This window comes from Acanthochromis polyacanthus, chromosome 22 (assembly GCF_021347895.1).
Source record: "Acanthochromis polyacanthus isolate Apoly-LR-REF ecotype Palm Island chromosome 22, KAUST_Apoly_ChrSc, whole genome shotgun sequence".
NCBI classification, from domain to species: domain Eukaryota; kingdom Metazoa; phylum Chordata; class Actinopteri; family Pomacentridae; genus Acanthochromis; species Acanthochromis polyacanthus.
In genome coordinates, this window is record NC_067134.1 from 6,577,981 (window position 1) to 6,647,793 (window position 69,813).

The window sequence follows — 69,813 nt, forward strand, 5'->3', positions numbered from 1 at the left end:
AAATACCTCTACAACCTCAACAAAGACCTCTACCTCAACAAAAACCTCTACAACCTCAACAAATACCTCTACAACCTCAACAAATACCTCTACAACCTCAACAAAGACCTCAACAAATACATCTACAACCTCAACAAAGACCTCTAAAACCTCAACAAAGACCTCTACAACATCAACAAAGACCTCTACAACCTCAACAGACATCTACAACCTCAACAAACACATCTATAACCTCAACAAAGACCTCAACAAAGACCTCTAAAACCTCAACAAAGACCTCTACAACCTCAACAAAGACCTCTACAACCTCAACAGACATCTACAACCTCAACAAAGATCTCTACAACCTCAACAAAGACCTCTACAACCTCAACAAAGACCTCTACAACATCAACAAAGACCTCTACAACCTCAACAGACATCTACAACCCCAACAAAGACCTCTACAACCTCAACAGACATCTACAACCCCAACAAAGACATCTACAACCTCAACAAATACCTGTACAACCTCAACAAAGACCTCTACCTCAACAAATACATCTACAATCTCAACAAATACCTCTACAACCTCAACAAAGACCTCTACAACCTCAACAGACATCTACAACCTCAACAAAGACATCTACAACCTCAACAAAGACATCTACAACCTCAACAAATACCTCTACAACCTCAACAAATACCTCTACAACCTCAACAAATACCTCTACAACCTCAACAAAGACCTCTACCTCAACAAAGACCTCTACAACCTCAACAAATACCTCTACAACCTCAACAAATACCTCTACAACCTCAACAAAGACCTCAACAAATACATCTACAACCTCAACAAAGACCTCTACAACCCCAACAAAGACCTCTACAACATCAACAAAGACCTCTACAACCTCAACAGACATCTACAACCCCAACAAAGACCTCTACAACCTCAACAGACATCTACAACCCCAACAAAGACATCTACAACCTCAACAAATACCTGTACAACCTCAACAAAGACCTCTACCTCAACAAATACATCTACAATCTCAACAAATACCTCTACAACCTCAACAAAGACCTCTACAACCTCAACAGACATCTACAACCTCAGCAAAGACATCTACAACCCCAACAAAGACATCTACAACCTCAACAAAGACCTCTACAACCTCAACAAAGACATCTACAACCTCAACAGACATCTACAACCTCAACAAAGACATCTACAACCCCAACAAAGACATCTACAACCTCAATAAATACCTGTACAACCTCAACAAAGACCTCTACCTCAACAAAGACCTCTACAACCTCAACAAATACCTCTACAACCTCAACAAATAAATCTACAACCTCAACAAATACATCTACAACCTCAACAAATACCTCTACAAACTTAACAAAGACCTCGACAACCTCAACAAAGACCTCTACAACCTCAACAAAGATCTCTACAACCTCAACAAGGACCTCTACAACCTCAACAAGGACCTCTACAACCTCAACAAATACATCTACAACCTCAACAAATACTTATACAACCTCAACAAATACATCTACAACCTCAATATGGTGACGTCATAATATGCAAATTAGATGAGTGAATTGACTCCCATCATTAACTTTGGGTCATACTGATGATTTTTCTCATTTACAGTTCGCCTTTATCCCTAATCATTTTCAAGTTACAACCTTTTGAAAAATGATGTCAAAAGTAAATACTTTATTGAAAAAACTCTGGTGCCTAAAGGGTTAACACTGTTTTAAGAACTGTTGATGGATTTCAGGATATTTACTTGAATTTGTTGCTTTTCAGTCTGATGATCAAATAATAATAATAAATCATAATAATAAGGTCGACATTCATCTTCTGCACATTAAATCCAACATCATTTTATTTGTTTATTTTTGGAGCAATTTGTTATTTTTAACTGAAAGCTTTGATTTCTTGATTTCTTTGATTTCTTGCTTTGACAAAAAACATTTATTTTTTTAAGTTTACTTATTTATTCACCTAGTTATTAATCAATTTGTATGTTTTTATTCAAATAGAATCTCTTTTCTCTTCATTTTATTAAAGTCTTTGTCATAATTCAATCATTCCTTTGTTCAGTTATTTCTTTCTATGGGTTTATTCAAAGCAGTCCATCTGTAATCTGTGACAATAACAGTTCAGAGCAGCAGGGGGCACTGTGGTTACACAGCGCATACTACAACACACACATACAAACACACACAATCACTATAACACACACTCTACAACACACACACTGTTGGTTAGTGTGTGTTTTAATTATTGTGGGTCTGACCCTGTCAAACACTAATTGGCTCTCTGACACACACTGCTGGAAAGTGATGGGAGTGTGTGTGTGTGTGTGTGTGTGTGTGTGTGTGTGTGTGTGTGTGTGTGTGTGTGTTGTAGTGTGTGTGTGTGTGTGTGTGTGTGTGTGTGTGTGTGTGTGTGTGTGTGTGTGTGTGTTGTAGTGTGTGTGTGTGTGTGTGTGTGTGTGTGTGTGTGTGTGTGTGTGTGTGTGTGTGTTGTAGTGTGTGTGTGTGTGTGTGTGTGTGTGTGTGTGTGTGTGTGTGTGTGTGTGTGTGTGTGTGTGTGTGTGCAGAAATGAGTCATTTATTGAAGGTAAGGTGTGTAAGTAAAGGTCAAAGTTCATCATCAGTGTGTGTTTGTGTGATTGGTTGCTGATTGATGTGTGTGTGTTAATGTGTCTGTGTGTGTGTTAATGTGTGTGTTGTCAGGTCTGGTTTCCATGAGGATCGTCGCTCTGATTCTTCACTCACACAATTTTCCCGTCTTTGTCTCTCTTCCTCCATGGTTGCTGTGGTTACGGAGGTTTGACAGACAGTTGGAAGGTTCAGTACAGCTCTACATGTTTATATTTATTATGCTATATTTATTATATTATGTTTAATTTATTATGTTATGTTTTACTATATGTTATAATATGTTATATTATTTTGTGCTACATGATATATTTATCTGAAGATGAAAACTGGTTTATTAGTTTTTTTTAATTTAACAACAGTTTTTCTAACTGAAACTGTATTTCCTACCTGCAGTACCACACCTGTCCACAGGGAGACTGCACATTCACAGAGCTGAAAAACAATAACTATGTGGTTCATTTGTGGTCCGTGGACCTCATTCAGGCCTGACCAACAGGTGAAGGGGCCGTGGCTTAGTAAGAGGCTAAAAGTTGTTCGGTAAACAAAAAGAAACACAGCTGCTGCCCTGGTTCCATGTAGTCACAGCAGGAACATAGTCTGTCAAAGGTGTTGCTGTGACCTGGTCGACAGGTGAGTCGACCAGGTCAATCCACCAGGTGAGTCGACCTACCGACAAGCCTCCTCATCCTCATCACTGATTGGTCAGACGACTGACTTCAACAAATACTGGACGAAGACCAATAAAACCTGAAAAAAGACCTCTGCTGTTTCAGCAGATCCCCATAAAAACCTCAACAAAGATCTCTACAACTTCAAGAAGGACCACTACAGTCTGAACGAGGATCTCTACAACCTCAGCGAAGACCTCTACATCCTTAATGAGGACCTCTACAACCTCAACAAAGGGGTGGCATGGCTCAGTGGGTAGAGTGCGCGTCTCATAACCGGAGGGTTGTGGTTCGATCCTCGGCCCGTCATGCTCATGTCAAGGTGTCCCTGAGCAAGACACCTAACCCCTAATTGCTCCTGATGAGTCGTGGTTAGCACCTTGCATGGAAGCTCCTGCCATCAGTGTGTGAATGTGTGAATGTGATGTATCATGTAAAGCACTATATAAATACAACCATTTATCTACAACCTCAACAAGGACCTCTAAAATCTGAATAATGGCCTCTCCAACCTCTTCTTAATCTTCTGTGGAACGTCTTCATACTTCTACTGGTGCAAGTAAGTTAAGTGAACAGTCTGAGAAATGACTTCATAAATAAAAGAGTATAATGTTTGCTTTAATCCCAGGTTTAACGGTTGTGCTGGTTCTGGTGACTGGAGGTTTTTCAGCTCTGATGCCTGGTTACTTCAGGATGAACTCTGGTGATACAAATACCACACATGATCTCCAAACATTTCCATTCAACTTCTGCATAATATAATGTTTTTAATACGGGTCCTTATGGGTTCTTACAGCAGCGCCACCATCAGGACCATCTGTAGATTTAAAGATCAGATGTTGAAGCACCAACAGGAAGTGTAACATAAACAATAAACCAACAGGAAGCATAATTTAAAATCAATGATGTGACCATAATAACAACACGCAACAATTATAAATGTTCCACACAAAGAGGGAAACATGATTTATTTAATATCCACACCTACACACTTTAACACAGGAAATCATTTAACACTTTATTAATTAGAAGATAAACGATTCAAACAAACAGATGAACTCCATCAGTCAGAGTTTAAAACAGAGACATGAAGGTAGAAGCTCCTCTGCAGCGCCACCATCAGGACAGAAAAGTAGAGCTTTCAGTTCACCTGAGGAGTCTTTTAGTGTGTGTGTGTGTGTGTGTGTGTTCTTGTACTTGCTACATGGTGAGTACCATTTTCTGCATTTAACTATCAAAGTGAGGACATTTTTACAAAGTGAGGACATTTTGGCCGGTCCTCACTTTGAAACAGCCATGTTTGAGGGTGAAGACTTGTTTTTAGAGAACAGGTATGAATTGAGGTTTGGTTAGGGTTAGGGTAAGGATTAGGGTTAGGCAATCAGTTGTGATGGTTAAGGTTAGGGTAAGGCTCTAGGAAATGCATTACGCCTATGGATGTCCTCACTAAGATAGAAGTACAAACATGTGTGTGTGTGTGTGTGTGTGTGTGTGTGTGTGTGTGTGTGTGTGTGTAGTGATGCATGGTGGGAAATCGTTTAGCGCCTCGCTGGTCCTTGGCGACGGGATGAGAAACGAGGCGGCAACGAGGATGTAATTTGAGAAGGAGAGGAAGGATGAAGGGAGGAAGACAGGAAGAGGAGCAAAGAGAAGAAGAAGAAATAAAAAAGGGGAAGAAACAGGAGAAGAGGAAAGAGGAGGAGGAGGATGGAGGCTGGCAGATGATAAATGACTGATCTCTCTTTTATTCTCTCGTCCTCGTCGAGGCGTAAATGAAGCGTCGTTTTTCCTCCGAGCCAATTTGAATAATGAGGCTCTAATTTAGCACACATGCGCACGCGCGCGCGCACGCACGCACGCACGCACGCACGCACGCACGCACGCACGCACGCACGCACGCACGCACACACACACACACACACACACACACACACACACACACACACACACACACACACACACACACACACACACACACACACACACACACACACACACACACACACACACACACACACACACACACACATGTTTTCAGGACATATTGGGACTTGAGATAAGAATGTGTAAAACGGGTACCAGCCTTTCTGCAGGTCCGAGAGGGAATGAAATAGTGTTTCTGATTCAGGCTTACAGAAAAACATCCATTTTTTCAGATTTGAGTTGTCTTGGGCTATGTTTTAGTCAAACCTGATTTTAATGCTACGTACAAGGACACTGTCTGGTTCATGTGACTTATGAGAACCATAATGTCACACACTGTTATTTCATGTTTAGGTGAGTTATGAACCCATGGATGCACACACGTTTTTCCAAGTAAGAAACATAAAGTGAACAGTGTGTGCATTTTACACATAATACATAAAACAATGCGTAATTTCAACATAAAACATGAAAATGGCATGGAACGCAAATATAACAGTGCACGTAGTTTATACAGAACATTTAAAATATATATTTTAAACGTAAAACACAAAAATGGCATGAAACAAATAGAAAGCAAACCGTGTATGTACTTTACAAATATTTTGTATACTGAAACACGGTAAACACGTCCTCTGTGGAGGAGGCAGAGCTTGAGGACTCGGGGAATCTTCGTCCATATCCATGGCAGAGGCCACCGAGAGGTAGTTAAGAAACTCCTCAGTGGCTCCAGGTGTGGATGAGATCCTCCCTGAGATGCTGAAGGTTCTGGACATTGTTGGACTGTCTTGGCTGATACGTCTCTACAATGTGGGCATCAGGTGCAGTACCTGTGGAGTGGCAGACCGGGGTGGTGGTTCCCATCTTCAATAAGGGGGACCAGAGAGTGAGTTCCAGCTATCAGGATATCACACTTCTCAGCCTCCCCAGGAAAGTTTCCTCTAGGATGCTGGAAGGGAGACTCTGACCGATTGTTGAACTTCAGATTCAGGAGGAACAATGTGGATTCTGTCCTGGTTGTGGAACGGTGGATCAGATCTTTACTCTGGTGGAGCTGCTGAGGGGGTCATGGGAGTTAGATCTATCAGTCTACATGTGTTTGTGGATCTGGAGAAGGTCTATGACTGTGTCCTCTGAGGACCTCTATGGGGGTACTGAGGGAGTATGGGGTACCAGGCTCTCTGATACGAGACATTCAGTCCCTGAACAACCAAAGTGAGAGCTGTGTCCTTATACTCAGCACAAAGTCAGAGATGTTTCCAGTGGGTGTTGGACTCCTCCAGGGCTGTCCCTTGTCTCTGATCCTGTTTGTGGTCTTCATGGATCTCAAGGATCAGCCTCAGTGAGGAGGGTATCTGGTTTGGGGACCTCAGGATCTCTGCTTTTAGCAGATGATGTGGTTCTGTTGGTTCCTCAGATCTTCAGCAGCACTGGAGCGGTTTGCAGCCTTGATGGAAACTGGTGGATTGCTCCCTCTGGGTTGTGGGGGAGCTGCTTCCACAAGCAAAAGAGTTCAAGTGAGAAGATCAGACATCTTGAGGGAGCTCAGAGTAGAGCTGCTGATCCTTCACCTGTGAAGGAACCAGCGGAGGTGGTTTGGACATCTAATTCAGATCCTCCAGGGAGACTTCCTTTGGAGGTTTTCTGGACACGTCCTCCTGGGAGGAGATCCCGGGGTAGAACCAGAACTCTCTGGAGGGATGATATATCTCATCTGGCCTGGGAATGCCTCGGGATCCCCCAGGAAGAGCTGGAAAGTGTTGCTGGGAGGAGGAACATCTGAAATGACCTGCTTCATCTGCTGTCTCCACAACCCGACCCTGGATAAGAGGAAGACAATGCATGGATGGATGGATGGAGGAGTCGTGGACTGGTTTTAGATCGGAGTTTGGACTGGTATTTGACTGGTCTTTCACTGGTTTTAGACTGTTGTTTTTAATGGTTCCACACGTTGATTTTGGACTGGTTTTAAACTGGTTTCAGGCTTGATTTTTAACTGGTTTAAATAACAGGTATACCCAACCAGGTTGTTGATGAGGTGAATCATAGACGTCATTAAAATAAAGCTCAGATCAGATCAGTGCAGCTTCAGTCTGTTTCCAGCGAACACAGACGACGATTCATCTTCAGCAGCAGCATCAATAAATGATGGCGGCTGCTGGTTAAATATTCATCTACAGCGCTGCTTGGCTAAACAGCCTTGCTGCTGCCAGACGCGCGCACACACATACACACATACACATACACATACACACACACACACACACACACACACACACACACACACACACACACACACACACACACACACACACACACACACACACACACACACACACACACTCACACACACACACACACACACACACACACACACACACACACACACACACACACACACACAGACACTCACACACACACACACACACACACACACACACACACACACACACACACACACACAGACACACACACAGACACACACACACTCTCTGCCGGCGGCGCATTAGCAATTCAATCCACCGTCTTCAGCATCCCGTTAGGCGACGACACACACACACACACACACACACACACACACACACTAACAGCTACACACTCATTATACACACACAAAGCCGAACGGTGCTTTGACAGGAAGTGTGTGTTTGTGACGGCGATGAAACTCGACGCCACTGGACACCTCTTTTAGCGCTACTAAAAGAACCACTCGGCCATGTTGGGACCTTTCTACACAAACACAACCTCACCACAATAAACACAACAAACACAACAAACACAACCTCAACACAATAAACAACAAACACAACCTCAACACAATAAACACAACCTCACCACAATAAACACAACAAACACAGCAAACACAACCTCAACACAATAAACACAACACAACCTCAACACAATAAACACAATAAACACAACACAAAAAACAAAACAAACAGAACCTCAACACAATAAACACAATAAACACAACAAACACAATAAACACATTAAACCAGATCTAAACGTGTGGACTGGAAGTCCAAACATGAAGACGTTGACCGGTTCACTCTAGATATTTTATCATCACATCCATCAATGTTTTCTTCCTGAAAAAGCCTCACTCAGTGTGTTTTATTGTTGTTCGATCCGATTTAAAAGGATCGCAGAACCACTGGAAACCAGTCAGAAACCAGCCTAAACCAGTGTGAATCTGTCTAGCCAGAAACCAGTGTAAACCAGTATAAACTAGTCAGAAACCAGTCTAAACCTGTGAAAACAAATCTAAACTAGTCAGAAACAAGTGTAAATCAGTCTAAACTAGTCAGAAACCAGTGCAAACCAGTGTAAAACCAAGTCACAGACCAGTCTAAACCAGTGTAAATCAGTCTAGTCACAAACCAGTGTAAACCAGTCTAATCTAGTCAGAAACCAGTCTACAATTCTACAATTGAGGTTGATGAAGGTGCCCAACCTGTGGAAGACCTCCTGCATCGTCCCGGTACCTAAGAAAGGACGTCCCAGCGCTCTTAATGACTACAGACCTGTGGCACTGACATCGCATGTCATGAAGACCTTTGAGAGGCTGGTTCTTCAACACCCGAGGACTCTGCTGTCTGCTTTCTTGGACCCCCTGCAGTTTGCATACCAGCAGCACATCAGCATGGAGGATGCTATCATCTTCCTCACCCACAGGGCCCTGTCACATCTGGAGAGGCCTGGGGGCACCGTGAGAGTCATGTTCTTTGACTTCTCCAGTGCCTTCAACACCATCAGGCCCTGCCTCCTGGGGGAGAAGCTGCTGGAGATGCAACTGCACCCCGACACCACAGCTTGGATCATGGACTACCTCACAGGCCGGCCGCAGTTTGTCAGGGTGGACGGCTGTATCTCTGAGGTGGTTACAAGCAGCACAGGAGTACCCCAAGGAACCGTCCTTGCACCCTTCCTCTTCACCCTTATCACCTCTGATTTCCGGTTCAACTCTGTTTCCTGTTACCTCCAGAAATTTTCCTATGACTCCTCCATTGTTGGATGCATTACTGATGATGACGAGGGGGAGTACAGAGGACTGATTGAGAGCTTCGTCACGTGGTGTGACAGAAACCACCTGAAGCTCAACATCAGCAAAATCAAGGAGGTGGTTGTGGACTACCGGAGGAGCAGGAGGTCCCCTGCCCCCATCATCATCCAGGGGGAGGAAGTGGGGAGGGTGGACTCATATCGGTACCTTAGGCTCCACATCAACAATAAACTGGACTGGTCCCACAACACGGATGCCCTCTTCAGGAAGGGACAGAGCAGGTTGTTCTTCCTGAGGAGACTCAGGTCGTTCCTGAAGACTTTCTACCAATCAAGACTAGTGAGGTCAACAGGCTTAACAAACTGGTGAAGAAGGCCCGTTCTGTTGTGTTCCTTCAATTGGACAATCTGGAGACTGTGGCAGAGAGGAGGATCATGGACAAAATCAGGGCAATCCTGGACAACCCCTCTCACCCTCTCCATGAGGAGCTGTGGGACATGGGCAGCTCGTTCAGCCAGCGCATCATCCCACCCAAAAGCAGAACTGAGCGCTTCAGGCGCTCCTTTGTGCCCACCGCCATCAGACTCTTAAACAGCAGTGGAGGCCACAGTGCATCACTGCACTGACACCCCCCCCCCCCCCCCCCCCCCGCCGTAATTACTGTACATAACTCCTGCTGATTACTGTATTTAACTCTTGTTATCCTTCAAGGTGAAGTGAAGGGAGATGAACAGGGGAGTGACACGAGTCTAAACCAGTGTAAATCAGTCTAGCCAGAAACCAGTCTAAACCACTGAAAACTAATCTAAACTAGTCAGAAACCAGTGTAAACCAGTCTAAAACCAAGTCACAGACCAGTGCAATGCCAGTCTAAAAGCAAGACAAACCAGTCTAAAACCCAGTCAGTTTTGGACTACTATTTTTATTGGACATTGGTCCAGAAATAAATGACATCATTATGTGTAAACTGAGTTGAGATTCTTGGAGAATGGATGGGATCAATCAGACCATTTTATGGTGACATTTGTGTTTGGTTCTGATGTGGTATTCAGACCTTCTACGGACTGTTTGTGATTCTAGTAATGAGAACGTAATAAAAACGTTCTCTGACAAACATAGAAGGTCCAGAGTCTGTCCAAAATCAAGTCTAAAACTGAGTCTGAAACCAAATTAAAGAACAGTGAGTAAACCAGAACCAGTGCAAAACAAAAAGTCTAAAGGTAGTCAAAAATCAGACCCAAACCAATATAAAAGTCAGAAAAAGAGTTCAGAACCAGTCCAAATCCATTTTGAAATTAGGCCAAAACAGGATCTGGAACCACACCGCTGTAACAGGTACAATAACAGTCTAATACCAGTCCAGAACCAGTCTAATACCAGTTCAAAACCAGTTTAAAGCCAGTCTAAAACCAGTCCAAAACCAGTCTAATATCAGTCCAAAACCAGTCTAATACTAGTCCAAAACCAGTTTAAAGCCAGTCTAAAACCAGTCCAAAACCTGTCTAATACCAGTCTAAAACCAGTCCAATACCAGTCTAAAACCAGTCTAGTGCCATTTTAAAACCAGTCTAAAACCAGTCTAACACCAATCTAAAATCAGTCTACCAGTCTAAAAATCAGTCTAATACCAATCTAAAACCAGTCTAAAACCAGTGTAATACCAGTCCAATACCAGTCTAATACCAGCCTAAAACCAGTCTAATACCAGTCTAATACCAGTTTAAAGCCAGTCTAAAACCAGTCCAAAACCAGTCTAATACCAGTCTAAAACCAGTCTAACACCATTTTAAAACCAGTCTAAAACCAGTCTAACACCAATCTAAAATCAGTCTACCAGTCTAAAAATCAGTCTAAAAGCAGTCTAATACCAGTCCAATACCAGTCTAAAACCAGTCTTAACCAGCCTAAAACCAGTCTAATACCAGCCCAAAACCAGTCTAAAACCAGTCTAATACCAGCCCAAAACCAGTCTAATACCAGCCCAAAACCAGTTTAAAGCCAGTCTAAAACCAGTCCAAAACCTGTCTAATACCAGTCTAAAACCAGTCCAATACCAGTCTAAAACCAGTCTAGTGCCATTTTAAAACCAGTCTAAAACCAGTCTAACACCAATCTAAAATCAGTCTACCAGTCTAAAAATCAGTCTAATACCAATCTAAAACCAGTCTAAAACCAGTGTAATACCAGTCCAATACCAGTCTAATACCAGCCTAAAACCAGTCTAATACCAGTCTAATACCAGTTTAAAGCCAGTCTAAAACCAGTCCAAAACCAGTCTAATACCAGTCTAAAACCAGTCTAACACCATTTTAAAACCAGTCTAAAACCAGTCTAACACCAATCTAAAATCAGTCTACCAGTCTAAAAATCAGTCTAAAAGCAGTCTAATACCAGTCCAATACCAGTCTAAAACCAGTCTTAACCAGCCTAAAACCAGTCTAATACCAGCCCAAAACCAGTCTAAAACCAGTCTAATACCAGCCCAAAACCAGTCTAATACCAGCCCAATACCAGTCTAATACCAGTCCAAAACCAATCTAATACTAGTCCAAAACCAGTCTAATACCAGCCCAAAACCAGTCTGCCAGTCTAAAGCCATTTTAAAACCAGTCTAAAACCAGTCTAACACCAATCTAAAATCAGTCTACCAGTCTAAAAATAAGTCTAATACCAATCTAAAACCAGTCTAAAACCAGTCCAATACCAGTATACCAGTCCAAAACCAGTCTAATACCAGTCTAATACCAGCCCAAAACCAGTCTAATACCAGCCCAAAACCAGTTTAAAGTCAGTCTAAAACCAGTCTAATACCAGCTCAAAACCAGTCTAATGTCAGTCTAAAACCAGTCTAACGCCATTTTAAAACCAGTCTAAAAATAAGTCTAATACCAATCTAAAACCAGTCTAAAACCAGTCCAATACCAGTATAATACCAGTCCAAAACCAGTCTAATACCAGCCTAAAACCAGTCTAATACCAGCCCAAAACTAGTCTAATAATTCAATTCAATTCAATTTTATTTATATAGCGTCAATTACAGTCAAATTGTCTCAAGACGCTTTACAGAACCCATATGCCTGACCCCCAGAGCAGCCCAAAGGAGACAGTGGCAAGGAAAACACCCTTTTAACAGGGAAGAAACCTCGAGCAGAACCCGGCTCTATATAGGGGGGACCCATCTGCCTGCTGGCCGGGGGGGTTGAGAAGGACAGAGGAGGGCAAGGGGAGGGATGGGAGAAGAGGGAGGGGTGGGAAAGCAAGGAAAACACAACACACATTTGGATACATGCATGACAGGATATGTGACACAGACAAAGTATAAGCTAACATTGAAAACGGACTCATAGTTTACTCTGATGATGTACGGCTCTGACATTAAACATACTCCATATATAGCTAGCAGTAAAATTCAAACAGTATGTAAGTTAGCATAACAGTATAGTGAAGGCGATGCAGAGTTGACTGGTGGAAAAGGGGAATTGGAAGCAGAGGGCTGGAGGAAGGTCAGCAGCAGCATCCCACAGTGGACATGGTGGAGACTGGACCAGCTGGTGGAACATCAACCACAGATCTGAAGCATCCAGCTCTGGGACCAGGGACACTCGGAGAAATAGCACAGGGGGAAACAGAGTGAATGTACTGCAATAACGGTATACATATTAAATTTAATACCAGTCTAATACCAGTCTAATACCAGTCTAAAACCAGTCCAATACCAGTCTAATACCAGTCCACCAGTCAGATTCCAAACTACATCAAATAAGAGAACTGAACTCACCGAGTGTCAGCAGAATGGTTCCTCCACGGCAGCTTCCTGATTCTGCACAGGTGACCTTCATCACCTGTCCAATCACTGGCTCCGCCCACTCAGCAGCAGCAGGCTAACGATTGGTGGGGATCTAAAACATGACTAGTAATTCAGACGGAGAATGAGTAATGTTCTCCTGGTTCTTCTTCTTTATTGGACAGTTTGGATGCTGAATACAAAATGACACAAAGTAACAAAACATCTCCGAGAACAGAAGCTATGATGTCAACGGCAACCGATTTACACGTATGTACAGAGGAGGAACCGATTTACACGTATGTACAGAGCAGGAACCCATTCACACGTATGTACAGAGCAGGAACCCATTCACACGTATGTACAGAGCAGGAACCCATTCACACGTATGTACAGAGCAGGAACTGATTCACACATATGTACAGAGGAGAAACTGATTGACACCCATGTACACAGCAGGAACCCATTCACAATTCACACGTATGTACAGAGAGTCCATCATAAATAAATAAATATTTACAGAGAACACTCATGATGCTGTTCCAGACCAGGTTCTGTCTGGTTCTAGAGTTATCTACAGTGTTTGCAGGATCCACCTCAGGACCTGGTCTTGGTTCTGCCAGACTTTCCCTTCCCCGCCTCCTTCTTTAGGTCGGTCCGGATGCTGCAGACCTTCAAACCCAGATCCCTGATGTGGACTCTGACGTCGGCCATGTTCCTCCTCCAGGCGGCGTCCAGTTTTAGACCTTTAGCTTCCAGTCCGTCACCGGGGCTAGCAGGTCTTTTGGTGTCGCCTCTCTTAGTTCCTGGACGTTCCCACACCTTAGCGTCCGTCCCGACGTCGGTCTTCGTAAGGACGGATGTCACATCGATCTTACGTCGCAGCAGAACGCTACAGTCCACCGAAGCATTGGCAGAAACTAAAAGTCTGCTGGTCTTAGTTTCTCGATGTTGTAGTTTAAACGTGTTAGCATCTGTGGCGCCATTGGGACGTTCAGAGTTTTTGTTCTGAAGTTGTGTTGGTTCCGATGCAGCAGCGTGAGACCTGACAGTTCTGATCTGGTTCTGCCGCTCGGGGGAGTCCATCTTCTGGTCTGGATGAGCGGACTCGGAGGTTCCAGGGTTTTTGCGTTGTCTCTGTGGTTCCCAGATGCTCACATCCATGGTCGGGTTTGGTTTGACTGAGATGTTCCTTTCTGCTAGTTCCTGTCTTTGTTCCCACATGTTGCTGTCTGGTTTAGCTTCCTGTTTAGCTGTGAGAGATCCTTGATGCTTGGGTCCGGACACCGAGATCCGGTTTGGAGGGTCCGCTTTAGCTTGTGGTGCTAGCGGTGCTGGGACTGGTTGCCGTGGCGGCGGGGTCGGAGGCGGAGAAGCTTCCATCGAGTCCCAGCGACTGTCCACAAACTCCAGCGAGGATCCGAGCATCCCGGCCAGCTCGGGCGTCGCCTCCACCAGCTCCAGGGGGTCCCGGATGTCGGGCCTGAAGCCAGCCAGCTGCTGCTCCTCCGGACCCGTCAGCAGCTGGGACAGTGACGCCTGCCGGTAGAACTCGTCCTCTGGAACCGACTGGACGTTGAGCTGAGGGAAAAGACGGCGGAAAGACCGAGACGTCATCCGGAGACGACCGAGGACGTCGGCCAGCAGCAGCCAGTTCCTGGGACTGGAAGAGACAAACATTCATCATCAATAATCATAAATAATAATCAATAATAATAATCAGTAATAAATAATCATAACTTTAAGAAGATCAACGAGACAAACTGACACCAGGTACAAACAACTTCAACAGGAAATTATTTAAAGTTCCTGTTTTATTTCTATTAATTGTCCGACCTCAATTCTAAACCTTTTTTTTATATATATATATTTTTGTTTAAATTGAATTTGTCTGTTTAACATTTTCTTCACCTCAGAGTTTATTTCTTTTATTGGCTTATTAAATTTCCTGTCAGTTTTATGATTACGTCAGGTTTTGTTTGACTTTGTGTCGTTATTTTAATTCAGTCTTTTTCGTGTCGTTTCCTAAATTCATCCTCTTTTTTATCATTAAATCTTCCCTTTCTTCTCTTTTATGAATGTATTTTTATTATTTCATGTCTGTAATGTGATGCTATTTCCTGATTTTATTTTGTGATTTTTCCATTTCATATGTATCGCTGATTTTATGATCTCTTTTATTTAATCCCATATTTTCATAATTACTGTTATTTCTAAAATGTCTAATAAATGCACATGTTGTTGCTTCACATCATTTATTTCTTCCTGTGATGATTAATTGGATGCTAAGCGTTCCCTAGATGTTCCCTGAGCGTTGGGATGGTGCTGGTGTCTCCACTGGAGCAGCAGCTGCAGAGTGAATGCTAAATAGAGTGAGCTGGTGTCCTCCGTCAGCCATTAATAACCATCAGAGCGGCGGGAAGGAGGGAGGCGGACAGGAAGCCAATTAGGAGTGTCGCCACGGCGATGGGATCCTCACTAACGACCTCTCCATCTGTCCTCGCCGACGACTCGTTTTCATCCTCCTCCTCCTGAGCGGCTTCGCGACGCATTAATTGGTGTCTGAGTGCAGCCGAGGCGGAGAACGACACGGAACGCACAGAATCGAGTGGAAACACCGAGTCGGGCTTTGTTCTGCCTCTTCCTGTGGTCCTCTTCATTCAGCTGGAACCTCTACAGAACCCTAAATGTTCTAGTTAGAACCTCTAAAGAACCCTAAATGTTCCAGTTAGAACCTTTAGTCTGAATGTTCCAGTTAGAACCTTGAAAGAAACCTAAATGTTCCAGTTAGGACCTTCAATCTGAATGTTCTAGTTAGAAGGTTCTGGTTCTGATCTGGGTTTGTTCTGGTTCCTTCAGTCCTAGACCCCTGGTTCTGACCAGGTTTTGTCCTGGTTCCTTTATTCCTAAAACGTGGAGGTCACTTCTTCATGAGTTCTAACATGTTTGGTCTGAGCTCTACAGTCCACATCCTAACCTCTGTTCTCTAAGGTTCTCCTGAAGCCTTGGCTCCATGAGAGCACATGTTTATGGGTGGCTTCTTTAGTGTTTCTGTGGTTCTACCCTCCAGATGTTGGGTGCTTCCACTCACCCCTGAGACAGTGACACCTGGATGTTGTAGCAGGGCAGCAGCGGTCGATCGGACAGTTCGAACTCGAACACCTCCCTCCGAGCACGCTGCTCCTCATCCTGGTCCTCCTCTTCGTCCTCCTCCTCCTCCTCTGGTCCCGGTGGATCTGCGAGAACGTTGTAAACGCCTCCTTCACTGGACGGTTCTGCACAAACACAAACAGTCAACAACACATCTAAACCTCAATTTAACGTCTTTGTCTGAATTTAGTCTGATCTGAATTCTTCAATCCTGATCGGGTCAGTCCAGGTTCTAGTAGTTCCGTTCAGTCCCGGTTCTAGTAGTTCTGTTCAGTCCCGGTTCTAGCAGTTCCATTCAGTCCAGGTTCCAGTAGTTCTGTTCACTCCAGGTTCTAGTAGTTCTGTTGAGTCCAGGTTCCATGTGGTCTGGGTTCTTTAATCTTAGGTTGATGCTACAGGTACGGACCTGTACCCGTAGCATCTGTACTAGAGGTACGGACCCGTTAAGGTCACTGAAGAGCTGGCGCCAGTTAACTACTGTTTGCTGCACATTACAGGCAGTTTATATGAATGACTTTGACGGTGAACATTGTATAATTTAACTAAAAATACACCGTCTCCTCTCACACTTTACGTAGACAAAGTAGTTTTTACGCTTTTAGACGCCGTGTCTAAATTGTTTGAAGTCCAGTTCCTATTAATTAGTTTACCGCGTTCAGTGGTGGAAGCGGCTGACGAACTCCATTGCAAATGTTCCCATTTAATTTCGGACGCTAATTTACAAGATAAAGTTAAGGATGTCGAATATGAAACAAACACTCGTGAATGGTGAGGAGCAGCTCTTTAATTCGGCATGAATTAAAAAAACCACAAACTCGATTTACTGTGATATTGTGAGATTTGTTTGTGGTGATGTAACTTAGCCATTCAACAGAGTCCGCTAACATTAAAGTGACTGTGACAGTGTCTGTGTTGACAGACGTAGAAAATACGTCAGGGTTTTGCTTAGGTTGTTAATATGTAATAGTCTGTCGCTACTTTTGAAGGTAAAAAAATACTTGTAGTTTGCTGGCTGTTAGTTCCGCCATTTGTTTTGTTTGCTGTTTGTGCTTTATTAGAACAGGGTCACGTGAATAAAAAGTTTTGCCATTTTTAATAGTAGTGCTGATTTCAACCCCCAAATCGCTGTCCGTGAAAAAGTCAGATAATGATGTTGGACTTTTCCACAGACAACGATGACCCCAGCACACTGATTGTAAAATATTTCTTGTAACTTTATTGGAACTTGATATGGAATGAATGGACTTTAATACACTGTTAATACACAAAGATGACTGACATGACAAGCTCCGCACGCAGATTCACCTCGAATCACGGAAGCGCCTTCATCAGCGTAGCCAGCTCATTAATATTCATGTCCGTCGGATTACCAGCCAATCACGAAGCGCGTTCATCAGCCGGCTCATTAATATTCATGTACGGCTCATTAATATTTATGAGAAGGGAAAGTGCCGTATCCGTAGGCCACAGGCTACGGGTACGGGTCCGTATCTGTAGACACTACCTTAATCTTATCATTTCTAATAAATTTTAACCCTACAGCCTCCAGCACCACTTCTATATTCTGACTCATCAGTTCTACTGACTCATCAGTTCTAATCTCCTCTTGCCTGGAAAATCCAGACTGACTTTATTTATGTATTAATATAAATACAAATAAAGGTAGTCTGGCATTGCGATGATACGAGACGATTTCAAAAAGGAGGGGCTAACGAATGCAGCTTGAACGAGAAAGAACCAATCAGCGTAACACGGATGTGACGCACAAACAAATCGACCTTGAAGTCCATGTAGTCCAAACAACAATGGCATGCAGCCGAGAAAGCGTCGCGGTGAATGATTACTGCCGTTTTTGTCACAAAAATCTGCGAATACATGGGGTACTCTCAAGTACAACACTTATTTTTGAAAAGGCTACGCAACAAAAGACTCCTTCCGAACGATTAGCGGTGTTAGGAATAACTTTAACCCGTTGCGCTTCAGTTGCGCTTCAGTGTCCCGCCCGCGGTACACTTTGAGATCTGCATAAGCAATTTGCTAAATGTCTGAAACTGCAAACGCGATTATACAAACACTATACGCCGATGGAAAGCTTAGATTCTCATGAATCCGCCGGTATAAACCACTTTCAGATGTGATTACCACAGCGGGTAATATAAACACATTTGTCCGACAAACAACGACTATCCATCCATCTGTTCTCTGTACACGGCTTCAACGCACACAGCGCGACTCACATTTCTGGGTTCATTATTACACACAGATGAAAATATTCCACAAAAAACGGCCATAATCCAACCTTGGACATCCAGACAAAACAAGCCAGTAAACTGTTTTATCCAAAACATGTCCTGAAGTCGGTATAAAATCCACGAATAAGTCGTTTTCAAGGAAATGCACCTCGCGATGCGCGTCCAATATTCCCTGTATTTCTCGTCATATTTTTATTTACAAATAGAATATTAGCGATTTTTTTGTACTGAAAATGGCTGGAATTGACTGAAGCTTTTCAATCGGAGCCAAACCAAGTCTGTGCGTATGTGTAAAAGTTGCTTAAATTTACTCACACGTTTGGAACGGGATTTTCCTCTGTACAAACAATGGCAAGAAGCCGAAAGTAACGAGCCATCCACTACCTCCTCATCTTCGGAAACGTCAAGTGAAAAGAGGCAATGACTAACGCCATCCAAAACGCCAAGAGACCACAAAAAGATTCGCTTTGGCCCCCCTCTTCTCTCTCTCTCTCTCTCCTTCTTGTTTTATGGCAGTGCCCCCCCCTCCTCCTAACCCTCCAGCATCATCTTTATGGGTAATCCAGGCGCTGAAGATGACGCAGCATTAACTCCCGCCTCCCGTGCTGTGATTGGTCGTACCAAACTGTACCGGGAGGGAAACGCGATTCAATTCGCCCAATGCCAAACTGACTCTCCTGTATCTCCTAACATGGAGATAGGAGATTACATGGAGATTCAGTTTGGATTTTCCAAGCTAAATCTCCTCCACCCTCCTCCTCCAAACCAGACTACTGGTAGTTCCGTTATAGTCCCAGTTGGTTTACTGGTCGTTCCGTTATAGTCCCAGTTGGTTTACTGGTCGTTCCGTTATAGTCCCAGTTGGTTTACTGGTCGTTCCGTTATAGTCCCAGTTGGTTTACTGGTCGTTCCGTTATAGTCCCAGTTGGTTTACTGGTAGTTCTATTATGGTCCCATGGTCTGTGTGTGTTAGTTAGTTGCAGTGTGTATCTGTGTGTGTTTGTTAGTTGCAGTGTGTATCTGTGTGTGTTTGTTAGTTGCAGTGTGTGTCTGTGTGTGTTTGTTAGTTGCAGTGTGTATCTGTGTGTGTTTGTTAGTTGCAGTGTGTGTCTGTGTGTGTTTGTTAGTTGCAGTGTGTGTCTGTGTGTGTTTGTTAGTTGCAGTGTGTGTCTGTGTGTGTTTGTTAGTTGCAGTGTGTGTCTGTGTGTGTTTGTTAGTTGCAGTGTGTGTCTGTGTGTGTTTGTTAGTTGCAGTGTGTGTCTGTGTGTGTTTGTTAGTTAGTTGCAGTGTGTGTCTGTGTGTGTTTGTTAGTTAGTTGCAGTGTGTGTCTGTGTGTGTTTGTGTGTAACTCACCGCACACCGAGCTTCCGTAGAATTCCCAGCAGGTTCCCGGGTCACCCTCCGACCTTCCCTGGAGGTCGGACAGATAGTCTGCAGGAAGGAGATCAAAGAGCCGACCAATCAGAGACGACCGAGGCAGCGAGAGCAAAACAATGGGGCGACGTGCACACACACACACACACACGCATGCACACACACAAAAAGGCTGCAGGAAGAAGACGAGTGTTTGTGTTCAGACTCGTCGTCGTGGCGCTGAGACGATGCTGGCAGGAGTGTTTGTGTGTGTGTGTGTGTTTAAGCTGTTCTGGGATTCAGCAGCCAGGCCTCATTAAACCCCTCTGGAGAGAGAGAGGCAGAAAAGAGAGAACAAATACAGGCAGCGAATGGTAATCAGACAGGCTGGCCGACGCGCACGCGCACACACACACACACACACACACACACACACACACACACACACACACACACACACACACACACACACACACACACACACACACACACACACACACACACACACACACACACACGGTGTCAGGCAGCGTCTTTTCTCTCGTCTCGTTTTTTCCTCTGTTTCACAGAATCCGTTCCTTTTTTGTGCATTTTTTTCTGTAAAAATGATTCCATTTCCTCTATTTCTAATGGGTTTTTTTATGAACAAACTGAATCCATCTGACCCAGAGTTATCTCTCCTGTGTGGAGCTTCATCCAAACTTGGTTTTAAGTCTGATGTTAATTTCCCAGTTCTTACTTTAAACTAGAAGAAATTCAAACTTTAAATCATTTTCCCAGCGGTCCTAATCCTCTTAAATCTTCTTAATAACCTCTGTCAGTTTTTCAGGTTTCTTTTATTCCTGAAACCCATTTAAGTTTGGTTAAATCTCAGAATTCAGACTTCTCAAAGTCTGACTTTACGCCCAGAATCCAGACATTGAAGACTTTTAAAACCTGAGTTTATTGTCAGAAATCTGATTTTAATCCTGTCTTAAGACCAGAATTCTGACTGTCTGAAGTCTGACTTTAAAAGAGAAACCAGCAGCCCACTCAGGCTACTTCCTACCTTCCAGGAAGGTTTCCATGGCAGCGCTGTGGGTCATGTTGATTGGTCCTTGTCCAGAGTAGGAGGTGAGCGTCGGGTCGGCACCGCAGGACAGCAGGAAGCGAACGACCTCCAGGTGATCGTTCTCCACAGCGTCATGAAGAGGCCTGCACAGAGAACATGATGATTATCACCTGAACACAGCCGACCAAGTGGTCAGTTACCTGGATACAGTCCACCAGGTGGTCGGTTACCTGGATACAGTCCACCAGGTGGTCGGTTACCTGGATACAGTCCACCAGGTGGTCGGTTACCTGGATACAGTCCACCAGGTGGTCGGTTACCTGGATACAGTCCACCAGGTGGTCGGTTACCTGGATACAGTCCACCAGGTGGTCGGTTACCTGGATACAGTCCACCAGGTGGTCGGTTACCTGGATACAGTCAACCAGGTGGTCGGTTACCTGGATACAGTCAACCAGGTGGTCGGTTACCTGGATACAGTCCACCAGGTGGTCGGTTACCTGGATACAGTCAACCAGGTGGTCGGTTACCTGGATACAGTCAACCAGGTGGTCGGTTACCTGGATACAGTCCACCAGGTGGTCGGTTACCTGGATACAGTCCACCAGGTGGTCGGTTACCTGGATACAGTCCACCAGGTGGTCGGTTACCTGGATACAGTCCACCAGGTGGTCGGTTACCTGGATACAGTCCACCAGGTGGTCGGTTACCTGGATACAGTCCACCAGGTGGTCGGTTACCTGGATACAGTCCACCAGGTGGTCGGTTACCTGGATACAGTCCACCAGGTGGTCGGTTACCTGGATACAGTCCACCAGGTGGTCGGTTACCTGGATACAGTCCACCAGGTGGTCGGTTACCTGGATACAGTCAACCAGGTGGTCGGTTACCTGGATACAGTCAACCAGGTGGTCGGTTACCTGGATACAGTCCACCAGGTGGTCGGTTACCTGGATACAGTCCACCAGGTGGTCGGTTACCTGGATACAGTCCACCAGGTGGTCGGTTACCTGGATACAGTCCACCAGGTGGTCGGTTACCTGGTTACAGTCCACCAGGTGGTCAGTTACCTGGATACAGTCCACCAGGTGGTCGGTTACCTGGATACAGTCCACCAGGTGGTCGGTTACCTGGTTACAGTCCACCAGGTGGTCGGTTACCTGGATACAGTCCACCAGGTGGTCGGTTACCTGGATACAGTCCACCAGGTGGTCGGTTACCTGGATACAGTCCACCAGGTGGTCGGTTACCTGGATACAGTCCACCAGGTGGTCGGTTACCTGGTTACAGTCCACCAGGTGGTCGGTTACCTGGATACAGTCCACCAGGTGGTCGGTTACCTGGATACAGTCCACCAGGTGGTCGGTTACCTGGATACAGTCCACCAGGTGGTCGGTTACCTGGATACAGTCCACCAGGTGGTCGGTTACCTGGTTACAGTCCACCAGGTGGTCGGTTACCTGGATACAGTCCACCAGGTGGTCGGTTACCTGGATACAGTCCACCAGGTGGTCGGTTACCTGGTTACAGTCAACCAGGTGGTCGGTTACCTGGATACAGTCAACCAGGTGGTCGGTTACCTGGATACAGTCCACCAGGTGGTCGGTTACCTGGATACAGTCCACCAGGTGGTCGGTTACCTGGATACAGTCCACCAGGTGGTCGGTTACCTGGTTACAGTCAACCAGGTGGTCGGTTACCTGGATACAGTCCACCAGGTGGTCGGTTACCTGGATACAGTCCACCAGGTGGTCGGTTACCTGGATACAGTCCACCAGGTGGTCGGTTACCTGGATACAGTCCACCAGGTGGTCGGTTACCTGGATACAGTCCACCAGGTGGTCGGTTACCTGGATACAGTCCACCAGGTGATCGGTTACCTGGATACAGTCCACCAGGTGGTCGGTTACCTGGTTACAGTCCACCAGGTGGTCGGTTACCTGGATACAGTCAACCAGGTGGTCGGTTACCTGGATACAGTCAACCAGGCGGTCGGTTACCTGGATACAGTCCACCAGGTGGTCGGTTACCTGGATACAGTTCACCAGGCGGTCGGTTACCTGGATACAGTTCACCAGGTGGTCGGTTACCTGGATACAGTCCACCAGGTGGTCGGTTACCTGGTTACAGTCAACCAGGTGGTCGGTTACCTGGATACAGTCAACCAGGCGGTCGGTTACCTGGATACAGTCAACCAGGTGGTCGGTTACCTGGATACAGTCAACCAGGCGGTCGGTTACCTGGATACAGTCCACCAGGTGGTCGGTTACCTGGATACAGTCCACCAGGTGGTCGGTTACCTGGATACAGTTCACCAGGCGGTCGGTTACCTGGATACAGTTCACCAGGTGGTCGGTTACCTGGATACAGTCCACCAGGTGGTCGGTTACCTGGTTACAGTCAACCAGGTGGTCGGTTGCCTGGATACAGTTCACCAGGTGGTCAGTTACCTGGTTACAGTCAACCAGGTGGTTGGTAGAAGAGTCAACCCTCAGCTAACCCTTTGAACTAGACCGTTGAACAGGTCATGATGGGGGCTGCTCAGTCCGACTGATTTATTGTTTACTGATGCATTTACTGGAGTCGTCTCCAAACTGACAGCAGATCAAACTGATTAACCAACAGCAGAGACACACAACCAGATCACAAACGGACACAAAACAGTCTCAAAGAGACACAGAACCAACAAAATTGTGCAAAATGACAAACGACAAATGAACACACACAGTTAAAAAGTAAACAGCCACAAAGACTTTCAAAATGACAGAAACACGAAGAGACAGAAACCCAGAACAGGAGGACAAACATAGAATAGGAGACCAAACCTGGTTCCATCCTGAGCGCTGCAGTTGACGTCGGCTCCATGCTCCACCAGGTGGCGTACGATCTGCAGCCAGCCGCGGGCGCAGGCCTCATGCAGGGCACAGTAACCGGCGTTATCTCGGTGGTTGATGTCGCAGATCTGCCGCTCCAGACAGTACAGCACCACCTCCTGGAGAACATCACACACAGATGTGACGGTCAGGCTGCAGACTCTACGCAGATAATACAGCTTTATACACTGACATTAAAACGCCCAAAATACATAGGAGTCATAGTACCACTAATCAGGAGGTCAAGAAGGACTCATAGTTCCACTCATCAGGAGGTCTAGAAGGAGTCATAGTTCCACTAATCAGGAGGTCTAGAAGGAGTCATAGTTCCACTAATCAGGAGGTCTAGAAGGTGTCATAGTTCCACTCATCAGGAGGTCTAGAAGGAGTCATAGTAGCACTCATCAGGAGGTCTAGAAGGAGTCATAGTACCACTAATCAGGAGGTCTAGAAGGAGTCATAGTACCACTAATCAGGAGGTCTAGAAGGAGTCATAGTACCACTAATCAGGAGGTCCAGAAGGAGTCATAGTTCCACTCATCAGGAGGTCTAGAAGGAGTCATAATTCCACTCATCAGGAGGTCTACAAGGAGTCATAGTACCACTAATCAGAGCTCCTAAAATGACTCCACAGACAGTGAACTACTTTCTCCACCCAGCTGTAAAAACAGACATCAGCTGCTTCAGACTTTGTTCAGGGGTTCTTCATGGAAACCAGAGTTAGTGTGAAGCTCAGACAGTGTGAAGGAACCTTCAGAACATCAACCTCTATGGACGGAGGACCAGAACTAAACCTCCAGATGAAAGTTTGCTGAAGAACATGAGAAGAAGCCTGATGGATGCTCGAGAACATTCTTTGGTCAGATGAAGATCAATGAGTTGGGCTCAGATGGAGTCCAGATGTTTGGTGAGAACCTGACCAGGACTACCACAGTGGATGCATGGTCCTGACGGTGAAGCACGGGGGTGGGAGTGTGATTGTTAATTTGACATCAGAGCCAATATTGATCTTCACAGGACTGTTGTTACCTGAATCAAAACGTGACTCTGCCCCTCCACCTGTCCTCACACCTGTGTGTGTGTGTGTGTGTGTGTGTGTGTGTGTGTGTGTGTGTGTGTGTGTGTGTGTGTGTGTTGCTACCTCGTATCCCAGCCGGGCGGCACGTTGCAGCAGCGTCTCTCCGGCGTTTTTATTCACAATGAGCCGGCGAACCTCCGGAGGAACAGGCCGGGCCGGCAAATGAGACGGGTCAGACGGAGACAGCTGAGTGTGAGTGTTTTTGTTTGTTAGTGTGTGTTTGGTATGTGTGTGTTTTTGTTTGTGTTTGTCAGTGTGTGTTTGTGTGTTTTTGTTTGTGTGAGGAAAAAAGAGACATTTGAAGTGATTAACTTGAGGTTTTCTTACCCACAAAGCAATTAAACACACAGAAGGTTTCCGTTCATCCATCACTGTCACATGGTTATTCTTACACACACACACACACACACACACACACACACACACACACACACACACACACACACACACACACACACACACACACACACACACACACACACACACACACACACACACACACACACACACACACACACCTACTTTGGCAGGCTGGGTTGAAAATAGCGCTGTCACCACCTCTGCTCTCACAACTCTGGTTTGTGTGGATTTCTGTGTGTGTGTGTGTGTGTGTGTGTGTGTGTGTGTGTGTGTGTGTGTGTGTGCAGCCTGAGGCTCATGAGGAGGATTCATCTTTAAGTCAAGCACGGTGAACATGAGGATTCTGTCTGAACTCTCATGTTGACTCTCCTCCTATCTCTAAGGCTGAGCTCAGACACCCTACAGAGGAAGCTCATTTCAGACGCTTGTATCCATGATCTCATCCTTTGGGTCACTACCCAGAGCTCATGACCATAGGTGAGTGTTGGAGCGTAGATGGACGGTAAACTGAGATCTTCTCCTTGAGACTCAGCTCCCTCTTCACCATGATGGTTCAGTCCAACGCCTTCAATACTGCTGATGCTGCACCAATCCTCCTGTCCATCTCTAGCTCCATTTTCTCATCACTACTGAACAAGATCCTGAGATACTTGAACTCCTTCACTTTGGTCAGGGACTGGATGTCTCGTATCAGAGAGTCTGGTACCCCATACTCCCTCAGTATCCCCACAGAGGTCCTCAGGGGACACTGTCATAGACCTTCTCCAGATCCACAAACACATGTAGACTGGCAGGTCCAACTCCCATGACCCCCTCAGCAGCCCCACAAGAGTAAAGATCTGACCACCGTTCCACGACCAGGACAGAATCCACATTGTTCCTCCTGAATCTGAAGTTCAATAATCAGTCAGAGTCTCCCTTCCAGTACTCTAGAGGAAACTTTCCTGGGGAGGCTGAGAAGTGTGATATCCTGATAGCTGGAACTCACTCTCTGGTCCCCCTTTTTAAAAATGGGAACCACCACCCCAGTCTGCCACTCCACAGGTACCGTACCTGATGTCCACATTGTAGAGACGTGCCAGCCAAGACAGTCCAACAATGTCCAGAACCTTCAGCATCTCAGGGAGGATCTCATCTACACCTGGTACCACCGAGGAGCTTCTTTACTACCTCCGCGACCTCTTTCATGGATATGAATGAAGATTTCCCGAGTCTTCAGGCTCCACCTCCCCCATAGAGGACGTGTTTACCGGGTTCAGGAGTTCCTCAAAGTGCTCTTTCTACCGGCCAATGTCCCCAGTATGGGTCAACAGTTCTCCACCCCGACTGTACACAGCCTGGTAAAGCCTCCCCTTCCTGAGGCGTCCAACAGTTTTCCAGAACCTCCTTGAGGCTAAATGAAAGTCCTTCTCCATAGCCTCCCCGAACTCCTCCCACATCCGAGTTTTAGCTTCCACAGCTGCAGCCCTTTAGGCCAACCGGTTCCTGTCAGCTGCTTCAGGAGACCCCGGGGCCAACCAGGCCCAACTAGTCCTCCTTCAACCTGACGACTTCCCTCACCACTGGTGTCCACCAGCAGGTTTTTGAGTTGTCGACAGACACCAGTGACCTTCAGGTCACAGCGCCTAACAGCTGCTTCTGCAATGGAGGCTTTGAACATGGACCACTCAGACTCCATGTCCCCAACCTCCCCCAGGATGCAGAAGAAGCTCTCCCAGAGGTTGGAGTTGAAAACTTTGAACTGCTGTTGGTTCATAAGAATAGACAACAGGAGAACTCCAACAAAGCGACGCTCAGCCGGGGGCTCCTGAGTTTCCTCACACCCACCCAGAGCCTCTCACCCTGGACAACTCTGGAGAAGAAGAGAGTCCAACCTCTCTGAAGGATTCTGGTTCCAGAACGTTTTCTGTGCATGGAGGTGAGTCCAACCATATCTAGCAGGTACTGCTTCACCTCCACCAGCTCAGGTTCCTTCCACCCAGTGAGGTGATGTCCCACATCCCCAGAGCCAGTCTCCACCACCAGGGGGCGGTGTGCTGAGGTGGTGCCCAGAGAGTGGTGGACCTACTGGATGGTATTTACTGAATGTAGTCTAATTAGAAAATGAGATAATAAAATCTGCTCCTGTTCACTCAATATTCTTACTATATTATTAACATTATTATAATAATTCAATAATATGTTGATGCTTTTATTTTGTTTGTAATTACATATTATTAATATTATGATTATAAAGTAATAAACAGATGTTTTTATTTTGTCTGTAATTAAATTCTCTGCGGTGGAACTAAAGTCCAAACAGCCGGTTTTTATTTCCACCAGCAGCAGGTGAAAATGGATGAAGCTGCATCGCTGAGCTGCTGACGCCACGGCAACCGTCTCCGGCAGCCAGACATCCCGTGCATGTAGGTGTGTGCACGTTGGTGTGTGTGTGTCTGCGCGTTAATGTGTTTGTGTGTCGCCTCGTCTTTGTGTGTCGTGTGTGTGCGCGGCAGCGTCTGTCAAACGAAGCCGCTCGCTGCCACGCATCAGCAAACGCCCAGAGGTGTGTGTCTGTGTGTGTGTGTGTGTTTTGGTGTGAGTGTGTGTGTCCTCGCTGCCCTGAGGAAATCTCCTGTGCAGCAGCTGTCAAAACGCACAATCCTGCAAACACACACACATACACACACACACACACACACACACACACATAACATGCGGGGAGAATATTATTCTTCCTCCATAACCTTCAATCACTCGCTGCTCTGCCTCATTTTAATCTGCACTGAATTGAATTACACACACACACACACACACACACACACACACACACACAGTAACACACACACACACATACACACACACACACACACACAGTAACACACACACACACACACTCTGGTCCCTGCTGAGTTTCCCAGCCAGCCTCCAATCAGGACGATAATTGCAGCGATTAACGGAAACGACAAACAAGACGACAGAAACACAGAACGGCTGCTGCAGGAAATCAGACCTCCGAGACGAGCTGGAGGTAAAACCCAGACGGAATCACTTAAGAACCAGTTTGAAACCAGGCCAGAACCAGTCTGAAACCAGGCCAGAGCCAGTCTGAGAGCAGGCCAGAACCAGTCTGAGAGCAGGCCAGAACCAGTCTGAGAGCAGGCCAGAGCCAGTCTGAAACCAGGCCAGAACCTGTCTGAAACCAGGCCAGAACCTGTCTGAAACCAGGCCAGAACCAGTCTGAAACCAGGCCAGAACCAGTCTGAAACCAGGCCAGAACCTGTCTGAAACCAGGCTAGAACCAGTCTGAAACCAGGCCAGAACCAGTCTGAAACCAGGCTAGAACCAGTCTGAAACCAGGCCAGAACCAGTCTGAAACCAGGCCAGAACCTGTCTGAGAGCAGGTCAGAACCAGTCTGAGAGCAGGCCAGAACCAGTCTGAAACCAGGCTAGAACCAGCCTGAAACCAGGCCAGAACCAGTCTGAAACCAGGCCAGAACCAGTCTGAAACCAGGCCAGAGCCAGTTTGAAACCAGGCCAGAACCTGTCTGAAACCAGGCCAGAACCTGTCTGAAACCAGGCCAGAACCTGTCTGAAACCAGGCCAGAACCTGTCTGAAACCAGTCTCAAATTGAAGTCCCAATCCAGTCTGAATTAAAGTCTAAATCCAGTCTGAAATAAAGTTTAAAACCGGTCTAAAATCAGTCTGAAATAAAGTCTAAACCAGTCTGCAACCAGTTTAACACCAGTCAAAAACCAGTCTGAAACTAGGACCAAGCTCAGTCTAAAATATATTACACAAAACAATTAAAAACCCCAGAAATCTAAAACCCAGTTCTAGAACTGTCAAAATCCAATTCTAGTATCTGTTTCATAAGACAAAGTTTGGTCATCAGTTTGAGAGCAACCAGTCTAAACTAACACAGAACCAACCCAAAATCAGTTAAAAATCAGTCAAAAGCCAGTCTAAACCAGTCTAACTCAGTCCAAAACCAGTCTAACCCAGTCGAAAACCAGTCTAACCCAGTTGAAAACCAGTCTAACCCAGTCTAAACCAGTCTAACCCAGTCCAGAACACATTCCATAAGAATAACCTGACCAGACAGACCTTATCGCTCACCTCGTCCTCGTCCACCACCGACTCTCCTCCCGTGTGCTTCATCTTGAACGGACGTTTGCCCTTCGGCTTGTCGAAGTCGTTGTCATGGCAACGGAGGTGATGATGGTCAGGTGAGGCAAAGGGGGGAGGAAGAGGAGGCAGTGATGGGAGGAAGGTGGAGGCTCGGCGACTCTCCCTCAGCTTCTGTTGTTTGTCCTGGAGGCGGGACGACTCCAGGCAGCTGAAGTACGGTTGCCGCAGGGACGGTTTCTGTGGGGACGGTTGCCTTGGGAACAGTTGCTGTGGGGACGGTTGTCGAAGAAGATGAGCATGTGAGGAGGGCGGAGCAACATGGAAAACTGAAAGAAACCACAGAAAGAATCATCAGAATCAAACAGACCAAAAGACAAACAGGAAACATCATGCTAAGTAGCTGTTAAACTGCTGACCAGAAGGTGGCGCTAAGTCAACATAACATCCATCCCATAATACCAATAATAAGAACACTGGAACGGAAACATAAACGAAGAGAGACAGTCAAAGGATTTCGTTAATCCTAGAATTCAGATCTTTTAAAGTCCAACTTTAATCCCAATATTTAGATTTTTCACAGAATTTCGACCTTCATCCATCCATCCATCCATCCATCCATTCATCCATCCATCATCCATCATCCATCCATCCATCCATCCATCATCATCCATCCATCAATCATCCATCCATCATCTATCCATCATCCATCCATCATCCATCCATCATCTGGGCAAGATGAGATATATCATCCCTCCAGAGGGTTCTGGATCTACCCGACGTGTTCAAAAAACCTCCAAAGGAAGTCTCCCTGGAGGATCTGAATCAGATGTCCAAACCACCTCCACTGGTTCCTTTAGAGGTGAAGGATCAGCAGCTCTACTCTGAGCTCCCCCAGAGCTCATGACCATAGGTGAGGGTTGGAACGTAGATGGATGGTAAACTGAGAGCTTCTCCTTGATGGTTTGATACAATGCCTTCATTACTGCTGACGCTGCACCAATCCTCCTGTTCATCTCTAGCTCCATTTTCTCATCACTACTGAACAAGATCCTGAGATACTTGAACTCCTTCACTTTGGGAAGCACCTCCCCACAACCCAGAGTGAGCAATCTTTATGTGGACACAGCTCTCACTTTGGTTCTACAGGGACCGAATGTCCCGTATCAGAGAGCCTGGTACCCCATTCTCCCTCAGTACCCCCACAGAGGTTCTCAGGGGACACGGTCATAGACCTTCTCCAGATTTCCAGATTTCTCATCACTGGTGAACAAGATCCTGAGATACTTGAACTTCTTCACTTGGTGAAGCAACTCCCCCAACCCAGAGGGACCAATCCACCGGTTTCCATCAGAAAAAGCATGGCCTCAAACTTGGAGGTTCTAATTCACATCCCCACCGCTTCACACTCAGCTGCAAACCGCTCCAGTGGTGCTGAAGATCTGAGGAACCAACAGACCCACATCATCTGCAAAAAGCAGAGATCCTGAGGTCCCCAAACCAGATACCCTCCTCACCCCAGCTGAACTTTGAGATCCATGAAGACCACAAACAGGATCAGAGACAAGGGACAGCCATGAAGGAGTCCAACACCAACTGGAAACGTTTGATTTTGTGCTGAGTATGAGGACACAGCTCTCACTTTGGTTGTTCAGGGACCGAATGTCTCGTATCAGAGAGCCTGGTACCCCATACTCCCTCAGTACCCCCACAGAGGTCCTCAGAGGACACGGTCACAGACCTTCTCCACAAAGAACATGTAGACTGACAGGTCCAACTCCCATGACCCCTCAGCAGCTCCACAAGAGTAAAGATCTGATCCAACTTTCCATGACCAGGACAGAATCCACATTGTTCCGCCTGAATCTGAGGTTCTACAATCAGTCAGAGCCTCCCTTCCAGCACCCTAGAGGAAACTTTCCCAGAGAGGTTGAGAAGTGTGATACCCTGATAGTTGGAAGTCCCTCTCTGGTCCCCAGGTGGCCCCCCTTCCAGGAACCACCCAGAGACTCCATGCAGGCCAAATACTCTGAACTGCTGTTTGGTTCATAAGAACAGACAACAGTCAGAGTTTATCCTCAGAGAGGCGATCCTCTGGTTCTCCGGGGAGATCTCCAACAAAGCGGCGCTCCGTCAGGAACTCGTGAGCTTCCTCACACCCACACGGCGCCTCTCACCCTGAGCAACTCCAGAGAAACAGAGAGAGTCCAACCCTTCTCTAGGATTCTGGTTCCAGAACCCTTGCTGTGCATGGAGGTGAGTCCAACTATATCTAGCTGGTATCACTCCACCTCCACAGGTTCCTTCCCCAATGAGGTGATGTTCCACGTCCTCAGAGCTAGTCTACGCCACCAGGAGGCGCCTGCTTCTTCCTACCCCCGGTGTTCATAGCACCTGATTCCCATTTCTTGCCGAGTGAGTGGTAGGACCACCAGGCAGCGAACCCATCTTACTTCTTTGGGCTGTGCCCGACAAAGCGCCACAGGACCCAAAGTATCGGCCACCAAGTGCTTTCTGGTGAGTTCCTCCCTAGACCTGGTTCCAGAGAGATCTGGGCGAGATGGAGACCTTCCTTCTCTTTGTCGTCACCTCGATTTTCTGAATCACTCTTTGTTTGGTCCCTCCCCTAGGATGAATTTGCCTTGGGAGCCCCTACCAGAGGCTATTTCTCCCTACAACATCGCTAATTTTGACCTAAAATTAAGAATTCTGACTTTTTAAAGTACGACTTTAATCCCAGAATTCTGACTTTGCTTTTGTCCCTCCCTCTTCCTGTATTACATTTGGTTCCTTTGGTTTTACCTCTTGTTCCATCACACCAGCCTCCGCGAGCGTCCGACTTTGAGTCCATCCTGAATCTCTGATTGGAGGGCAGGCATTGGCTTAGTTCTGCGGAGAGGCGGGGCTTGTTGAGTCGGAGGCCGTTGAGCTCGATGCAGACCTTCAGCTTCTTCACGTCATCCAGGCTGGAGTCTACTGGTGGAGATAAACCGGTGATTAAAGGAAACATTATAGAAGTAGTCATGGAATCATAAGGCTAAACAAGTTTCACAGAAATATATGAGGAGAAAACATTCAAAGTAACAAACATGTAGAACACAGGATCATCTGCATATCTGCTGATACAGATGGTAACAACGGTCTCCTGATAAGACATCAAATGTCCTGAACTCTCACCGCTGAACTTGGTTTTCTTGTTGAGATGTTCCGTCTGGTCCTCCTGGTGCTGCTGGTCCTCCCTGTTCTCCTGGTTCTCTTGGTTCTCCTCCCAGCCTCTCTTCTTGACGATGCTGCTCTGGTGAAACGGTTCCAGGCTGAAGATCTGCCGTCGGTTCACCAAAACGTTAGGGTTTGGAAACAGGCTTCCGGCAGAAGGATTAAACTTCTGATGTTCTGGCTGAGAGGAACAACTCAGGTTGTTCTTCTCCTGCTGAAGTTCTCCATCATCGTTCTTCTTCTTCTCCTCCTCTGAGTCTTTCTGCTCTCCGAGGACGGGGAGGCGGCTGACAGTGAAGGAGGGATGTAAGCCTAAATGAAATAAATAACTCCTTTAGTTCAAGCTTCAGCTCCAATTTCACACATTTTCTCAGAAACACTGCAAAGTTTACAAACCTGAACGAAACTTGACTTTAATTGAGTCCAAACCTAAACTAAACCTGACTTTGATTTAGTCCAAACCTAAATGAAACCTGACTTTATTTAGTCCAAACCTGAACTAAACCTGACTTTGATTTAGGCCAAACCTGAATGAAACCTGACTTTATTTAGTCTAAACCTGAACTAAACCTGGCTTTAATTTAATCCAAACCTAAACTAAACCCGATTTTAATTCAAACCTAAACTAAACCTGACTTGTATTTAGTCCAAACCTGAACGAAACCTGAATTTATTTAGTCCAAACCTGAACTAAACCTGACTTTATTTAGTCCAAACCTGAACTCAACCTGACTTTATTGAGTCCAAACCTGAACTAAACCTGGCTTTAATTTAATCCAAACCTAAACTAAACCCGATTTTAATTCAAACCTAAACTAAACTTGACTTGTATTTAGTCCAAACCTGAACAAAACCTGAATTTATTTAGTCCAAACCTGAACTAAACCTGACTTTATTTAGTCTAAAACTGAACTCAACCTGACTTTATTGAGTCCAAACCTGAACTAAACCTGGCTTTAATTTAATCCAAACCTAAACTAAACCCGATTTTAATTCAAACCTAAACTAAACTTGACTTGTATTTAGTCCAAACCTGAACAAAACCTGAATTTATTTAGTCCAAACCTGAACTAAACCTGACTTTATTTAGTCTAAAACTGAACTCAACCTGACTTTATTGAGTCCAAACCTGAACTAAACCTGGCTTTATTTAATCCAAACCTGATCTAAACCTGGCCTATATCTGACTTAGACCTAGCTCTAATTTAGCCTATATCTGACTTAAATCTAGCTTTAACTTAGCCTATACCAGACCTAAAACTAGTTTTAACTTACCCTATATCTGAACTAAACCTAGCTTTAACTTAGCCTATATCTGACTTAAACCTAACTTAATCTGATTCAATTTACTCCAAACCTGACCAAACGTTAATATAAGTTCAAACTTGATCTAAACTCAGTTTTATTTTAGCCTAAACCTAAATCTAACTTTGTCTAAGCCTAAATTTAACTTAGCCTAAACCTGACCTAAATCTAATGTCTGTGTGTAGTTAGTGTGAGTCTGTGTGCAGTTAGTGTGAGTCTGTGTGCAGTTAGTGTGAGTCTGTGTGTAGTTAGTGTGAGTCTGTGTGGTTTTGTGTGTCTGAATTTAGCATTCTAGAGAAAATGAGGGCAGCGGTAGGATCGGCTAAAAGCGGAAGAAGTCACCCAGAGTTCAGCTGTGTGTGTGTAACACACACACACACACACACACACACACACACACACACACACCAAAAGAAGGAGACATAGGAAGCAACTTCAAGCGAGTGAGATCAAGCAGAAGAAAACACGAAGCGTGTTTTTGTGTCTTTCCGGAGAGAGAGAGTGAGTGTGTGTGTGTGTGTGTGTGTGTGTGTGTGTGTGTGTGTGTGTGTGTGTGTGTGTGTGTGTGTGTGTGTGTGTGTGTGTGTGTGTGTGCGCACGTCATCCTGCAGAACTCTCCGGAAATCCTCTTACCTCTCGGAGCCTCGGCGGCGACAGAGGGATTCCTCCCATCGCTCTGCTGGCAGCGACTCCACTCCATCTCTTCTTCTTCTTTCCCTTCGTCTGCCGTCTCGTCTTCTCCTCCTCTTCGTCCTCCTTCCTTCTCCTTCAGCTCCAGCTCTGAGAAACGCAGCATGGCACGCTGAGGAAGAAGAAAATCAGTAAGAACGACTGAAAAGAGACAAAAAGAACCACAAAGAGATACAAAGAGACACAAACGCCACCTCAAAGAGACACAAAACAACCTCAAGGAGACACAAAACAACCACAGAGACACAGAGCAACCACAAAGGGACACAAAACCACCTCAAAGAGACACAAAGCAAACACAAAGACACACAAAACAACCACAAAGAGACACAAAGCAACCACAAAGAGACACAAACACCACCTCAAAGAGGTACAAAATAACCACAAAGAGACACAAAACCACCTCAAAGAGACACAAAGCAACCACAAAGAGACACAAACACCACCTCAAAGAGACACAAAGCAACCACAAAGAGATACAAAACCACCTCAAAGAGACACAAAGCAACCACAAAGAGACACAAAACCACCTCAAAGAGACACAAAGCAACCACAAAGAGACACAAACACCACCTCAAAGAGACACAAACACCACCTCAAAGAGACACAAAGCAACCACAAAGAGACACAAACATCACCTCAAAGAGACACAAAGCAACCACAAAGAGACAAACATCACCTCAAAGAGACACAAAGCAACCACAAAGAGACACAAAACAACCACAAAGAGACACAAAACCACAAAGAGACACAAAACCACAAAGAGACACAAAGCAACCACAAAGAGATACAGAACAACCACAAAGAGACACAAAACAACCACAAAGAGACACAAAGCAACCACAAAGAGACACAAAGCAACCACAAAGACACACGAAACCACAAAGAGAAACAAAACCACCTCAAAAAGACACAAAGCAACCACAAAGAGACACAAACCCATCTCAAAGACACACAAAGCAACCACAAAGAGACACAAAACAACCACAAAGACACACAAAACAACCACAAAGAGACACAAACACCAACTCAAAGAGACTCAAAACCAACACAGACACAAAAACCACCTCAAATAGACACAAAACAACTTCAAAGAGACACAAAACCAACACAGAGACACAAACCAACCACAGACAGCAAACAACCACAAAGAGACACAAAACAACCACAAAGAGACACAAAACAACCACAAAGAGACACAAACACCAACTCAAAGAGACAAAACAACCAAAAAGAGACACAAAACAACTTCAAAGAGACACAAAAGCAACATGGAGACACGAAACAACCACAGACACCAAACAACCACAAAGAGACACAAAACAACCACAAAGAGACACAAACAGCAACTCAAAGAGACACAAACAGCAACTCAAAGAGACACAAAACAACCTCAAAGAGACACAAAACAACTTCAAGGGGACACAAAAGCAACATGGAGACACGAAACAACCACAGACACCAAACAACTACAAAGAGACACAAAACAACCACAAAAGACACAAAAAACACCTCAGAGACAAAATCCACCAGAGAGACATAAAGACAACTGGTTTTCTCTTTGGAGAAGAATCGGAGGACGTAAAGTCGTACCTGCAGCGCTCGTTGCTCTCGGCTCAGCTTGCTGGAGTCGGCGTAGAGCTCGGTCGTCACACATTTGATCCGGTCGCCTACGTAGCCAGACGAGTTGGCGATCCGCCTGGTGAGTCCGGAGCGCCGGTTCCTGCTGCCACCCTCGTCTTCGTCTGCCAGGAGATCCAGATGGTCCTGGACGCTGGAGTCTGTCTTCCCGTTTCCAGAGCCGGCTTCGGTCTGGATCTGAGCCGTCTCACTGGAGTTGAGGTTCTGGTTGACCGGCGGCTCTGGAGTCACATCTGCAGGTTTCCTGGTGGAGAGTCCATCGGTGGGGGGAAGCTTCTGATAGGATGGCCCTCCAAGTAAACTGCTTCCATATGTGGAGCCCCTGAGGTTCACTTCAGAGTCAGAACCTCCACAACTCAGACTGCTGAAGTTCTTTACGTACGTAGGAGCTTTGAGGTTGGTGGAACTCCGTGGACTGATGTTACCACCTGCTGGACCACTGAAGACTCTCGGTTCAGCCTTCAAGGTCACATTTCGACAGCATGGTTCCATGAAAGTCCAGCTGGTGCACTCTCCATTACATTTGGAGCTTCTTGGGTTGATGTTGACGCTCGTTGGTGGTGTCGTGGTCGTGACTCCTCCAGGTGGATTAGAACTCCTGCAGGATGGAATTTGAGGACCGAGATCTCGACATGTTCTTCCTCCACTGCTGCAGACTGGACCTTCTGGATGGAACCCATAACCGGTTCTCTTTGGGGTCGTGACTTCGTCCATGTTGTTAGAACTGGTACTAGACCAACTTTCTCTGCTGACAGGAACCGATGAGTTACCATCTTTGGAAGCGCTCAGCTGAGGTTTAAGGTTTTTAGTTCCTGAAGTCCCTGATTCGTTAAAAGTATTATTTCCTCCACTGGTAACGCTCATCATCGAGTCCCCAATGGTTCCAGTGTTAGATTTTCTAGAATACTGCTGTGGAGAAGTTCGGGCGCATCGCATTGTCTGCTCCTCTGGGATCTCTGGAGATGGACTGAGGGTCTCCTCTTCCTCCTCTTGGACCTCCTCTGGGACCTCCCGAGGTGAGGAGGAGTTCTGGTGATTGTGGGGCATCGAGTCTGGTCTTTGCTCTGTAGTCTCGTTTTTCAGAGGCCTCGGCTCCTTGTCCTGGATGTGGTTACGTCCATGCTTGAAAGGATCTTCTGTCCTGGTGGATGTTGAGCTGCACTTGTGGGTGGATGAATCCTCATCTGCCTCGTCTCTCACCAAGTCAATGCAAACGATGTCATCCATGACTGCAGAGACGCTTTTACCTGAAGACTTTGCTGTTTGGTTCATGGACTCGTCTCTTACGGTGTCAGCATCTGGCCTTTCCTGGTTCCTGTATGGTTCTGCATTCCAGAACTTGCCCTGGGCTTTTGATCTCTTCTCAGGTTGGTCTTTGCCTTCCAGACCTGGATAAATTGTCTCCTGGGAGTTCTGGTATGGATGGACTCCATAAGGGAGGCCGTGTTTTGGTGAAATGGATGACTGGTAGAAGCTGCTGCTGAGCAACAGCGGATGGGAGTACGCGGGTCCTTTACCTGCAACTGACATTTGGCGAAGGGACATATTTTCACCAACTGAATATGGGATGTAGCGGTTGGCGTAGCCTGAGCCTGGAGGGAGGTAGGAGTCTCCACAGATTTGGTTGGATGAGTCTACATTGTCCTTATGAGGCTGCTGTTGACGATAAAGTTTGTTCTCTGACGCTTCAGACGTAACTGGACCGATGTTCTGTTTCCCAGAGCGACTTTTCACTTTGATGGCAGGAGAACTTTTGTCAGAGTCAGCAGGACAGACTTGTGTCCATCCAACTTTGCACTGTGGAGGAGGAGTTGCAGAAGGTCGCCCCCCTGAGGCTGGACTGGGAACACTGGTTGACTCAGTTGTGGAGGAACCAGGACAGCTGGGAGGCTGATGAGGACTATTATCTATGGTCTTGTTTTTCATGGTCTGGGAGTCCATGGTGGAGGAAGGACTTGGAGGGACCCAGGTGGAAGGGCTAGTGTTGATCTTGTCAAGATGATCTGGAGTCTTTGCTGCTTTGCCAACAGGTGGGAGTAGAACCTCCTTGAGGTTCTGGTCCTGACCAGCTCGCAGCTCATAATGAGATGGTGGTAAATAACCCAACTTGGCCAGAGCGTCTAACTTGGGAGGGAATCCATTTGGGAATTGTTCCAACTCTTTGGCAGACAAATCTAAAGGTTTCTCTGAGGGGTTTTTGGCAGCTTTCTGAGGTACAGTTTGGTCCAGGTGTGTCTTTGCAGGTGAAGAGCATCTCTCTGCAGTGCTGCTGTCTGAGCTACTGTCTTTGGTTTTGTTGCCGTCTGAGCTCCTGTAAAAGGGCTGGGAGGCTGAGGATGAGGAGGTGCTTCTGTAAAGGGTCTTCTGGAGGTCCATGGAGCTGCTGAGGGGTTGATGTGGTGGAACCGAGGATGCTGATGTAGCAGCGCTGCTAGCCGAGCTGCTAACACCACTGCTTTTGCTCAGAGTGTTCTTGGTGGAGGTGCTCTGACTGGACTTTGGATGGTGAACACTTTGGGGTTCCTGGTGGATCTGAGGACTAGAGCTAAAGGCAGAAGGTTCCTGATGAGGACTGAGGCCTGGCAGGTTATTGTCCTGGCAGTGGGGCATCGGTGAAGCAGCTGTGGACATCCTGATTGGTGGGCAGAGTGGGGAGGAGATGTAAGGAGGCAGGTAGAAGAGTCGGTCCTCGCCAGGTGTGCTGCTTCCGCTGGAACACAAAGACTGATAGGCCATCTGCTGGTGGATGAAGGGTGACGGCTGGGACAGGAAAGAGGCCTTGTAGGCCATGTCCAGGAATGGGTACATGGTAGCATCTGCATAGGGGCTGACCCAGGGCAGCCTCAAGAAGCTAGCGGCTCCGTTCAGGCCCAGTTCTGGCTGCTTGTCATTTGGTAGAACTCGGCGCTCCAGACCCAGACCTTCGCTTGCGGTGGTGGGCACCAGCAGAGGTTTCTGCAGCCTCGACGCTGGACTCTTATACAGTCCAACAAATCCATTAGCAGGCTTCTGGCCATCCAGCAGGGTCACTTCTGGCTTGTACAGAAGATCATAGTGGAGAGGGACGGCTCCGGGCTGCAGGGGTTTTTCTGCAGACAGATGATGGACACCGGGATAGAAGACTCCTCCGTGAGGACGAAGGCTTTCTCCAACCAGAGCAGAGCGATCAATGCTGAGGGCAGCGAGGGGATTCATCCTGAGAGCTGCTCCGGCATCGACCTGCAACACAGTTAAAGTCGTCAATAAGAAATTCATCTGACCAATCAATCAATCAACAGATTACCTCAAAGACAACGTTCATAGTTCAGGAATCAGTAAATGTTTGATTATCAGGTATCAGCTGTTAATCAAACCTTCATATAATCTGGTGCGGCTGTGGATCAGGTGATAGAGCGGGTCGTCCAATGATCAAAGGGTCGGCGGTTCGATTCCCGCTCTCGCCTAGTCATGTGCTGTTGTGTCCTTGGGCAAGACACTTAACCCACCTTGCCTGCAGTGCTCTTCACTGGTGTATGAATGCGTGTGAATGTTGGTGGTGGTTGGAGGGGCCGTAGGCGCGGATTGGCAGCCACGCTTCCATCCCCACCAGAGTGAGAATGTGTGAGCGTATGGGTGAATGGAAGCAATTGTTGTATGAGCGCTTTGAGTACTCTGATGAGTAGTAAAGCGCTATATAAGAGCAAGTCCATTCATATAATCTAAGCTAATGGTTTCAGCTCTAAACACTGCTGATGCTTAAACACAAGGTTCTAATGTGTCACATTTATAATCTTGAATTCTAATCGATCCATCAGATAAACACTAAAAACGAACACAACCTCCAGATTCTTAATCAACTAATTACTGACGTTCTCTGAAACCACAGGAAGTGAAGCAGGACATTTCCTCAGTGAACAGATTTATTATGATGATTGGGACTCCAGACGTTTAGTGACGTCAGACTTAAAGTTTAATGACGGCAAATAAACCACCAACGGCTGAATTCATCTTTAAGGGATGAAGAGGAAAAGTCTAATTTAATTTAAATGTCACTGAACCGTCTTTATGATTTAATATTCAGATGGAGAGGAAACCTGTTGAGGAAGAAGCAGCCTCATTGAATTTCCTGTCACATGGCGCCCTGAGTCATCCCTGATTGGCTCTCAGCTGCAGCCAATCAGGAAACGATCCAGACAGCTGTTTTCAAGGCAGCGAGAAAAGAGACGAGAGGGAAAAGTAAATGAGTTCAGGATACGAAGCAGAGAAACGAACGCAGAAAAAACGTGAAACCAGTTTCTGTTTAGGTTCAACCGACCGGAAACACAGCCGAGACTTCTAATGGCTGGTGACGTCACAGGTTATAACATCACAGGTTATGATGTCAAAGCTGATGATGTCATAGGTTATGACATCACAGGTTATGAAGTCTCAGGTTATGATGTCACAGCTGGCGATGTCACAGGTTATGTCGTCAGCTGTGACATCACTGGCTGTGACAGCTGATGATATCACAGGTTATGATATCACAGGTTATGATGTCACAGACAATGATGTCACAGGCTTTGATGTCACAGTCGATGATGTCACAGCCAATGACATCACAGGCTATGATGTCCTCTGACATGACTAAGATGTCACTGCCAATGACATTATATGCAAGTGATGATGTCACAGGCTATGATGTCATTGCCGATGACATCATAGGCTATGGTGTTACAGGTTATGATGTCACAGCTGATGTGTGTTTTCGGAGCTTTCTTGATTTCAGTTACAAGTTTTTGTTAAATGAAGCATTAAAAGATTCAACCATCACAGTGTGACACGTCGTCAGATTTGTTACAAGTTCAAAAACGTGGCATGACCATTTAGTATTAGCATGTAGCATTAGCATTCGTATTTCAACATGTGATGTGTTGAGTGGTTTAGACGTTTGCTGATGGAACGGAATTTCATCATCACAATGTTTTTGAGGCAACATTTTAGTAGCCAACATTTTCTTGATGTGATGTTTTACATGTTTTCAACATGTCTTCGACATGTTCTTTGTGCTGTCACTCTACTCTGTGATGTGTTATGCAACCTTTCATCACCTGCTGAGCTCTTCCTTCCTCTGGTTGATCTTCAGATGGCAATCAGCTCATCATGTCTGCAGAGAGGAAACCAGAGCAGGTCAGGAGGTCTCATTCCGATTAGAAAAACCACAGCATGACTCACTCTGATAAAAAAAAAAGTCAGGTCAGGAGGTCTCACTCTGATCAGAAAAACCACACCAGGTCAGGAGGTCTCATTCTGATTAGAAAAACCACAGCATGACTCACTCTGATAAAAAAAAAAAGTCAGGTCAGGAGGTCTCACTCTGACCAGAAAAACCACACCAGGTCAGGAGGTCTCACTCTGATCAGAAAAACCACACCAGGTCAGGAGGTCTCACTCTGATTAGAAAAACCACAGCATGACTCACTCTGATAAAAAAAGGTCAGGTCAAGAGGTCTCACTCTGACCAGAAAAACCACACCAGGTCAGGAGGTCTCACTCTGATCAGAAAAACCACACCAGGTCAGGAGGTCTCACTCTGATAAAAAAAAAAAACGTAAGGTCAGGAGGTCTCACTCTGATCAAAAAACCACACCAGGTCAGGAGGTCTCAGAAAACAGGTTAAGATGCCACACATTAACACACATTAACACACATTAATATATACGTTAACATGCGCTATTACGTTATTATGTGTACTAATGTGTGTTAATGTGTATTAATGTGTGTAAATGTGTATGTTTTATTTCCCAGCCAGAGGACTGATAAGGAACGTCGCCTATTTTCCCAAGGAACTCATAATCCGGCAGAGAAAACGTATCAGCAAACACACACACACACACACACACACACACACACACACACACACACACACACACACACACACACACACACACACACAGAGTAATTGATGGCTGTTAGCTGCTGTGGATTTCAATAACGCCTCTTATCTCCAGACTGCTGAAGGACGTCTGTGTGTGTGTGTGTGTGTGTGTGTGTGTGTGTGTGTGTGTGTGTGTGTGTCTGTCTGTGTCACATGAGGACGGTTCTGTTTGAATCAGGATCTTTTTCGTCGTCGTGGCTGAGATGTTTTCTTGTTTTATCTCCATGAACTAGAACGTTTTTCTGTCTTTCTAGATTTTACTGCTGGAGTTAAAATAAACATTTTATAGAAGGATGAATCCAAAATGCCAGGAGACCTCATGACATCTGGAGAACTCATCAGAACATCTCAGAAACAGACATTTGATTCACCAAATGGTTTAAAAAGGCACCATGTGATGTCACAGTGGGTTAAAATGAGTCCACAGTGGGTTATAGTGATTCCACAGTGAGTTAAAATGAGTCCACAGTGGGTTATAGTGATTCCACAGTGGGCTAAAATGAGTCCACAGTGGGTTAAAATGAGTCCAGAGTGGGTTATAGTGATTCCACAGTGGGTTAAAATGAGTCCACAGAGAGTTACAATGAGTCCACAGTGGGTTAAAATGAGTCCACAGTGGGTTAAAGTCAATCCACATTGGGTTAAAATGAGTCCACAGTGGGTAGAAATGAGTCCACGGTGGGTTATAATGAGTCCACAGTGGGTTATAATGAGTCCACAGTGGATAGAAATGATTCCACAGTGGGTTATAATGAGTCCACAGTGGGTAGAAATGAGTCCACAGTGGGTTAAAATGAGTCTACAGTTGGTTAAAATGAGTCCACAGTGGGTTAAAGTCAATCCACAGTGGGTTAAAATGAGTTCACAGTGGGTACAAGTCAGTCCACAGTGGGTTAAAATGAGTCCACAGTGGGTTAAAATGAGTCCACAGTGGGTTAAAATGAGTCCACAGTGGGTTAAAATGAGTCCACAGTGGGTTAAAAATGAGTCTACAGTTGGTTAAAATAAGTCCACAGTCGGTTAAAATGAGTCTACAGTGGGTTATAATGAGTCCACAGTGGGTAGAAATGAGTCCACAGTGGGTAGAAATGAGTCCACAGTGGGTTAAAATGAGTCTACAGTGGGTTAAAATGAGTCTACAGTTGGATAAAATGAGTCTACAGTTGGTTAAAATGAGTCCACAGTGGGTTAAAACGAGTCCACAGTGGGTAAAAGTCAATCCACAGTGGGTTAAAATGAGTCCACAGTGGGTTAAAATGAGTCCACAGTGGGTTAAAAATGAGTCTACAGTCGGTTAAAATAAGTCCACAGTCGGTTAAAATGAGTCCACAGTGGGTTAAAGTCAATCCACAGTGGATTTAAATGAGTCTACAGTGGGTTAAAATGAGTCCACTGTGGGTTAAAATGAGTCCACAGTGGGCTAAATGAGTCTACAGTGGGTTAAAGTGAGTCCACAGTGGGTTAAAGTGAGTCCACAGTGGGTTAAAGTCAATCCACAGTGGGTTAAAGTCAATCCACAGTGGGTTAAAGTGAGTCCACAGTGGGCTAAATGAGTCTACAGTGGGTAAAAATGAGTCCACAGTGGGTTAAAGTGAGTCCACAGTGGGTTAAAGTCAATCCACAGTGGGTTAAAATGATCCACATTGGGTTAAAATGATCCACGGTGGGTTACAATGAGGTTTTGTTTTAGTTTTAATTTGACAGACGAAGCTTTCAGAACCAAACTGTTCCTCTGAGGGTTTAAGAACCTCGCAGTGAAGCTCAGTTGACGGTTCTCAGAGTTCAAACATTCTGAGAGCCAAAGGAGAACATTCAGCGTTAGTAGAACCCGAAGAACCACAGTGGATGTATGGTCCTGACACTGAAGCTGTGAGGAGGACGATAAACTGATTTAAGTCACTAAAACAACACAGTAACTCTGTGTTGCCTGGAGGTTTTACTGTGGAACTAAATGAAAACAGAATAAATGTGGAGATAAAACTAAACCTGATGAGGAACGTTTCAATCGTTCCATGTTTCCATCAGAGGGACCTGGATCAGATTGTTCATAGTTCAATCAGAAACAATAGAAAGCTGCACAATTTCACAATATCCACAAGTTTAGAAGATAAAAATACATAAAAGCAGATAAAAAATACATAAAAACAGACAGAAAATAGATGAAAACATAAAAAACAGATAAAAGCATAAAAAAATCTGAAAAAAACAGATAAAAACAGACAGAAACATAAAACAGATAAAAAACAAAATCATGGAAACTGATAAAACTAGATTGAAAACAGATAAAACAGACAGAAACTGATCATTTGTTTCATCCAACTCACCTCTTCTCCTCTCGTCAGTTCAGCACGCGCTCGGACACGCACACAAACAGTGCGTGTTACCTTCCTGAAGGTAAAAACAGGTGCGCTCTATCCTGCAGCGACACGTCTGGCACGCGCACACACGCACGGGTTATAAACAAACAAACAAAGAAATAAACCATAAACGACAAACTGAAGCACAAACACACACACACTTGCGCACGCGCCGTCCGGGCTGAAGTGTGTGTGTGAGTGTCAGTGTGAGCGTGTGTGCGTGCGTCTGTGCGTGTGTGTTACATTCAAAGAATTTCAGACACACATACAAAAACCGGAATTCTTCCTCAGCGCGCCGCTCGCGGTTTATTCCACATGACGTCCGTTAGTCCGCCCGTTACTCTGTCCGCTCGTCCGTCCGTTACTACGTCCGTTGCTCTGCCGGTTCGTCCTCGTCCGGTCCACGCGCTGCTCCGGTCTCTCGTTGTTTCGCTGCACGCGGACGCGGCTCTTCTTCTTCTTCGCTCTCTGCCGCTGCAGCGTCAAATTACAATAAGTGTGCAATGGCGTTTCCGGTGTGCTACCCTTCAAAGTAAACCAGCTGGAGCGTGGCGATAATGTTTCTGTTCTGTGTGTTTGTATTGGTGCTGCTGCTACTTATTAACGGAAGAAGTCCAGAAGAACGTCAACACGTCTACAGTTAAACATGACAACAATAAACACGAGAACACACCAGAGTCCAATGATAACAAGAACATTAATCACAGTAAGATGCTAATGACACTGCTAAAGTCTCATCAAGAAGCTAAGGACATAGCTAAAGTCACATCAAGAAGCTAACGACATAGCTAAAGTCACATCAAGAAGCTAAGAATACACTAAAGTCACATTATAAAGCTAAGTGCAGAGCTAAAGTCACATCAAGAACCTAACTATGCAGCTAAAGTCACACTATGTAGCTAACTACACAGCTAAAGTCATATCAAGAAGCTGACGACATAGCTAAAGTCATATCAAGAAGCTAATAACACAACTAAAGTCACATTATAAAGCTAAGTGCAGAGCTAAAGTCACATCAAGAACCTAACTATGCAGCTAAAGTCACACTATGTAGCTAACTACACAGCTAAAGTCCCATTAAGAAGCTAATGACGCAGCTATAGTCACATTAGGATGCGAAAGACACAGCTAGAATCACATTAAGGAGCTAACTACACAGCTAAAGTCCACAAGAAGCTAAAGACGCAGCTAAAGTCACATTAAGATGCGAAAGACACAGCTGGAATCACATTAAGAGCTAACTACACAGCTAAAGTCACATTAAAAAGCTAAAGACACAGCTAAAGTCACAGCTAAAGTCACATTAAGGATCTCGCAACACAGCTAAAGTCACATTAAAAAGCTAAAGACACAACTAGAATGACATTAAGAAGCTAAAGACACAACTAGAATGACATTAAGAAGCTAAAGACACAACTAGAATGACATTAAGATGCTAACTGCACAGCTGAAGTCACATTAAGAAGCTAAAGACAGCTAAAATCACATTAAGAGGCTAACATGACATGAAATGACTGAAGTTAATAAAAACAAGCAGAGAACCAGAAATTTATTAAATAGATAAAGAATAAATGATAATTTTTCTGTGTTCAGATTCTTAAACTACCGATTTACGGTCAAACTAATGAACGTTCTACTGGTCTGTTGTCTTTCAGATGATTCACTTTTGTGTGTGTGTGTGTGTGTGTGTGTGTGTGTGTGTGTGTGTGTGTGTGTGTGTTTTGTCTTATTGATGGGTAATTAATAGTCGGGAATAACAGCATCTGATATTCTTCAGATGTAAGAGCATCGCTTGCTAGTCCCTGTCCCTGTCCGTCCTGTCCACCCTTTGTTTCCCTGCACGTTACCACTGAGGTGTAGCACTGCCCTCTCTGGCTCTTAACAGGGATTTGCAATAAAGAAAGTCAGCTTAGCTTTCAGGGAGGGCTGCTGATGGTCACACGCATGCACTAAATAATAAGATATTTGGCTGCAAGACTAAAATATGCATTAATCTCATAAAGTGTTGACACGCCTTCTGTGGAGTTTAACAATGAGAATAAATGCAGACAAAAAGAAGAAGAAAAGAAAAAAGATGATTCACTTTAATCTGGAGTTTACTTCTGAAACTTTAGGAACATAAAGCCATGTGCAGTGGTTTTATTTTGACAGGTCTGAGAGCCTGTTTCCGGTCTTATTTTGGTAAATTGACCGTCTGTCCTGAAACATAAGATTTCTGCTCCTTTTCATTTAATTACTTCAATAAAACTGAACTTTTTCATATTTTATTCATAAATATTTTATTTGCTGTTTTTCTCATGAAGAACATTTTACATTATCAGGCATTGCAATACAACTCAAATACTCAAATACTACACTCCTTGGTAATATTACACTCCTGTTATGGTTACACATATTATATTACTGCTGCTGTCCTATTAGTAAATATATCAATTCTTCTATTGGTACTGCTACATTTACTACATGCACTCCGAGAGCTACTGCAATTAGAGCTAGTACTGCTTCTGTTACTGCTGCTACTACTCAGCTGATCTGTACAGTTTTCAGAGTAACACCACAGCGCCTCCACGTGGATCCACATAGTACTGCAGTACGACGCAGTACAACAGCTACAGAGGCAGTACACACAGTACACAGCAGCAGAGAGTACAGTACTCTGGAATAATACTGAAATCTGAAATGATTTTAAACAGTTTCACCTCTCAGTAAAACGACTGCTTCAGAGTATTTTCTCTAAAGATTCATAGCACCACTAATCAGGAGGTCCAGAAGGAGTCATAGTTCCACTAATCAGGAGGTCTAGAAGGAGTCATAGTACCACTAATCAGGAGGTCTAGAAGGAGTCATAGCACCATTAATCAGGAGGTCTAGAAGGAGTCATAGCACCATTAATCAGGAGGTCTAGAAGGAGTCATAGTACCACTAATCAGGAGGTCTAGAAGGAGTCATAGTTCCACTAATCAGGAGGTCTAGAAGGAGTCATAGTACCACTAATCAGGAGGTCTAGAAGGAGTCATAGTTCCACTAATCAGGAGGTCTAGAAGGAGTCATAGTTCCACTAATCAGGGGGTCTAGAAGGAGTCACAGTTCCACTAATCAGGAGGTCTAGAAGGAGTCATAGTTCCACTAATCAGGGGTCTAGAAGGAGTCACAGTTCCACTAATCAGGGGGTCTAGAAGGAGTCATAGTTCCACTAATCAGGAGTCTAGAAGGAGTCATAGTTCCACTAATCAGGGGGTCTAGAAGGAGTCATAGTTCCACTAATCAGGAGGTCTAGAAGGAGTCATAGTTCCACTAATCAGGAGGTCTAGAAGGAGTCATAGTTCCACTAATCAGGGGGTCTAGAAGGAGTCATAGTTCCACTAATCAGGAGGTCTAGAATGAGTCATAGTTCCACTAATCAGGGGGTCTAGAAGGAGTCATAGTTCCACTAATCAAGAGGTCTAGAAGGAGTCATAGTTCCACTAATCAGGGGGTCTAGAAGGAGTCATAGTTCCACTCATCAGGAGGTCTAGAAGGAGACATAGTAGCACTAATCAGAACTTCCAGATGAAAGTTTGCTGATGAACAGGAGAAGAAGCCTGATTTCTTTGGTCAGATGAAGATCAATGAGTTGGGCTCAGATGGAGTCCAGATGTTTGGTAAGAACCTGACCAGGACTACCACAGTGGATGCATGGTCCTGACAGTGAAGCAGGAGGTGGGAGTGTGATGGTATCCTCGTAAATACTCTATTTAAAGGTAATCTGATTACTGTGAGGTCCAACATTTTAAGATCATTTTAGTCTGAGGTGATGTTTCTCTGTTGTTGGTTCTTTGTTCTCAGTTATCTCAGTATTTTTTTATCAGTATTTACATAAATATTGTGTTTATTAAACATTTTTCCTATTAAATGTTATGTAAATTAAGTATTATGTGGGTTCTGCTGGTTCTGATGACTAACTGGACCGTCAGCGTTCCTTCATCTGATCTTGTGACCATCATCATGAGTTCATGTGACCATCAGTCTGGTTGGTTTCTCTTCAGTCATCATGTTTATTTCCTCCAGTTTTACTTCATTTCTGACCCTTCTGACCAGAAGCATGACAACGATAGAAACCAGCTGAGTCACAAACTGGTGATTCAGCTGATGAAGACACAAACAAGGAAACATCTGCAGCTCGTTTCAGGACTTTAACTCAAATAAAGTGAGGAAAAAGTGATTCACAGTGAAAACTGTTGAGCAGCAGCTGAACAGAATTACATTAAAGTAGGTCAGGGTCAACCAGCTAACCGTCTGTTTACCAGGCAACAGCCACCGCTACCTTCAGGCTGAAACAGGAAGTGGTTTTCAGACACTCAGCTCGTCTTCTGCATGAACCGTTTGTGGTTAAAAATTGTGTTTCTAAAGTGTCTGAAGATTCTCTGTAACCGAGAATTAAAGGAACTCGGAGCAACTGCTTTACTGGGATTTAAAGACCAGAAAACCACTAGAGGAGACCAACTCTGGTCAGAGAAGAAGTTCATTAAACCTGATTTAGTTCCAGTTCTCTCAGTGGAAACAGCCCATGTCTTAGGAACTCCAGCTTCTGCTCTTTGAAGCTCTTTAGCTGATCTTCTGGTTCCTCCTCCCTCAGAGCAGCTGAACCTGCTGCTGCATCGACCACGTCTTTACAGCTTCCAGATTTTAGTCTCATTTTATATTTATATGCTCACTTCACTGTTTACCTGCACACTAATTTAATAGAAAGTTTACCTGAATATTAGTTTAATAAAAACTTTCACATCTAATGGAGATTTAAAATAAGAAGATTCACAGTTTAGCATCAGTTTATATCACATAATGAAGTCCCTGAAAAGTCCACCTGTTCAGGTATCGTCTACCTGTCCAGGTGTGGTCCAGGTGTCCAGGTGTGGTCCAGATGTGTCCAGGTGTCCAGGTGTGGTTCAGGTGTGGTCCAGGTGTCCAGGTGTGGTTCAGGTGTGGTCCAGGTGTCCAGGTGTGGTTCAGGTGTCCAGATGTGTCCAGGTGTCCAGATGTGTCCAGGTGTGTCCGTCAGCAGTGAGGAAGCTGAACTTTGTAGTAAACTTCGGCTGCAGCAGCAGCAGGGACTCTGCTGGTGGGAAACCGGATCTCCTCGTACTGAAACACAACATGAGTACTGAGAACAGTAGTAGTAGTAGTCCAGTGCTAACAATAACTGCAGTATCAACAGCACTGGTAGCAGCTTTAGTGGTGTTAGCAGTATTAGTAGTACTACAGGCAGTACTGGTGGAGTAAGTCTTCGTAGTACTTGTGTTAGCGGTGATAATTCATTAACTAGATTTAGTTATATTAAAACAAATATATAAAGCTCTGACAGCTTATTTTTTTCTGATTGGTCAGCTTCTGGAAGCCTGCCGAGGGCAGAGTTTGTGAGCAGCGCTGCCAAAAACAGATATTACTGTAATACTGATACTATATTACTGTAATACTGAGACTATATTACTGTGATACTGATACTGAGCGTTCAGAGTTTTATTTGAACCGGGTTTACCCCGAACACGTTTTACACAAAATCTGAGTCTTAATGTTTAAATACAGCAGAAATGAGGACGAGCTCAACAGGTTTCCTTTAACAGTAATGTTAGCAGGAGATAGGATTAGTTTCAGAAAAAATAGTAGCAGAAGTGGCAGTAGCTGCTAGTATCATTAGCTGTAGCATAGCTTCTGCTAACAACAGCAGTGACCACACCAGCTAACATTGTGTTAGCTGTAGCAGTAGCCATAAAAGGAGTTAGCAGCTAGTGGTAGCGTTATCAGTAGCTCTAGTTGTAGCAGAATTAGCATTAGTATTAGCATTGTCAGATTGTTTACCTGTGCAGGCTCTGGGTTTTCACAGTTGAAAGTTTCAGGATTTTCCTCCAGCTGTTTGCTGTTTTTCCTCTTCAAAGACAAGAAACAACTGAGACCTGAAAACAAACAGGTGAGTAAAGGCCAGTCGCCTAGAAGAAACTCAAACGATCTGAGATTAACTCAACCAATCTGAGATTAACTCAGCCAACCTGAGATTAACTCAACTAAACAGAGATTAACTCATTGAAGCAGAGATTTACTCAACTAACCAGAGATTTACTCAACTAACCAGACATTAACTCAACCTGAGATTAACTCAACTAATCTCAGTCTCAGGTTACCTCAATCAACCTCAGATTAACTCAACTACCCTGATATTAACTCAACCAACCTGAGATTAACTCATCCAACCAGAGATTAATTCAACCTGAGATTAAGTCAATCAACCTGAGATTAACTAAACCTGAGATTATTTCAACCTGAGATTAAGTCAATCAGCCAAAGATTAACTAAACCAGAGATTAACCCAACCAACCTGAGATTAACTCAACCAACCCGAGATTAACTCAACTAACCTGATATTAATTCAACTAACCTGATATTAACTCAACCAACCTGAGATTAACTCATCCAACCAGAGATTATCTCAACCTGAGATTAAGTCAATCAGCCAAAGATTAACTCAACCTGAGATTAACTCAACCAACCTGAGATTAAGCCAACCGATCAGAGATAAACTCAACCTGAGATTAACTCAACCAACCAGAGAATAACTCATCCAACCAGAGATTAATTCAACCAACCAGAGATTAACTCAACCTGAGATTAACTCAACCAAGCAGAGATCAATAAAATCAAGCTTAGATTAATAAAACTGAACTACTCACCTACTAGGATCAAACCAAGGATGGCGTTGAGGCTCAGTGAGATGAATACGACTTCTTCACGCTTCAGTAAACTGCCGAGGTTCTCATGGTTGGTCTGGTTCGTGTGGTTCTTCTGGTCTGAGTCGGTAGATGAATCAGAAAGGAAGAATACGATAACAAAACCAGAAGTTCTATTAAAATCTCCATCCAACCACGAGGACAAGAGTTTGGTCAAATATCGAGTCTTTATGGATGAGTCTCGAGTCACATTAGAAAATGTGGAGATTTTTGGACAAGCCTTATCTTCCTTCAGATACATCTTAGATGAGTTTCCTGACATTGTTGAAAGGTTTTCATTTTTTTTAAAGAATCTTTATCTTCTTTTGACACATTTTGAGTCATTCTGAAGTCATTTAGACAGGAAGTCAGTGGTAGGTGTTGTATTTCTGGACTTTATGCAGCCTTTGATCTGATTGACCATGAATTGTTACTTTTGAAGCTTTCAGCCTATGGTTTTAATAACTCTGTGATTGATTTTATGAGAAGTTATATGACTGACAGGAGACAATGTGTTAAGTTTAATGGTGCTTTTCAGATATAGAGACACTTCAGTGTGGTATTCCCCAGGGGAGCTGCCTTGGACCTCTCCTTTATTCTATTTTTGTAAATGATATGCCATATGTGTTAAGAAATGCGGGTATAGTAAAGTATGCGGATGATACAACCATCTTTACATCTGCAAACAGTACTGAACAAGTTAATAAGACACTTCAAGATGAGCTAACACTGATAGCTGACTGGGTTACAGCAAACAAGTTAAAGTTGAATATCTTTAAAACAAAATGTATGGTACTTGGGTCTAACTACTCACTTCGATCTAATCAAGAGTTGGTCCTCTCATTACATGGTGCAGCTATTGAGCAAGTTAGAGAAGCCAGACTGCTGGGTATTACTATAGATGAAACATTATCTTGGTCTACTCACATAAACAATATAGTCAGTAAAATGAGTAAAAGTATTTCAAACATAAGAAAATGTGCTTGTTTTTACACAACAATCAAGCTTGTTCGTCAATCATTAGTCTTATCCCACCCTTGCCCTGTAATATGGTCTGGCACCTCAAAAAAAGAACTTGCTAAACTCCAGCTCGCTCAGAATAGAGCTGCACGACTGGCACTTCACTGTTCTATTAGGAATAGTGTAACTGCTGTGCATGATAAACTCTCCTGGATGAAAGTAGAGGAGAGATTGGCATGCAGCCTTATTTTGTATTTGAATAATATCTGTACTTCATGTAAACCCAGTAGCTTATTTTCTAGATTAGTACCTATTAAGATCACACATGATTATGAAACCAGACAGGCCTTACACTGTCATTTCAGACTACCTAGACCTAGGACAAATGCACTGAAAAGAACTGTATTGTACAGAGCTATTGCATATTGGAATGGACTTCCTCACTGCCTCATTCTTAAGTGTAAAAAATCAGAATTTAGAAGGGAATTTGAGTAAAGAAATTAGGTTAAATTTAGTTGATTGATGTCTGTAAAGCTGCAGAGTGCCTTATTTTTGTATTTTTAGTTTAAACTGTAGAGACAGCTCGTAATGAGCCGATCTCTGAATGTGTCTGTGTATGTGTAGGCACATGTGTGCGTACGTATGTGCATGTAGGTGCTTGTACTATGTATTTATACTTGTACTGTGTATGCATACTATATGACCCCTTAAAGGCATTAGAGGAGATTAAATTTCCTACGACTTTGAACGTAGCATGCGCACATACAACCTCTCCCTCACCCCCCTCTAACCTCCCCCCTCCATAAACTTGCGTAGGACTCGTGAAGTTGTCTTTTACGGCTGGGTCCCCCTGGATCTTTATCTGCCATTATGTAAAAAAAGATGAGCAAAACAAGTCTCCAGCTAACTACGAAGCTATACCAAAGCAACACATACAGAAAACACGTAAGTCCAAGGCGTACGTAATCTACGTAACTAGGCCTGAGCCGGAAGATTTTTGATTGACAGGAAAGGGAGCAAAGCAAACGCCTCGGTCCGAGCGCGTTGATTGGCTGATGTTTTTCAGGTCCTGACATGTCCACAGTTATTTTTTTATTTCTTATTCTTTTAGAGACCATACATACAAGTCCACTAAAGGTCAGTATATTCATTTTATGTGAATTAGACAAATTAAACAAAAAACCATCCTCCATAATGCCTTTAAGAATTTGATGTGTGTGAGAGGGTGTGTGCATGCACACGTTATGACGTATGCTTATATTTTTATTTTATGATTTGAGTTAGTTTATGAGAATAATTTAATTGCTTGTTTTATATTTTATGTTGTATTTTTCGTGATTTCTATTTTGGGAATTGTCTTATTTTTTAGGGACCCCAGGAAGAATAGTCGTCACCATGGTGACAACTAATGGGGATCCAATAAACAATAAACAATTCTGAACTCATTTTATGACATTTTGGTCAGGTTTCAGTGGTTCTGGAAAGATTTCTAAATCAAAATATCTAAGAACTGGAAGCTTGCCTGGTCCAACTTTAACACATCAGATTCTACTGATGTTAGAGCCTCAGCAGTTGGAGAAATGTGGACCAAAGGCTGGATTTTAGTAGAAATATGGATTCATCCATAAATATACACTTACAGGAACTTTATGGAGACACTAGATCACCAAATGACCATTTTTAGGGACCAATAATTATTGATTTGTGTCATTTGTAACAATTCTGAGTCATTTTAAACACATTTAATCTCATTTTGTACAGATTTAGAGTCATTTTGGACACAGTTCAAGACATTTTGGTAAAATCTGAGTCCTTTTTGACAAGTTTTATAACATTTTTTTGAAAGATTTTTAATTATTTTGGACAGTCTTTGTCTTCTATTGAACAAATTTTGAGATATTTTGGAAAAACCTCAAATCTGAACATCAATAAGCTGGAAGCTTGTCTGGTCCAACTTTAACCATCAGATTCTACTGATGTTAGAGCCTCAACAGTTGGAGAAATGTGGACCAAAGACTGGATTCTAGCAGGAATATGAATCCATCCATAGATATACACTTACAGGAACTTTATGGAGACACTATTTTGATCATTTACTTTATTTTTAAGGTCCAGTAATTAAACTGTGTTCTCTGCTGATCCATCCAATAATTCTTATCTAATATAAACTGTTCCGTCTGATCTGTCCACGGTTCCTGGCTGTAGTTTTATTTCTGGAGATACTGAACCTTAAAATGTCTTGTTTAGGGCGGAAATACCAAAATAGAACATAAAGTTCTCTAAAACCAGCTGGAGTATTTAGAGAACTTAGTTTGCAGAGTGTCCTAAATAACACAAACAAACTGTTAGAACATCTGGATCTGGAATTACCCTCAGCAGTTCGACATGTTTCTGTAAATATAATTTTAGAACTGCTTCACTGTCAGTTTTTCAGATCAACATTCTACATTTAGACGGATTTAAACTGCATTTAACGGACGTCTGCAGACCGCTTTATACCAGCTGTACTTCCTGTGAAATCTTTTCTAGGCTCGATGTTTAAGGTCAAACGTAGAGTTACACCAGACAGAACTTCTAAAACCTTCAGACTGACCCAGGAATCAGAACTTTAACTTCTGAAGCTGCTTCAGTTCATCTGGGTGTCTCAGATCAACATCATCGTTCTTTCAGAACCCTGAGAAACCTTTAATAGGTTCCAGAAATGTTCAGATATCAAGGGGAAGCAGATTCCTCAAGCATCGTCAAACATCTGGAACTTAACGATCTTTGAAGAGAGACACCGACATTTGATGATTCTGAATAAGATTAGTTTTCTGAGTTTGTTCTGCACCTTTAAATCGATGTTAAAGTTCTAAAGGTTCTTCAAAATAACAGTGATGTTAGACTACTTCATTAAACTGGTTCTTACCTGAGACGAGGCGGAAAGTGTCCAGAAAATGAACATCACCACTGGTCTTCCTGCCACAGAAGTAAAGTCTTCGGTCCCCTGATGTCATGTTTTTAATCACTAGTCTGTTGTCTGACATTAAATATTTGGATTCAAAATCAGGAGAGGAGTAACTGGTTTCACCTGTAGCAAAAGTTCGTCCGATAAACCCTTTAAACTGGTTATGGATCTCCATGTACCAGTAGACCTCAGAGTTCCTGATGGAGCAGTTCAGAGTGACGTCTTTACCCAGCATCCCTTTCACCTCCGTCAGGTTCTGGGCCTCTGCACCGACCAGAACCACCAGCAGGACCATCCACAGGAGACCCATGATCAGGTCCAGAAGCCAGACGGAGACGACTGAAAGCTGCAGCCTCTGATAGACAGAAGTGTTCTTCACTTCCTCTTTTACTGGGTGATGATGTCATGCAGAAGAAATAAATACCAACCAGGTCTCTCCAGATTTACAAGAACAGGAAGTGGATTCATGAGCAGTAAAGACTAAAGGAACACCTCCATCCTGCTGCTTCACCTTCAGTCTGGAACAGTCGAAGGAAAACTTTCACATCCAGCAGCTTCATGGAGAACAACTTCTGCTTCACTACTACCTGCAGCTGAGGAGTCAAAGGAGGATCTTCTTTCCACCGACACCACTGCAACTGTGGAGGAGTCCTGGTCTAGATGGTTCCTAAAGTGTTGCTGCTGCTGGTAAAACTACTCCACTGATCAGGTCCCTGTAATGCAGACCTGAGACCCTCACCAGGCGGTTTAATGTTCGTGGGTCATGAGTACCTGGGAGGTAAAAATACTGCGTTCAGATCTGAGAAATCCTGAAGGATGAAAAGACTCCAGAGAGTTCTGACAGGAAGTACTAACTTTATACTTCATCTGTAGTAGAACCACAACAGCAACATGGTAGTACATGGAGAAACCTGTGAAAATAGCAGTACTGATGGTAGCAGTACTACAAGTATCTGAGTACCATCATTACTTCAACATGTGTGAACTGATCATGGAGCTCCGTCTGCTGTCTGAAAGCTGGTACTGCAACACAGTACAGGACCAGAATACTACAACTGATACTGCAACACAGTACAGGACCAGAATACTACAACTGATACTGCAACACGGTACAGGACCAGAATACTACAACTGATACTGCAACACAGTACAGGACCAGAATACTACAACTGATACTGCAACACGGTACATGACCAGAATACGACAACTGATACTGCAACACGGTACAGGACCAGAATACTACAACTGATACTGCAACACAGTACAGGACCAGAATACTACAACTGATACTGCAACACGGTACATGACCAGAATACTACAACTGATACTGCAACACGGTACAGGACCAGAGTACTACAACTGATACTGCAACACAGTACATGACCAGAATACTACAACTGATACTGCAACACGGTACATGACCAGAATACTACAACTGATACTGCAACACGGTACATGACCAGAATACTACAACTGATACTGCAACACAGTACATGACCAGAGTACTACAACTGATACTGCAACACGGTACATGACCAGAATACTACAACTGATACTGCAACACAGTACAGGACCAGAGTACTACAACTGATACTGCAACACAGTACATGACCAGAATACTACAACTGATACTGCAACACGGTACAGGACCAGAGTACTACAACTGATACTGCAACACAGTACATGAACAGAATACTACAACTGATACTGCAACACGGTACATGACCAGAGTACTACAACTGATACTGCAACACGGTACAGGACCAGAATACTACAACTGATACTGCAACACAGTACAGGACCAGAATACTACAACTGATACTGCAACACAGTACAGGACCAGAGTACTACAACTGATACTGCAACACGGTACAGGACCAGAGTACTACAACTGATACTGCAACACGGTACATGACCAGAGTACTACAACTGATACTGCAACACGGCACAGGACCAGAATACTACAACTGATACTGCAACACAGTACAGGACCAGAATACTACAACTGATACTGCAACACGGTACAGGACCAGAATACTACAACTGATACTGCAACACGGTACATGACCAGAATACTACAACTGATACTGCAACACGGTACAGGACCAGAGTACTACAACTGATACTGCAACACGGTACAGGACCAGAGTACTACAACTGATACTGCAACACGGTACATGACCAGAGTACTACAACTGATACTGCAACACGGCACAGGACCAGAATACTACAACTGATACTGCAACACAGTACAGGACCAGAATACTACAACTGATACTGCAACACGGTACAGGACCAGAATACTACAACTGATACTGCAACACAGTACAGGACCAGAGTACTACAACTGATACTGCAACACGGTACAGGACCAGAGTACTACAACTGATACTGCAACACGGTACATGACCAGAGTACTACAACTGATACTGCAACACGGTACAGGACCAGAGTACTACAACTGATACTGCAACACGGCACAGGACCAGAATACTACAACTGATACTGCAACACGGTACATGACCAGAGTACTACAACTGATACTGCAACACGGTACATGACCAGAGTACTACAACTGATACTGCAACACGGTACATGACCAGAGTACTACAACTGATACTGCAACACGGTACAGGACCAGAATACTACAACTGATACTGCAACACAGTACAGGACCAGAGTACTACAACTGATACTGCAACACGGTACAGGACCAGAATAACTACAACTGATACTGCAACACAGTACAGGACCAGAATACTACAACTGATACTGCAACACGGTACAGGACCAGAGTACTACAACTGATACTGCAACACAGTACAGGACCAGAGTACTACAACTGATACTGCAACACGGTACAGGACCAGAATACTACAACTGATACTGCAACACAGTACAGGACCAGAGTACTACAACTGATACTGCAACACGGTACAGGACCAGAATACTACAACTGATACTGCAACACAGTACAGGACCAGAGTACTACAACTGATACTGCAACACAGTACAGGACCAGAATACTACAACTGATACTGCAACACGGTACATGACCAGAGTACTACAACTGATACTGCAACACGGTACAGGACCAGAATACTACAACTGATACTGCAACACGGTACAGGACCAGAGTACTACAACTGATACTGCAACACGGTACAGGACCAGAGTACTACAACTGATACTGCAACACAGTACAAGACCAGAGTACTACAAACTGATACTGCAACACGGTACAGGACCAGAAATACTACAACTGATACTGCAACACGGTACAGGACCAGAGTACTACAACTGATACTGCAACACGGTACGGACCAGAATACTACAACTGATACTGCAACACAGTACAGGACCAGAATACTACAACTGATACTGCAACACAGTACAGGACCAGAGTACTACAACTGATACTGCAACACGGTACAGGACCAGAATACTACAACTGATACTGCAACACAGTACAGGACCAGAATACTACAACTGATACTGCAACACAGTACAGGACCAGAGTACTACAACTGATACTGCAACACGGTACGGACCAGAGTACTACAACTGATACTGCAACACGGTAACAGGACCAGAATTACTACAACTGATACTGCAACACAGTACAGGACCAGAATACTACAAACTGATACTGCAACACCAGTACAGGACCAGAGTACTACAAACTGATACTGCAACACAGTACAGGACCAGAATACTACAACTGATACTGCAACACAGTACAGGACCAGAGTACTACAACTGATACTGCAACACGGTACAGGACCAGAGTACTACAACTGATACTGGCAACACGGTACAGGACCAGAATACTACAACTGATACTGCAAACACGGTACAGGACCAGAATACTACAACTGATACTTGCAAACACGGTACAGGACCAGAATACTACAACTGATACTGCAAACACGGTACAGGACCAGAGTACTACAACTGATACTGCAACACGGTACAGGACCAGAATACTACAACTGATACTGCAACACGGTACAGGACCAGAGTACTACAACTGATACTGCAACACAGTACAGACCAGAATACTACAACTGATACTGCAACACGGTACAGGACCAGAGTACTACAACTGATACTGCAACACAGTACAGGACCAGAAACTACAACTGATACTGCAACACGGTACAGGACCAGAATACTACAACTGATACTGCAACACGGTACAGGACCAGAATACTACAACTGATACTGCAACACGGTACAGGACCAGAGTACTACAACTGATACTGCAACACAGTACAGGACCAGAATACTACAACTGATACTGCAACACGGTACAGGACCAGAGTACTACAACTGATACTGCAACACAGTACAGGACCAGAGTACTACAACTGATACTGCAACACAGTACAGGACCAGAGTACTACAACTGATACTGCAACACGGTACAGGACCAGAGTACTACAACTGATACTGCAACACGTACAGGACCAGAGTACTACAACTGATACTGCAACACAGTACATGACCAGAGTACTACAACTGATACTGCAACACGGTACAGGACCAGAGTACTACAACTGATACTGCAACACGGTACAGGACCAGAGTACTACAACTGATACTGCAACACGGTACAGGACCAGAATACTACAACTGATACTGCAACACAGTACAGGACCAGAATACTACAACTGATACTGCAACACGGTACAGGACCAGAATACTACAACTGATACTGCAACACGGTACAGGACCAGAATACTACAACTGATACTGCAACACAGTACAGGACCAGAATACTACAACTGATACTGCAACACAGTACAGGACCAGAATACTACAACTGATACTGCAACACGGTACAGGACCAGAATACTACAACTGATACTGCAACACAGTACAGGACCAGAATACTACAACTGATACTGCAACACAGTACAGGACCAGAATACTACAACTGATACTGCAACACGTACAGGACCAGAATACTACAACTGATACTGCAACACAGTACAGGACCAGAATACTACAACTGATACTGCAACACGGTACAGGACCAGAATACTACAACTGATACTGCAACACAGTACAGGACCAGAGTACTACAACTGATACTGCAACACGTACAGGACCAGAATACTACAACTGATACTGCAACACAGTACAGGACCAGAATACTACAACTGATACTGCAACACAGTACAGGACCAGAGTACTACAACTGATACTGCAACACAGTACAGGACCAGAATACTACAACTGATACTGCAACACAGTACAGGACCAGAATACTACAACTGATACTGCAACACAGTACAGGACCAGAGTACTACAACTGATACTGCAACACAGTACAGGACCAGAATACTACAACTGATACTGCAACACAGTACAGGACCAGAATACTACAACTGATACTGCAACACAGTACAGGACCAGAATACAACTGATACTGCAACACAGTACAGGACCAGAATACTACAACTGATACTGCAACACGTACAGGACCAGAATACTACAACTGATACTGCAACACGTACAGGACCAGAATACTACAACTGATACTGCAACACAGTACAGGACCAGAATACTACAACTGATACTGCAACACAGTACAGGACCAGAATACTACAACTGATACTGCAACACAGTACAGGACCAGAATACTACAACTGATACTGCAACACAGTACAGGACCAGAATACTACAACTGATACTGCAACACAGTACAGGACCAGAATACTACAACTGATACTGCAACACAGTACAGGACCAGAATACTACAACTGATACTGCAACACGTACAGGACCAGAGTACTACAACTGATACTGCAACACAGTACAGGACCAGAGTACTACAACTGATACTGCAACACAGTACAGGACCAGAACTACAACTGATACTGCAACACAGTACAGGACCAGAGTACTACAACTGATACTGCAACACGGTACAGGACCAGAATACTACAACTGATACTGCAACAGTACAGGACCAGAGTACTACAACTGATACTGCAACACGGTACAGGACCAGAGTACTACAACTGATACTGCAACACAGTACAGGACCAGAGTACTACAACTGATACTGCAACACAGTACAGGACCAGAGTACTACAACTGATACTGCAACACAGTACAGGACCAGAATACTACAACTGATACTGCAACACAGTACAGGACCAGAATACTACAACTGATACTGCAACACGGTACAGGACCAGAATACTACAACTGATACTGCAACACAGTACAGGACCAGAGTACTACAACTGATACTGCAACACAGTACAGGACCAGAATACTACAACTGATACTGCAACACGGTACAGGACCAGAATACTACAACTGATACTGCAACACAGTACAGGACCAGAATACTACAACTGATACTGCAACACAGTACAGTACCGAATACTACAACTGATACTGCAACACGGTACAGTGGTCAGATACACTGATCAGCACTGATACTGACTTCATGTAAATAAATATAAATATGGACTGAAATTCTGAGGTAAACTGATACTGACTTCATGCATTTTTGTTTGATTTAGATGGATGAAAATTAGTTTCTTACCTGTTTCAGACTAACTCCGGTGTGCCATGTGTTTCCCTCTGCAACGTCACAATAATTATGCTCGTGATGAAATCTCGTGAGTTTAAGTTCCGCGCCTCATTTACCTGGTTAGATTTTGTCACGTTATTAAACATGATTAAATCTAGTTCTTGTAAAATTGTGGAGTTCATGTAAAATTCAACATAATTAAATCACATTCACCTTTGAAACAGGAAATTATTCAGTTCAAACTACAAAATACACTCCTGCAAATTCAATAACAAGCCCATTTCCTTTTTTGAGTGATGTGTGAAAGCTCAGGTCCTGAGGACTGGGGAGGTGTGGAGGCTTTGGAAAGTCTTGGAACTGAGGGTTCAACCCTCCAGCACAAAGGCTGAAGTCCAACCTCCTGAGAAAAACGGTCGAGACGAGACTCGAGTTTTAAAAAAACCCTCGAAAATGACAAAAAATAGATGATAAATGTGCAAAAAAAGAAGAACTAGTATCTGAGTGAGTATCTCAGGGGGTAAGAAGAGAGACTACCAGGTGGAAGGCAGCAGGATCAAAACCCACCGCTGGTGTTTTTCTTTCTTTGTCTAAGTTTTTCATAAAATTTAAGAAGGGTCTGGTCTTGAACCAGCGACCTGCAGCTCCATAGGCAAACCCTTAACTGAATGAATGAATGAATGAATGAATGAATTATTTCACTTACAAAAATTACAGTAAACAATTTTTTTTTCCTTTCCCGCCTGTAACTCACTGATCCAAAGCTGGGGAACAATTGTCTGTATAAGATAGGAAAGAAAAAAACCTGGAGTTAGTTTGAATCCCGCTCAGAACCATCTGGATAATAACTTGCCAGTCTGTGTTCAGGTTGAATTCAAAGTTCTCCCATGACTTTAAACACTTCATAACTTGCTTCTTCTCCAACTACCAACATAGAACTATAATAAAGAATGGAGGTGATGTCATTGTGTAATGGACCTAAAGTCATCCACATGCTGTCTGTATTATGGAGTCAGATTTACGTTTGTTGTTGACATTATGACATTTAATGCCATTAAAGTCTCAACAAAGAAGAGATGACACACCAGTGGAAGCAACTAGATGTATCTGAAACTAGATGTCACTGAAGTTTACCAGAACTGGACACATTTACAATAAATAAAACAATAATGATACATTCTGGTAAATAAAACTGCGAGCACTCAAAGAAACATGAACACATGCTCATTATTAAAGGAACAAAGGAAGAAGGTTTACCTAACTGTACCTTTACAAATCTTTCTTCCTTTCCTCAGAGACAAACACAGAATGATTAGAGGTTGACTGGCTTTATTTTCTGCCTCATCCTTGCTTACAGTCTCAGTGTTTGGCCAATATATTCTGCCCTCATACTGTCCTCACTTCCCACCATATTGAAGGTGAAATGGAGCTCAGATGAAGTGTGTGCTGGACTCCACACATCACTGGTGGATGAATGTGAGCTCTGACCAGTGGATGAAGCACCAGGAGCAGAGGAACCTGTGATGTCACAGGAGGCCCAGTAGTGAAATCTGCAGGGTGCATGTACATGCAACTCAAGTTCTGTGTTCGGTGTGAATCAGTGAACACATTTCAACGACTGATGGATGTAAAGCAGAATTCACTGGTGGATTAAAAGCTCAGTACTAGCAGCCTGTGGGCCTGCAAGTAGCAGAACTACAGTGCCTTGTGAAAGTATTCGGCCCCTTGAACTTTTCAACCTTTCGCCACATTTCAGGCTCAAACATAAAGATATAAAATTTTAATTTTTGTCAAGAATCAACAACAAGTGGGACACAATCGTGAAGTGGAATGAAATTTATTGGATATTTTATACTTTTTTAACAAATAAAAACCTGAAAAGTGGGGTGTGCAATATTATTGGGCCCCCTTGCATTAATACTTTGTAGCGCCACCTTTTGCTGCAGTTACAGCTGCAAGTCGCTTGGGGTATGTCTATCAGTTTTGCACATCCAGAGACTGAAATTCTTGCCCATTCTTCCTGCAAAACAGCTGGAGCTCAGTGAGGTTGGATGGAGAGCGTTTGTGAACAGCAGTCTTCAGCTCTGCCCACAGATTCTGGATTGGATTCAGGTCTGGACTTTGACTTGGCCATTCTAACACCTGGATACGTTTATTTGTCAACCATTCCATTGTAGATTTGGCTTTATGTTTTGGATCATTGTCCTGTTGGAAGATAAATCTCCGTCCCAGTCTCAGGTCTTTTGCAGACTCCAACAGGTTTTCTTCCAGAATGCTCCTGTATTTGGCTCCATTCATCTTCCCATCAGTTTTAACCATCTTCCCTGTCCCTGCTGAAGAAAAGCAGGCCCAAACCATGAGGCTGCCACCACCATGTTTGACAGTGGGGATGGTGTGTTCAGGGTGATGAGCTGTGTTGCTTTTACGCCAAACATATGGTTTTGCATTGTGGCCAAAAAGTTCCATTTTGGTTTCATCTGACCAGAGCACCTTCTTCCACATGTTTGGTGTGTCTCCCAGGTGGCTTGTGGCAAACTTCAAACCAGACTTTTTATGGATATCTTTGAGAAATGGCTTTCTTCTTGCCACTCTTCCATAAAGGCCAGATTTGTGCAGTGTACGACTGATTGTTGTCCTATGGACAGACTCTCCCACCTCAGCTGTAGATCTCTGCAGTTCATCCAGAGTGATCATGGGCCTCTTGGCTGCATCTCTGATCAGTCTTCTCCTTGTTGGAGGTGAAAGTTTAGAGGGACGGCCGGGTCTTGGTAGATCTGCAGTGGTCTGATACTCCTTCCATTTCAATATGATTGCTTGCACAGTGCTCCTGAGATGTTAAAGCTTGGGAAAATCTTTTTGTATCCAAATCCGGCTTTAAACTTCTCCACAACAGTATTCTGGACCTGCCTGGTGTGTTCCTTGGTCTTCATGATGCTCTCTGCACTTTAAACAGAACCCTGAGGACTATCACAGAGCAGGTGCATTTATACGGAGACTTGATTACACACAGGTGGATTCTATTATCATCATCAGTCATTTAGGACAACATTGGATCATTCAGAGATCCTCACTGAACTTCTGGAGTGAGTTTGCTTGCACTGAAAGTAAAGGGGCCCAAATAATATGCACACCCCACTTTTCAGTTTTTTATTTGTTAAAAAAGTATAAAATATCCAATAAATTTCATTCCACTTCACGATTGTGTCCTTATTGTTGTTGATTCTTGACAAAAAAATTAAAATTTTATATCTTTATGTTTGAAGCCTGAAATTGTGGCGAAAGGTTGAAAAGTTCAAGGGGCCGAATACTTTCACAAGGAACTTGTACTTTGTTAGTTGGACCTTCCATTGCCCAGTATTCTATGACCTGATGAGACAGTAATACCATTTCCTCTGCTGATGCTGTGACGCCCCACAGAGTAGAAGTAGTTCCAAGATGATAGAAAACACTCAGTCCTTCCACAACAACCATAGAAGTCTGATTGCTGCACATGCCTGTTCCTACTGTTTCCTGGATAATTCTTTTTGAACTCGTCCCAACAGACAAAGCAGCGTGTACAATGATGGTGCTCAGCTACAACAAGTATCCTGGGAGCCCAGACAGTGAGTCAGTGTGCAAAAAACCAGGATGTCCTGAAGTGGACTGCCAGCTATCATTTGCTAGACCTGTGCTTTCACTACTTTCTACTGGTCAAAATGTGTCCGTGTGTTCGCTCAAGTACTGCTGATAAGTGTTCTCAGTCTTCAGACAAGGAAATAAATGCGGTTCTGCATGGAGGGATCTGAAGCAATTAGTGGAAGAAGACAGTAAGATGAACACCAGAATGTGTCATTATTTAAAGTACTGGGCTAAAACAATCATTAAACACACACAATTCATTGGTGGTCAGTAGAATCTCTTCTACAGATTGGTGAAACCATCAGCTGGTCTTATCGCAGTGTTCTAGGACAACATAACCCTACATAAGCAGACTGCACGACTGTGTGGAGTCACCTTAATGAGTGGATGGTGTCTAAAAAAACAGGGAAAAACATGAAAATGCTCGAGGTTTTCAGTGAAAAAAGTTCAGAAACACATTCATCTAGCTGCAGCTTTTAAATGTACATTCTATGACCTTCTGAGTATGAAATCCACACGAGCATCTCTGCAGCTCTGTCACCAGGGTCCTCTGGCCCCTAAGTTCAGGGACACTTTTCCATCTGGAACCATGAATATGAAGAAAAGAATATGGCAGACTGTCATGCTGGTTGACCAAAGTATGTGAGGAGTTGTTGTGTCAGGGATTTGTGGTCTCTGGTCTTACCTTATCATAGAGGTGGAGCCATTGTTGTTGTCTGGGGGCAGACCTGTTCCCAGCACTTGATGACCAGACTCCTGTGGTGGAAAATGACCTCAGCAGCACAGATAGCCACTCTGTCATCCATGGCCTTGTGTGTCTTTTTGAAGCCATTTTCTGAAATAACAGAGCTATAAGGCAAAATATCAAGCAATAAAAATGTGTGATATGCAGCAACGGCCAAATGAGGCTAATGTGTTACCTCTGCAGCCTACAGTTTGATCAGAAAACAATAGTTAATATGCTGCAGCAGTCATAGAAAGCTCTTTATATCTCAAATCTGCAATCCATGACAGCACCGAGTTAAAGCATGGAGACATCAGAAAGAAAGGGTAATTCACAGTATATTCAGGGATGAGTAAGAGTGTAAGTTAGCATGCATCAGTTAGCATATATCATTGAAGACACATCAGCATAGTTGTCTGAATTATCCGGACAGTTGGTCAGACTAGCAAAACTTTGATTTGCCGTTCTGTTTAGAAAACAGTTAATGCCACAGAAGTTACAGTATCAGCATTCCTTTACTTACAGGCAGCGACCAAAATGCAGATTTTCTGTGAATTTAGACACTGACATGCTTCCCTTATCTCTAGAAAACTAACAACGGACAGTTGTTGTTTTTTTTGCCGTTTTCAGCCCGCTTGTATTTTTCTGTCAGTTTACCCGAACATAAACAGAACCTGCAGCAGGGAGGGGGATTTGAATGCCAACGCATGATTGGTCGATGCGATCGGCCTATCAGAGGGGGGCAAAATATGATTCCAAGCATCAGATTAGTGAGGGGGGTGAAAGATGATCGGGCGGTTCTGATTTGTCGGAAAAAGACTGAACAGGCGACGTGAGTGGTTTTCAAAAGAAAGACCGGGTGACGGGAGTGGTCTGGAAAAGATGGTTTGGGCGAAGGGATTGGCCCCCCGTGTGCGGACGAGAGGCCTCCAGGTACCACAGATCAGATAGAAAGAAATAAACTCATCGTCCCTTTGACATCATAGTTTCTCTTTCTGGGGGTACCAAGATGGCGGACCATTAAGTTCGATTGGTAAAAGCTCCGACAAAAACTGCAGACTTTTGTTGTTTTAAACTTACTTTTATCCACCTGAACTGCAACAATGGACTCAAATAAGGTTATTAAACCTGCAAAATTGAACCCGCCGATTCCTCCGAAACCAAAATCACTGCCACAGCTTATGGAAGACGATCATAACTACTCTGCAAATGAGGTGGCTAACGCTAATGCTATGCTAGCTAAACGTGACCCGCCAACCCCAACAAAAGCGCCGGCTGAAAAGAAAATAAAGCCAAGTGTGGAGCAAGGTAATGAACAAGTGTCTAATAATGCAATTTTTGACGCTATAATGGAGCTAAGCAAAAGAGTGTCTGGCATTGAGAGAAGGCTTGATGATATTGGAGAACAGAACCGTCAAAACACAGCCATGATTGCAAATTTGACTAAGGCTGTACAGTTCAATTCAGAGGAGCTGGAGGATACCAAAAAGAAAGTTTTGGAGATGGAAAGAAAAAATGAACTTTTGGTGAAAGAAAACGAAGTACTCAAAGAAAAAGTGACTGGTCTGGAAAGATACAACATGAAATGGTGTCTGCGAGTGAGGGGGGTAAAGGAGAAAAATGACGAAAATCTCAGAGACACCATTATCCCTCTACTGCAAAAAATAGTCCCGGAGATGGCAACAAAAATGGATTCTGCTGTGGATGTGGTGCACAGGCTTGGAAAAAAAGAAGACAAACGCACAAGACAAATCATCATCCTGTTTTCCATGAGACACGTGAAGGAAGAGGTGTGGAGAAGAACCAAAAGATCGCCAGTCTGCCAAGCTGAAGGAATCTCTTTTGCGGAGATGCTGCCACGAGAAGATTTGGAATCACGTCAACGTCAGTGGCCGGTGGTTGACCAAGCAAGAAGAGCTGGGAAAAGGCTTACTTCAGAGGCCAATATGCATACATTGAGGGGGTTCGAGTGAAAGACAATGGATAATCCAAAAATCAAGAAGTTGTTACTTCGGTGGAGAAACAGTGAGCAGTTTGGAGCTACTCATCTATTCAGTTAGTAGTACAGTTACAGTACACTAAAACCAAAACTTTCTATTTTTATTTCTTTCCTTGAATTTCACTGTTCATGTTAAATGTTAAACTTTCCTTTGGTTCTTTAAATGCAAGGGGCTTAAAAGAGACTGTCAAAAGAAAAGCTTTGTTTTTATTCTGCAAAGGGCGTAATTCGAATTGTTTATTTTTACAAGAGACCCATTCCTCAACTGCAGATGAAACTTTTTGGACAAATCAATGGAAAGACAAGATCCTGTTTAGCCATGGCTCCAACAAATCCGGGGGTGTGGCTATATGCTTCAATAACTTCCCTGGCGAGATTATGACCCACCAGACAGATGCAGAAGGACACTGGTTGACTGTGGTGACCAAAGTAGAAGGTTTGTTTCTCATCCTACTGAATGTATATGGATATAACAATGATAATCAAAATAGAACAATGTTAGATGATATTACAAATGTTGTTCAAGAACTTAAAGGACGTTACCCCACAGACTATATTTTGTTAGGAGGTGACTGGAACATGACACCAGATGAATGGATGGATAGATGGCCCCAAAGAGTTGACAGGACCCAAATTAATAATATAATTAATAATTTTATGATGAATAACAACTTAACAGATATCTGGAGAACAATGAACCCTCTAACTCAAAGCTTCTCATGGTTTAAACCAAATGGAACTTGCAAATCGAGAATTGATTATTGGTTGGGAAGTGACAATATTGTAGGTCTCTCTACCAAAACGCTAATGACATATGCCCCCTCTCAGACCACTGTTTTATAGAACTGCACATAGAACCTTCGACCAGAAAAACTAACAAGATAAGATATTGGAAATTTAACGCCAAATTACTTCAAAATGAGGAATACTGCAAAATAGTAAGAGAAATTATTAAAAACATCACTACTGATGAATCAATTAAGGGATATATCAACAAATGGGAATTTACAAAGTTTAAAATAAGGGAATTCAGTATTCAATTTAGCAAAAACCTTATTCGTAAACAAAAGGAGTATGAGATTAGTCTTTTGCAAGACATAAATCAATGCTGTAGTAACAACATTTTGTCAGATCAAGAAAAAAACAGACTTATGGATTTACAGGCTAAATTAGATCAACTTTATCTTAATCGTGCGGAAGGAGCGTTTGTAAGATCTCGTGCTAAATGGATCGAAGAGGGAGAAAAAAACTCTTCATACTTTTTCAATTTAGAAAAGAATAGACAACAGAGAAATAGTATAGCATGTATTCTAATCAATGGATTAGAGTGTAAAGATTCTAAATTATTGGAAAAAGAAGTGTACACATTTTACTCTAAATTGTATTCCACTCAATTCTCTCAAACAAATTGTAACAATTTATTTGACAAAATAGGTCATTTAATCCCCAAAATTGATGAAACATACTATGAATTTTGTGAATCTGACCTTAAAATTGAGGAATTAGACGCAGCTATTAAAAAAATGCCTTTAAACAAAGCCCCAGGATCTGATGGCCTTACAGTCAACTTTTTAAGATTTTTCTGGGATGAGGTGAGAGAAATACTGTTCAAAGCTTTGGTAGAATGCATTAACAAAAAGGAATTAATGACAACTATGAAGCAAGGAATAATTACGTTAATTCCTAAACCAGGAAAAGATAAAAGAATACTGGACAACTTAAGACCAATAACATTACTGAATACGGACTATAAAATCTATTCTGGCTCTATTGCAGCAAGACTTAAAAAGGGGGTATCAGACATAATTAGCGAAACTCAATCTGGTTTTCTCAAAGATAGACTTATTCACAACAATATTAGACTTGTTTTGGACTTAATTGAGTATAGGGATCTGATTAATGA

The 69,813-nt window shown here is 43.9% G+C and overlaps 2 protein-coding genes and 2 long non-coding RNA genes across 9 annotated transcripts; 1 reads left to right on the plus strand and 3 right to left on the minus strand.

The window, feature by feature from the left end:
• Window positions 1–13,195: 13,195 nt before the first annotated feature.
• On the minus strand, window positions 13,196–44,860 carry LOC110972052 (BCL-6 corepressor-like). Of its 3 annotated transcripts, XM_051941933.1 has the most exons (14): window positions 44,645–44,860; window positions 44,343–44,448; window positions 41,192–41,247; window positions 36,075–39,341; window positions 34,425–34,593; window positions 32,448–32,798; window positions 32,073–32,246; window positions 29,250–29,599; window positions 24,866–24,988; window positions 23,677–23,843; window positions 20,849–20,994; window positions 19,801–19,878; window positions 16,137–16,320; window positions 13,196–14,708 (listed from the first exon to the last, which is right to left on the minus strand). In XM_051941933.1, exons 4-14 carry the CDS (start codon window positions 39,315–39,317, stop codon window positions 13,643–13,645), a joined length of 6,051 nt encoding a protein of 2,016 aa, XP_051797893.1. In that variant the 5' UTR covers window positions 39,318–39,341; window positions 41,192–41,247; window positions 44,343–44,448; window positions 44,645–44,860; the 3' UTR covers window positions 13,196–13,642. The 3 variants fall into 3 exon arrangements, with proteins under 3 accessions (XP_051797893.1, XP_051797894.1, XP_051797895.1); XM_051941934.1 differs by having other exon boundaries at window positions 32,073–32,243; window positions 44,343–44,860; XM_051941935.1 differs by having other exon boundaries at window positions 29,262–29,599; window positions 44,343–44,860.
• On the plus strand, window positions 23,851–48,211 carry LOC127531833 (uncharacterized). Of its 4 annotated transcripts, XR_007939026.1 has the most exons (6): window positions 23,851–24,237; window positions 47,139–47,206; window positions 47,275–47,444; window positions 47,647–47,748; window positions 47,817–47,850; window positions 47,885–48,211. It is a non-coding gene; the product is annotated as an uncharacterized LOC127531833 (long non-coding RNA). The 4 variants fall into 4 exon arrangements; XR_007939029.1 differs by lacking the exon at window positions 47,817–47,850 and having other exon boundaries at window positions 47,681–47,714; XR_007939028.1 differs by lacking the exon at window positions 47,647–47,748.
• LOC127531849 (uncharacterized) lies at window positions 24,993–29,242 on the minus strand. The gene is made up of 2 exons (XR_007939088.1): window positions 28,422–29,242; window positions 24,993–28,333 (listed from the first exon to the last, which is right to left on the minus strand). It is a non-coding gene; the product is annotated as an uncharacterized LOC127531849 (long non-coding RNA).
• Window positions 48,212–49,347: 1,136 nt separating the features above from the next.
• Window positions 49,348–55,601, minus strand: LOC127531822 (uncharacterized). Its single transcript, XM_051942025.1, has 4 exons — window positions 54,981–55,601; window positions 51,077–51,193; window positions 50,211–50,305; window positions 49,348–49,496 (listed from the first exon to the last, which is right to left on the minus strand). The coding sequence occupies exons 1-4, from the start codon at window positions 55,327–55,329 to the stop codon at window positions 49,410–49,412; spliced, it is 648 nt and encodes a 215-aa protein (XP_051797985.1). The 5' UTR covers window positions 55,330–55,601; the 3' UTR covers window positions 49,348–49,409.
• Between the last annotated feature and the right edge of the window lie 14,212 nt (window positions 55,602–69,813).

Excerpts from the sequence above, each read along its gene's own strand:
- LOC110972052 (XM_051941933.1), bottom strand. The coding sequence starts at position 39,317 with ATGAATCCCCTCGCTGCCCTCAGCATTGATCGCTCTGCTCTGGTTGGA. Across the intron at positions 32,799-34,424 it reads CGCCGCCGAGGCTCCGAGAG|GCTTACATCCCTCCTTCACT; the intron begins GTAAGAGGATTT and ends TATTTCATTTAG. Across the intron at positions 23,844-24,865 it reads CCGCCCGGCTGGGATACGAG|GAGGTGGTGCTGTACTGTCT; the intron begins GTAGCAACACAC and ends GATGTTCTCCAG.
- LOC127531822 (XM_051942025.1), bottom strand. The coding sequence starts at position 55,329 with ATGGGTCTCCTGTGGATGGTCCTGCTGGTGGTTCTGGTCGGTGCAGAG. Across the intron at positions 51,194-54,980 it reads CACTTTCCGCCTCGTCTCAG|ACCAGAAGAACCACACGAAC; the intron begins GTAAGAACCAGT and ends CTACCGACTCAG. Across the intron at positions 50,306-51,076 it reads CCTTGGTTTGATCCTAGTAG|GTCTCAGTTGTTTCTTGTCT; the intron begins GTGAGTAGTTCA and ends GTTTGTTTTCAG.